At 42.4% G+C, this 71,687-nt stretch overlaps 2 protein-coding genes and 1 long non-coding RNA gene across 4 annotated transcripts; all 3 read right to left on the minus strand.

Annotated features, from left to right (window-relative positions):
* Nucleotides 1-10,636: 10,636 nt before the first annotated feature.
* On the minus strand, nucleotides 10,637-11,493 carry DEFB136 (defensin beta 136). Its single transcript, XM_027964775.3, has 2 exons — nucleotides 11,304-11,493; nucleotides 10,637-10,848 (listed from the first exon to the last, which is right to left on the minus strand). The coding sequence occupies exons 1-2, from the start codon at nucleotides 11,356-11,358 to the stop codon at nucleotides 10,676-10,678; spliced, it is 228 nt and encodes a 75-aa protein (XP_027820576.1). The 5' UTR covers nucleotides 11,359-11,493; the 3' UTR covers nucleotides 10,637-10,675.
* Nucleotides 11,494-23,484: 11,991 nt separating this feature from the next.
* LOC132659301 (uncharacterized) lies at nucleotides 23,485-29,770 on the minus strand. The gene is made up of 3 exons (XR_009599563.1): nucleotides 29,386-29,770; nucleotides 29,183-29,282; nucleotides 23,485-24,024 (listed from the first exon to the last, which is right to left on the minus strand). It is a non-coding gene; the product is annotated as an uncharacterized LOC132659301 (long non-coding RNA).
* A 4,022-nt stretch (nucleotides 29,771-33,792) lies between these two features.
* Nucleotides 33,793-56,309, minus strand: DEFB134 (defensin beta 134). 2 transcript variants are annotated; one of them, XM_027964776.3, is made up of 3 exons: nucleotides 56,106-56,309; nucleotides 37,515-37,625; nucleotides 33,793-34,990 (listed from the first exon to the last, which is right to left on the minus strand). In XM_027964776.3, exons 1-3 carry the CDS (start codon nucleotides 56,161-56,163, stop codon nucleotides 34,848-34,850), a joined length of 312 nt encoding a protein of 103 aa, XP_027820577.2. In that variant the 5' UTR covers nucleotides 56,164-56,309; the 3' UTR covers nucleotides 33,793-34,847. The 2 variants fall into 2 exon arrangements, with proteins under 2 accessions (XP_027820577.2, XP_027819753.1); XM_027963952.3 differs by lacking the exons at nucleotides 33,793-34,990; nucleotides 37,515-37,625 and adding an exon at nucleotides 49,724-50,019 and having other exon boundaries at nucleotides 56,106-56,258.
* Nucleotides 56,310-71,687: the final 15,378 nt, after the last annotated feature.

A 71,687-nucleotide genomic window follows, 5' to 3' on the forward strand; every position in this document is an offset into this window, starting at 1 on the left:
TCATTTCCCCCCCGCCTTCCCTTTCATCTTCGCCTGTGTACATGTTACAATATGTTAGGGAATAGGAGACATGGTGTAATGGAATTTTAGGAAACCCAAGCTCTTGTCTGGGCTCCTCTGTCTTTAACTTAGTGATGGGCTCATGACTCAGCTGTGGCACCAGGACTGTGGAGCTCAGTTTTAAAGCAGACAAAGATCAATTCATTACCATAAATATATTTGTCAACTCAAATGTATTAGAAGTCCTACACACCAGTAAAGAAATGACAAATAGCCCAATAAGATTGGGGAAAGGTTTGAACAGATGTTTCATAACTGAGGCTCTCCAGATGGCCAATAAGCCCGTGAAAAGATGCTCTATATTACGTTTATTAGAGGAATACAAGTTAAAATAGCAAGACAGTAGACAAACACCAGAATGGTGAGACTGTGAAAGACGCTGCTAAGTGTTTGTGAAGATACGAGGCAACCTGGACTCTCACACACTGCTGTTGGAGTTAAATTGGTACACCCAGTTTGGAAACTGTCAGCATTCCCTAAGAAATTGGTATACAGATACGTCGTGGTATGTACACGGTAAGAAAAAAGAACGAACTACCATGACAGGCAACATAACAGATGACCTTTATTTTTATTTTTTATTTTTAACAGATGAACTTTATAAACACAGTATTGAATGAAAGAAGTCAAACGCGTAAGACTGCATGCAGTGAGTCCATTTCCACAAAATTCAGTCATAAGCAAAACTAACTGATGGTGATATAACGTAGATTAGTGGCTCCCTCTGGTGTGGTTATTGACGTAGAAGGGGCAAGAGAGAATCTTCTGGGGGTGGTGGAAGTGTCCTATATCTTGGTCAGGGTGTGGTTACACGGATTGTGTGTACAAATGCACCCTTATGTATATATGTACGTACACACGTGTATAGATTGATGTGCCCCTGCACCTTCCTTCAAAGCAATTACCATTTGTGTGATTTCTTATAGACTGAGTAGATAGTTTCACCATCATGTATTTTATTAATACAAGGCTATCATAATTTCCACTTTGCTTTTATGAGAATTGGTGAAGTCATATAAGTGAAAGTGAGGTCGCTCAGTCGTGTCCGACTCTTTGCGACCCCGTGGACTGTAGCCCACCAGGCTCCGCTGTCCATGGGATTCTCCAGGCAAGAATACTGGAGTGGGTTGCCATTTCCTTCTCCAGGGGATCTTCCCGACCCAGGGATCGAACCCAGGTCTCCTGCATTGCAGGCGGATGCTTTAACCTCTGAGCCACCAGGGAAGCCCCTAAGCTCCATTAAAATGTATAGGGGAAAAAAGAAAAAAAATTGTTTAGGGGAATAGGTTCTTATAAAGACAATTTTATTGTGATTTTTCCTACAGACTGTAATGATTAATGCAGCATTTAAAAATAACCCAATAAACATTGGTACAACCCACTCCAGTATTCTTGCCTGAAAAATCCCATGGACGGAGGAGCCTGGTGGGCTACAGTCCAAGGGGGTGGCAAAGAGTCAGACATGACTGAGTGAATGAACACAAAAATCATTTAGAAAGATGTGGAAAGTGACCATTTTTATGATCATTGATTTGTTTGCTTTTCTAATTCATTTGCTTTTGGTTTATCACTTCTAGTGTGCTATAAATTCAATGAAGATGGCGAACACAGGGTTTTTTTTTTTTTTTTTTTTTGGTGCCTATTCCCATAGTAGCCATGAATTATATTTTTGTTAGATGAATAAATGAGTACAAAAAACAAATGAAGACAAGAATGAGTTTTTTGCATTGCGAATGCTTTGTTTTTACCTTGGAAGGAATAAACATAGCTCAGAACTGCATAGAATGGTCAGAAATAGTGTTTATAAGGAAGGCTTTTTTGAATCAGTATAGGTATGATTTATTAAGCATCTAATATATGTGAGGCCTTGCAAATATCTCACTTAAGCTTCACAACAATCACTTGAAAGAAATATTATTATTTTCTCTCTTTGTTTGACATCAAACAATTTTTAATCCCAAACTGACGTTTTCAGCACACATGGAGCATTTGTTACGCTTTAGTATTACAGTGCCAAGTTTTTCTTTGCTGAATCTTTCTGACTCCATTGTACCTTAATATTGATTTTTTTAAGAGGAGAAGCTGAGGTTTGGAGTTTAGTAAGTGGTCCAAGGTCACAATGATGGATAAAGAAGTCTGGGGTGACTTGGGGGGCCCCACTTCTTGCTGTTGTCCTCCACCTTCTCATCCATGTGCTCCCTGACATAGCCCTGGGGTCAATGTCCCAGAAGCCTTGCTCACACAGCCGGTAGTGGGAGCAGGGGTCCCCAGGGCAGAGCTGGGGCTCTGTCTCCATGTCCCCCACAGGCCAGGGCAGTGCCTGGCACGCAGTGGGTAGGCAACTGATATCCAAGGAACAAAGGAAAGGATAGCGGTGATACTGACGGATACCAAGACATGGGTCCCTGTGTGTGCTTATGCATCTGTCGTGGCTCTGTGTAGATTATAAGCCCCTTGAGGGCACACACCCTGGTCCAGGCTCTATGGCTTCGGCACTTCCTGTGACTTCCACAGCTAGCCAAGGGGCTGAAACATCCCCTGGAGCAGAGGTTGGCAAACCCAGCCCTGTGGGCCAAATCCTGCCCACCGCCTGATTTTTTAAAATATTTTTTTTAACATGGAAAAATAATTTAAAAAAAAAAGTTAAAATCTTAATTGAATTTGTTAGAATATTGCCTCTGTTTTATGGCTTGGTTTTTTTGACTGAGAGACACGTGGGATCTGAGCTCCCCGAGCAGAGGGAGCTTCCGGGCTCCTGGGCCAGGGCTTTGCTTGCGAACCACATGGTTTCCTAGGAGGAAGCGGTGAGGATGGGGTGTGGCCGTGCCTGGGGTGGAGGGACATACCAGCTGGGGGAGCTTCTTCCCAGGAGCTGGACCTCAGTGCCGTCCTCTCCAGCAGTGGCTACCTTTAGGAATAGGTCATCGTGTTAATGCACCTAGATTGTAGGGGCTTCTGGGAGCTGCTGCCCTGGCGGTTTGCCCCATCACAGTGAGGAGGGAACTTGATAAAATCAGGGGGCAGCGGGCCAGCTCCAATAGTACCACCAGCAGCAACAAGTACTAGTCTGAAAAAAAAAAACACAACTTGTTTGTATTGAGTACTGGGCTTCCTAGGTTGCGCAGTGGTAAAGAATCCACATGCCAAGCAGGACATGTGGGTTCAGTCCTTGGGTTAGGGAGATCTCCTGGAGAAGGAAATGGCAACCCACTCCAGTATTCTGGCCTGCGAAATCCCATGGACAGAGGAGCCTGGCGGGCTATAGTCCACGGAGTCCATAGAGTTGGACGAGGCTGAGTGACGAAACACACATACGCACAGTGAAGGCTCACCTGTGAGTCAGCAATTACCCAGGGCTGCTGTGTGTCAGGCTCCGTGCTGATCACTAGTGAAGGCTCACCTGTGAGTCAGCAATTACCCAGCGCTGCTGTGTGTCAGGCTCCGTGCTAAGACATGGTTCTGGAAGGACCTGAATTTGAATCCAAATTGTCTGATACTGAGGCCCATTCTGAATGAGTACACGGCTCCGCTCCCATTAATGAGTCCTGATGGCATCAGGGCCCCTGATCCGCGCCAGGCGGCCGGCAGCCCAGGGAACATCGTGAGTCCTTATGCTTCAGTGGGTCCCGCTGCTCCTCAGCCGTTCTGTCATCAGACTCTTATCAGGTCCTGCCCCAGGTGTCCTCCAGGCCCCGACTGAAGGTGGGCAGAAGCAGCCCTCACGTGGTTGTTCACTGCTGGCACGAGCAGAGCAGCTCCAGGGCCAGACCTGGCCTTAGGTGACCCCAGGCCGGCAGAATCCAGGATTTATTAGTCATTACCTTCTTGTATCCTCCCAGGTTCTACTTTACTTTGGAGAGAGAGACAGAGACAGGCAGAGACAGAGTGGAGGATCTGGGACCCTCTCCATGACTGCTGTGGGACGGGGAGCCCGGACGGGGTGCTTTGGTTTTCTGAGTGGGTGGCCGCCACCTCTAAGTAACACCCATGGAACCCCTGGTGAATCCATAAAGGCCTTTGTGTGTGACAGTTTACTCGTTTCACATGCAGTTTTCAGCAAGAATGACTCTGAACTTTCCAGTCTTATCTAAGCTGCAGGGCAGAAAAGCAAAGACAAGGTCACGTCTTCTTTGATGTCTTTTTTTGCCAAGTGAGAGCTGTTCCTCCCCTCAGGCTGGTGGAATGATGGCCTTAGGAACCGCAAGAAAAGGGTAGGGATTTTTAGTCTTTTTGGGGTGGGGATGGGGTCCTGTGGACCCTTTGGAAATTTGGTGAAAGAATATTTGTTTTTTTTTTTTTCCTTCATCTAGTTGTCTGTCTTATTTTCTCCTTTTGTGTTAATTTCACTGCATTTATAGGCATTTGTGAGCTACAAACCTCTTCTCTCTTTTGGTTAGTGAGTGGGCTTAAGAGAGCAAGCATAATAGCCCAACACCTGGGACCCTCTCTAGACAGAATGCAATGGGCAAGCTAAAATACAATATCCTGTGCACCAGGGATGACTTCTGGCTTTTTTTTTTTTTTTTTTTTCTGAAATGTTGAGGATCAGAGGCAGGAAAGAGTCTGAGCAGATATGTTTCCTTCAGGCCTATCCTTGGAGAAGGGAAAATCTGAAACTCAGCTGCTAAGTTTTATTTTCCTAAGCAGACAATGATTAAGGTCTTTATTTATTAAAAAAAAAAATTCTTGGGGTATAGCTAATTAACAGTATTGTGATAGTTTCAGGCGGATAGCAGAGTGACTCAGCTACACATACACATGTACCCATTCTCCCCCAAACTCCCCTCCCAGCCAGGCTGCCACATGGCATCGAGCAGAGTTCCATGTGCTGTACAATAGGACCTTGTTGGTCATTCATTTTAAATACAGCAGTGCATACATATCCATCCCAAACTCTCTTGAGTATCCCCTTCCCCCATCTTCCCTCCCCCTACCCCCCAACCCCTGCGGAACCCCAAGTTCCTTCTCTAAGTCTGTGAGCCTCTTTCTGTTTTCTAAGTAAGTTCATTTGTATCATTTTGAGAGTATTAATAGCCGCCATAGGGAGGCCAGAGGTCCTCAAGCAGGCAGGAGGAAATAGAACTGCAAGGGGCAGGCGTTTTAATTTCTTTTTTCTCTTATAATGCTGTGTTGTCACAGTGGACCCTGGTTCCACCTGAATTTAACTTTATATCAAACCTTGAGCTAACCAATGCGTTTTTCTCATGGAAATATCTTCCTTCAGCTATGTTAATGAACTATGTATTTGCCTTTCGATTCATGTCAATTGTTTTGTGGCCTGGGATGACTCACCTTGTGCCAATGCTATCTCAAAATGCATGTTGTGGGTGAGGAGCCTGGTGCAACTCTCTTAGTTTTGAGGTGTTTCCTTTCTTTAATTAGCAGCTTGCTGATAGGTATATAACTCTTTGCTAAAAACTAGCAAGGGGGCACTCTTTCTGTCCCCGTCTGATGTCTATGTCAGAAGCTTTCTCTATCTCTTTTATACTTTAATAAAACTTTATTACACAAAAAGCTCTGAGTGATCGAGACTCATCACCATCCCTGGATCAAATTCTTCTCCTCCAGAGGCCAAGAATCACGGCATTGTTCTTGGCTTGTAGCAGCCACCTTTCAATTTCTTTTTAGATTCCACACGTAAAAGTTGTCATACAATGTTTTTCCTTCTCTGTCTGTCCATCCATGTTACTGTAAATGGCATTATTCCATCTTTTTAATGCCCGAGTAATATTCCATTGAATTTATGTAGCACATCTTCTTAACCCATTCCTCTGGATGACAGGGGTCTTGATGAAGATCTGTGATGTCTGCCCCTGGTCAGAGGTGCTGGAGGGGAGGTGAGGAAGGGCTGCTGGACCAGCACCCCCCATAGAGAGCTAGAAGTTTCGTGTGGGTGTGGATGGGCCATTGCTTCCACTGCAGTGGTGAAAGCAGCAATGTCTGGCACATGAAATCTTAAGGCCACACTGGTCTTGAATCATGAAAGTTGCGAGTAGCCTCAAAAATACAACTTAACAGCCAGAGGCATTATAGCCTGAAGTCATGGGAAGTTTTGAGGGACTTGCTATCGGATCTAGTTGGATCCTTGATTCCTCATTGGACTATAATCTCCAATCAATACATCCAGATGGAAGTTACTGGTGAAATGCAAATCAAAACTGTATGAGGTATTGTCTCACATCAATCAGAATAGTTATCATCAAAAAGTCTATGCACAATAAACACTGGAGACAGTATGGGAAACAAAGAACCTGTCCCCAGTGTTAGCGGGAATGTAAATGGCGGCAGCCACTATGGAGAACAGCATAGCTGTTCCTTAAAAAACTGAAAATAGAGCTACCATATGATCCAGCAGCCCCACTTCTGGGCATATATCCAGGAAAGATGAAAACTCTCGTAAGAAAAGATACTTGCATTACCCAGTGTTCACTGAAGCTGTATTTACAATAGCCAGGACAAGGAAGCAAGTAAGTGTCTATCCACAGATGAATAGATAAAGGAGATGTGAGATATATATATATATATATATGTAAAATTGTATATTACGTAGCCATTAACAAGAATGACATAATTCCATTAGCAACAACATAGATGGACCTAGAGATTATCATAGTAAGTGAAGTAAGTCAGATAGAGAAAGACAATTATCATATGATATCACTTATATGTGGAATCTAAAAAAAATGATACAAAGGAGCTTATTTACAAAACAGAAAAGATTCACAGACACAGAAAACAAACTTATGGTTGCCAGTGGGGAAAGGGACAGAGGGATAAATTAGGAGTTTGGGATTAACTAACACACACTGCTGCTGCTGCTGCTGCTAAGTTGCGTCAGTCGTGTCCGACTCTGTGCGACCCCAGAGACGGCAGCCCATCAGGCCCCCCCGTCTCTGGGATTCTGGAGGCAAGAACACTGGAGCGGGTTGCCATTTCCTTCTCCAATGCAGGAAAGTGAAAAGTGAAAGTGAGGTCGCTCAGTCGTGTCCGACTCTTAGCGACCCCATGGACTGTAGCCCACCAGGCTCCTCCGTCCATGGGATTTTCCAGGCAAGAATACTGGAGTGGGGTGCCATTGCCTTCTCCAACAAACACACACTACTATATATAAAATGGATAAACAACAAGGGCATAGCACAGGGAACTATATTCAATATTTTATAATAATCTATAATGGAAAATAATATTAAAAATTTGTGTATATATATAATGGACTTCCCAGGTGGTGCAGTGGTAAAGAACCTGCCTACCAATACAGGAAACACAATACATGGGTTCAGTCCTTGGGTTGGGAAGATCCCCTGGAGAAGGAAGTGGCAACCCATTCCAGTATTCTTGCCTGGGAAATCCTGTGGACAGAAGAGCCTGGTGGGGTACACTCTATGGAGTTGCAAAGAGTTTAACATGATTTAGTGACTGAGCACACACCTACACACACACACACACACACACACACGCATAACTGAATAATGTTGCTGTATACTTGAAACTAACACATTGTCAATCAACTATACTTCAATGAAAACATACATTCAGTTATATTCCTTTGCTTCATAATTGAGAAGTGGCATTTCACGCAAAGATGGGCTCAATAAAGGACAGAAATGGTCTGGACCTAACAGAAGCAGAAGAGATTAAGAAGAGGTGGCAAGAATACACAGAAGAACTGTACAAAACAGATCTTCACGACCCAGATAATCACGATGATGTGATCACTCATCTAGAGCCAGACATCCTGGAATGTGAAGTCAAGTGGGCCTTAGAAAGCATCACTATGAACAAAGCTAGTGGAGGTGATGGAATTCCAGTAGAGCTATTTCAAATCCTGAAAGATGATGCTGTGAAAGTGCTGCATTCAATATGCCAGCAATATTAGAAAACTCAGCAGTGGCCACAGGACTGGAAAAAGTCACTTTTCATTTCAATCCCAAAGAAAGGCAATGCCAAAGAATGCTCAAACTACTGCACAATTGCACTCATCTCACATGCTAGTAAAGTAATGCTCAAGATTCTCCAAGCCAGGCTTCAGCAATACGTGAACCGTGAAATCCCTGATGTTCAAGCTGGTTTTAGAAAAGGCAGAGGAACCAGAGATCAAATTGCCAACATCTGCTGGATCATGGATAAAGCAAAGGAGTTCCAGAAAAACATCTATTTCTGTTTTATTGACTATGTCAAAGCCTTTGACTGTGTGGATCACAATAAACTGTGGAAAATTCTGAGAGAGATGGGAATACCAGACCACCTTACCTGCCTCTTGAGAAATCTGTATGCAGGTCAGGAAGCAACAGTTAGAACTGGACATGGAACAACAGACTGGTTCCAAATAGGAAAAGGAATATGTCAAGGCTGTATATTGTCACCCTGCTTATTTAACTTATATGCAGAGTTCATCATGAGAAACGCTGGGGTGGAAGAAGCACAAGCTGGAATCAAGATTGCTGGGAGAAATGTCAATAACCTCAGATATCAGATATCACCCTTATGGCAGAAAGCAAAGAAGAACTAAAAAGCCTCTTGATGTAAGTGAAAGAGGAGAGTAAAAAAGTTGGCTTAAAACTCAACATTCAGAAAACAAAGATCATGGCATCTGGTCCCATCACAAATAGATGGGGAAACAGTGAGAGACTTAATTTTCTTGGGCTCCAAAATCACTGCAGATGGTGATTGCCGTCATACAATTAAAAAAGGCTTGCTCCTTGGAAGGAAAGTTATGACCAATCTAGATAGCATATTAAAAAGCAGAGACATTACTTTGACAACCAAGGTCTGTCTAGTCAAGGCTATGGTTTTTCCAATAGTCATGTATGGATGTAAGAGTTGGACTATAAAGAAAGCTGAGCGTCGAAGAATTGATGCTCTTGAACTGTGGTGTTGGAGAAGACTCTTGAGAGTCCCTTGGACTGCAAAGAGATCCAATCAGTCCCTCCTAAAGGAAATCAGTCCTGAACATTTATTGGAAGGACTTAGGCTGAAGCTGAAATTCCAATACTTTGGCCATCTGATGCGAAGAACTGATTCATTGGAAATGACCTTGATGCTGGGAAAGATTGAAGTCAGGAGGAGAAGGGGATGACCAAGGATGAGATGGTTGGATGGCATCACCAATACAATGGACATGAGTTTGAGTAAGCTCCAGGAGTTGGTGATAGACAGGCAAGCCTGGCATGCTGCATGCAGTCCATGGGGTCACAAAGAGTTGGACATGACTGAGTGACTGAACTGACTGAAACCACTTAAAAATGGGACTGGCATGTGGTCAGCTATTGTTATTAGGCGTGTGTGTATGCTCAGTTGCTCCTCTGTCCATATGAGTTTTCCAGGCAAGAATACTGGAGTGGGTTGCTATTTCCTACTATAGGAGATCTTCTTGACCCAGGGATAGAACCCAGGTTTTTGCAATTGGCAGGCAGATATTTTACTACTGTGCCACCTGGGAAGCCCATTATTAGGTTCAGTGGATGTCTTATACTTGGGCCTGTTCAGTTCAGTTCAGTTCAGTCGCTCAGTCATGTCTGACTCTTTGTGACCCCATGAATTGCAGCACGCCAGGCCTCCCTGTCCATCACCAACTCCTGGAGTTCACCCAAACTCATGTCCATCGAGTCAGTGATGCCATCCAGCCATCTCATCCTCTGTTGTCCCCTTCTCCTCCTGCCCCCAATCCCTCCCAGCATCAGAGTCTTTTCCAATGAGTCAACTCTTCTCATGAGGTGGCCAAAGTATTGGAGTTTCAGCTTCAGCATCAGTCCTTCCAATGAACACCCAGGGCTGATCTCCTTCAGAATGGACTGGTTGGATCTCCTCGCAGTCCAAGGGACTCTCAAGAGTCTTCTCCAACACCACAGTTCAAAAGCATCAATTCTTTGGCGCTCAGCCTTCTTCACAGTCCAACTCTCACATCCATACATGACCACAGGAAAAACCATAGCCTTGACTAGACGGACCTTTGTTGGCAAAGTAATGTCTCTGTGTTTCAATATGCTGTCTAGGTTGGTCATAACTTTCCTTCCAAGGAGTAAGTGTCTTTTAATTTCATGGCTGCAATCACCATCTGCAGTGATTTTGGAGCCCCCCAAAATAAAGTCTGACATTGTTTCTACTGTTTCCCCATCTATTTCCCATGAAGTGATGGGACCAGATGCCATGATCTTTGTTTTCTGAATGTTGAGCTTTAAGCCAACTTTTTCACTCGCCTCTTTGACTTTCATCAAGAGGCTTTTTAGTTCCTCTTCACTTTCTGCCATAAGGGTGGTGTCATCTGCATATCTGAGGTTATTGATATTTCTCCCGGCAATCTTGATTCCAGCTTGTGCTTCTTCCAGCCCAGAGTTTCTCATGATGTACTTGGGCCTGTAGTCATGTATTAATCAACTGATTTTGAATTGGATGTAGGAATTACTTATTGGAGATTGGAGGGCAGAAAGGAGAGTAGGAAAGCATACTGCCACAATGCCCCTTTAAGAAAGCACGTCTGAGATTTTGCCAGTAAATTGGTTATAATCTGGCCCCTTTTTGTTACCCAGAGCCCAGTTAACCATCCTTACACACAAATTGGAGGTCTCATCCATTTAGCCATTTGTGTATCTTTTTAATTGCACACATGAGGTGAGGGTCATGGTAAGTTGACCTGAGGGGGTTTATTAATCTTCAGTTCTATGCAGCAAGACAATACATTGTGACAGAAGGCGACCCATTTCCATCCCAGTTTACAGCCAAAGTAACAGTTGCCACCACGTCGAGTGCAAGTACGGACTGTCGCTCCATCATTTCTAAACACACTGTTCCCTGAAGGAGAAAAACACGTACACATAAAAGAAAAATCAGTCTTCAGGAGCCTAGGGGAAATCTTAGGGCTGTCCTCTCCTTTCTGGTGAATTGCTTCTCAGTTTGGGGTTTTCCTTCTACACTCCGACCTCTCATCTGCTGTTACATTTTGGCGAGGGCCACTGAGTCCAGCGCTAATCAGAGGAAGCTGAGGGAAACAGGATTGTAAATATCTGGATAGTGATCTATGCATGTGGTGAAAAGGGCTCCCCTCTCTTAAGCTGCGGCAGACTTTCAGGAGGTAGCAACAGATGATCAGGGCAGGGGCTGAATAACACGCAACCACCTCTTGCCTCTAGCCCCTCTGCTCACTGATACCGTGGTCTCCCTGCTGGGCTTATACCAATGGGGCATTTCAAGTGCCTCAATCCTCAGAAGACCCTCAATTTTCATGACCCACACCCATCCTTACTTACCTGAAGGCAATGAGATCACCAGGAGGAAGAGTAACCCCGAGAGACGGAGTCTCATAGTTGATGAGGACACAGAGCTACAGCCTCCTGGGGGTGGCTATCTGGGAGGCTCCTTTATAGTGCTGGGCAAGGCTGGGTGGGGCTGGACACTGGCCTCATTCTATCTGGAGGGATACCCAGGGGAGACAGGCTTTCTCAGGATTACAGGAAAAGGAATCCCTGGGCCATTCTGTGCGGCTTCCTCTTCTACAAATCATGGGAGAGGAAAGGACTCAGTCCAGGTAGAAGAAAGGGAGAGACTAGGCACCACCATGCTCAGGACTGAGCACTATGCCTGTGTCACTTCAAATGGACACTGATGGGAAAATGGCAGGGAAACGTCTGCCTGTTCCTCCCATTCTTTGCCATCCCATTGAAAACACGGGAGCCCAGAGAGGCGATGTGATAAAACAGGCTTAACTGAAGGCCGGAAAGGGTGTCAGCAAGAGTTTACAGTGTTCCAAGAAGCAAAGGATCTCAGGGTGTCAACTGTTGGCCTGACCAAGAGTTAGGTAGGTGTTCAGACATAGTGAAGAAGGGAAAGCTTATTTGCCTATTGGAGGCTTGCGCTGCAGGGAATCTCATCCCCCCAGAACAGTTCACTGAGCCACTTTGTTTTCTAGATGGCTGATGTAGAAAGTCAGCTGGATTTGGGGAACCAGCTCTGGGGAAGGTTCTGTTTTTGCAGTGGGTGAGTTCGAATTCTCTTCTGGCCCCTGAGAGCAGGAAGAGCTGGTTCAGGGTTGGCTGCCCTCTGTTAGGAGTAGAGCAGAACAATGCTTCCCTGGAGCTAGAGGGCCGCGGTTCCCGGGAAGGGTCATTAGGTCTGCCTCCCTGGAGGGATGGTGGGAAAGAAGAAGGCATGAACTTAGGCTTTATTCTTGCCCCTGAGCCAGGCTTGTACCCGAATGATCCAAGACTGTAGGATTCTGAGTCTGTAAAGCGGCAGCAGAGCATAGTTTTATTGGTTACACCCTGTTTTGCTGTCACAGGCCCTTGGATGAATTATTTAGCATCTCTGAGTTTCAGCTTCCTCTTTTCTTTTTCTCTTTCTTTCCCTCTTTTTTTATTTTTAGGATTAAAAAAAATTGAGGTAGAGTTGCTGTACAATATTATGAAAGTTACAGGCATACAATATAGTGATTCACAAATGTTAAGGGTCCATTTCTAGTTATTACAAAATATTGGCTAGATTTGCTGTGTTGTACAACATAGCCTTGTATCTGATTTTATACCTGTTTGTACCTTGTAATTCTCTACCCCTTTATTGCCCCTCTGCTCTTCCCTCTCCCCACCGGTAACCACTATATATATTCTATCTGTGAATCTGCTTTATTTTGGTCTATTCACTAGTTTGTTGTATCTTTTTATAAAGATTCCACATATAAATGATATCATACCATATTTGTCTTTCTCTGTCTTATTTCAGTTATTATAATACCCTCCAAGTCCATGTTGTTGTAAATAGCAAAATTTTGTTCTTTTTCATGGCTGAATAGTATTTCATTGCACGTGTATATATTTATATTTGCATATAGCGTAACTTTTTTAATCTTTTTTTTTTTGTTGTTGATGGGGCTTTGCTGGTGGTTCAGCAGTAAAGAATTTGCCTGCAATACAGGAGATGCAGGAGACACAGGTCCAGTCTCTGCGTTGGGAAGATCCTCTGGAGCAGGAAATGGCAACTCGCTCCAGTATTCTTGCCTGGAAAAATTCCATGGACAGAGGAGCCTGGTGGGCTACAGTCCAGGTGGGTTGCAAAGAGTCAGGCATGACTGAGCACACAGGAATGTTCTGTTGATGGACACTTAGGTTGCTTCCATAGGGCTGCTATGAACACTGGGGGGAAATATATCTTTTTGAATCAGTGTTGTTTTTTTTTCCGATAATCTTCCTTTTCTCTAAAAGTGCACTGTAAGAGGCTTTTTTTGAGGGTGAAATGAGATAAAGCTTACAAAATACATTGTGCTCTTTCCCTCTCCTCTTCCTTATCCTTTCTTAAATTCGGCCACTATAGCTGTGTTTCTTTCTCTTCTGTGGACCCTCTCCAAGAGACTTCTTAGTGAATGCAAGACATCACTGGGAAAGTTTTATTCTGGTTTACAACAGTGGGTATGGTTGAGGACGTGGCTGCAGGTTGGAATGGGGATGGGAGAGAGATGGTGGGCGAGTGGACTAGAGGCACCTAGGGCAGTGCTAGTTCAGGGCTGAGGATGCCCTTGCAAGATCCCAGGAAAGGCTCCCAGGAGACCCTTCAGTGGGCATATGATTCTGGCCCATAGAGCCCAGGCCGTATGCTCACCATCTGCTATCGTAGACATAGTGTAGACCATAGCATAGACACAGCCACAGCATAGACACCTCATTCTCTCAGAGAGGGAGGAAACAAGGCTCAGATTTGTGAGTGGACTTGCACAAAGGAAGGAAGCAAGCCGTGGGCTGTGCTGACATCAGATAGTCAGCTGTCTTGATACTCAGTTCAGAACTCTGTCCTTCATATATTTTAAATTGTTCAGTTGTGCTTTAGGGAAGATGGGAAGCATGAACCTAACATTTTCTAAATACTTCTGAGTCCCTCCTACACACAGTTCTGGAAAAAAAGCAGATCTAACATGTGTCTGGGAATCAGTATATGTTCAAGACAGACCCTTTCCTTTCTATCCACAGATGTCTTATTAAATCACCATTCCAGCCTTTGGGAAGGAGTTTCTCCTAAGTGAGCTAAGTGTTCCCACCTTTTGCTTGAAGTCTTGTTGAACAAAGCTGCCAGGGAAACAGAACGGCTTCCTTCTCTTCTCTTTAGTATTGCTGTGTTGGTGCTTCCTTTCTCTTAGTTTTCTAGAATTCTTATGCTTGCCTTACTATTGTCTTTACCTTCGAGAAAAAAATGTCCACTGCACATCCTCCCGAATCTTAATGAATTACCCTGTCAAACTGAATTATGCTTCCTTTTCAGCTGTTTCATTTTACTAGTCAGACAGTTCCTGAATGCAGTGACTTCACTGTTTATTTTTCTGCATGGGCAAATTTATTTTCTCCCATGGTTTTTTTTTTTTTGAATTTTATTATTATTACATTATTACAACTACATTAAAAATTATTAAGCTATTAACATTATACTTTTCTTTTCCATTATTGTTTATTACAGGATATTGTATATAGCTCCCCATTCTATACAGTAGGACCTTGTTTATTATCCATCCTATAGGTAATAGTTTGCATCTGCTAATCCCAAACTCCCAATGCGTCTCTTCCCTCCCTCTTGACAATCACAGTCTGTTCTATATGTCTGTAAATCTACAGACTCCATCTTTTTTAGGACAGTTTTAGGTTCACAGCTAAATTGAGTGGAAAGTTCAAACAGCTTCCTCCTGTCAATCACCCCTACCAGAGTGGTATGTTTGTTTCAAATGATGACCCCCCACAGTGACATATATTATCACTCAAAATGTGTACTTTATGCTAAGGCTCACCTGTGGGATTTATGTTGTCAGCTCTGACAAATGTGTAACATTTCATCCCTCTTGTAGTATCATACAGAAACCTCACACCATCCTAAAAATCCTCTGTCCTCTGGCTGGCTCTTATTCTTAAACTTTTAACATAAAATATTGACAAAAGATGAAATTTAATACACATAAAGAAAAACACATCACAGACTTAGCTCAGTGACTGAACATACAGCAAACACTGTGTAACCACCTCTCAGATCAAGGAAACAAATGTTCTCCAGCACCAGGGACGGTCCCATGCCCCACTAGTGACTGCAGCCCACTCCCTCCCCTTGTGGGGGACAGCTCAGACGCCAGGTGTGCGGACAGGTGATGTATGGACACGTGGCGTGTGCATGCCTGGTGTGGGACACGTGGTGGGCAGATTCGTGACGGGTGTACACGTGGTACACAGACGCCCGGTACTCAGGCATGTGCTGTGTGCGGGTGAGGACGGCCCGCGGAGGCACGTGGACCCAGGCGCGTGGACGGCTCTGGCTCGCGCCAGACCTAGGGACTGGGACCAACAGTCACCCAGGTGTGGGAAGCATGCCGAAGTGACATCCTCCTGGGTTCTCTGAGGAGGATGCTCCGGCGCCCCCGACCTTGCCCCCTGCTTTGTTGATTTTAAAGGATTTTCAGGCTTTTAAAAAGTCTTCCCGCCCTTCTTTTTACCCCTTCTGGCCGCTAGGCCCGAAAGTGATGGAGCCTGCGGAGACGGGGCGGAGCGAGCAAAGACTACATTCTTACCAATTATTCTTCTCAAATATTTGCTTTTACTGCTTGCTACAGAGCTTGGCCTTTATTAGAACTATGCATCACAGAGTAGTCAAGCTATCCAGGAACAGGAGAAGATTTTCAAGACAGGTAAGCGCTAAAAGGGCTTCCCTGGTGGCTCAGTGGTAAAGAACACGCCTGCCAGTGCGGGAGATGCGGGTTCCATCCCAGCGTGGGGAAGATCCCCTGGAGGAGGCATGGCAACCCATGCCAGTATTCTTGCCTGGAGAATTCCATGGACAGAGGAGCCTGGCGGGCTGCTCTTCATGGGGTTGCAAAGAGTGGGACGCGACTGAGCGACTGAACAACAACAAGCAGGTAAAAAAGTAAGGCACAGAAATGAAAGGTGCTATCAGAGTGGCATTAGTTTGTGCCATGCCAGAGCTTGAGGTTTGTGAGAATCATGGAAATGGGAGTATGTTTGGCTGAAAAAGCTTACAAAAGACTCTGTATATGGGATCCAAGCTCAGGTACTTCAGCTCAGCTCTCCAAATGGGAATAAATGAATGAAAATGGTTTCTTTGACAATTCCCACCAAAACTTCTCTTCTGAGGTACAGGCAGGCTATGTGTTTTAGTGCAAAGAACCCAGACCTTAGCTTCTGATAGATTCAAGCTGGCCTCTGTGCGCTGCTACTTCTGAGATATGTGATATTGGATGAGTCACTTCATGGGTCATAATTTCAGGTCTTCATCTGTAAGATGAGAATCAGTGTACCTCTTTATAAGTTGTTGTGGGACAAATGGAGATGGCACACAGAAAATACAGGGACTGTGGGTTCTTGGTGATTGTTCTTTTCTCCCTCTTTGTATGAGGAGAAGAGACAAAAGTGAATGGAAAATGACTTGGCCGTATCTGTATAATATTATAAGTCAGAAGAATTGTGAGAGGAGAGGGATGGGAAGACAGCAGGAGAGACTTTGGCAGGCTGGCACTTCCCTAGTGCCCTGTGGGTTTTCACTGAGACTTGTAGAAATTGGGTGTCTCTGCAAGATGCGTCCTTGGTCTCCACTTCCTCGTCCCTGATGGAGTAACTGAAAATCCGGTTGTTCAGGAAGGCACACAGAACATTTTTTGACTGGAAAAAATTTAGATGAGGGTCAGGGGTGGATGTTCAAAAAGTAATATTTTTCCCAGGCCTGTTTTCTGAGGGTACTGCTTTGCCAGGTCTCCCCAAGGAATTTTGTCCCTCTTTCCAAACAGAATCATTATGTTGCTACAGCCTTGATTGTTGGAATGTTCTCTTTTGTGATATGCAGTCTGTTGTACGCTTGCCTTCATGGACTGCATAATACTCAGGATATTCAAGTTATAATAAATGCTTTACCTAGAAACAAGTTGGAAGAGATTCTGTTTCCTATATGAAAACCCCTGGGATTAAAATAAGGTCTCCCCATCACACCAATCCTGGAAGATATATCAGTGGACAGATCTGTTCTACCTTCTCTTCTGTGGTTAATCTATGAGGCTTGGGAACCTGGGAGTACTGAGGGCTAGTGCCCCAGGTTCTGACCAGGAATCCAAGGTCTCACAACAGATCGCAGGATCACAAGGTCTAAAGATGCATTTGCCTAGACCAGTCCTCTTGTAGGGTCTTTGTTCCCATGCCCAGCTCATCCCTGGAAAACCTGAGGAGGTGTCAGTCCTGGGGAAGGCCTGAGGCATATTGGCATGGCCCAGCTTAACATACACCCATCCCCTTAGGTAGAAGCACTCTGTCAAAAGGAAGATCGAGGTCAATGAAAGGAGGAAGCCTGTAAGGTGTGATGAAGGGACATGTTTCTGATCCTAGAACTTCCCAGCGGAAGATGGGAAGAGCCTTGTTTCAAGCTGGGGTAGATATTGGGGTTCAGTGTGGCCCATTCTGCCATATAGGGCTGATGGGAGAATCCATGGAAGTCAGAGGGTAGGAGTACATTGCTGCCATCTGCTTAGCAACTGGGGGACATCAGACCAGAGGAGCAAAGGGTGTGAGCACAGCAGCTTCTCTGATCACTGGGAAACTTGACCTAAACCTTGGGTCTTCTAAGGCATGATCCAGAACCCTCCACTCTTTCACCAGATTCCTCTAACTGCATGTTGGGGTGGGACTTAGTGTGAGGATTAAGATCATAGTTTCAGTGTGTCTAACAGCCTACAAGCTCTGAGCAAGAACTTCCGACCAAAGCATAAGTCCAAACCCATGTAGAAAAGAAACTTTAACCAGCTGGTTACATATGACCATGACATGAGGATACTAAAGAAATTCCTGTTTGGACCTGGAGAAGTTCCGAGAGGAAAGTGGGGTCTGGTTGTCGCAAGCGATCAAGAGACACTTCTGCCTGGAAGGGGCTGTGTAATCAGGTGAATCCACTATTGCCTTCAGCAAGATTTGATTATGTTTGGAGTCTTAGGACATTCTGTGAGGAGATGCTGGCTTGGAACTGGTCCCTGGCCACACGCAAGGAAGAATGTTCTCAGTGCTTTCTTTCAAGATCAGATGCCCTTATGCCACTGGCCAGATGCCCAGAAGGCCCCTGGGCTAGTTTACCTTCTTCCTTAGCTTCAGACAGATTGTCTGTAGAACATGGTTTTTTCCTTTGGGCATTTGAGTCTCTTCCTGGTCCTTGAGTTTCCTAACACAGTTGTAGCAAGCAGGGCTGTCCTTGTCTCCATGGGTTTCTGTGAGGGCTGTGAGAGAGGCAGTTCTGCAGCACTGGTCTTGGACCTGGTGTGTGCCAAATCCTCAGCCTTACTCACGACTCTGAGCAGATCAGCAGCCCACCCTGTCCTTACTCAGACTCGTGTCTGTAAGAAGTGAGTTACAGACCCACGTGGGGAAAATACAGAAGGGCCATGATCACTGTGAGCACGGAGGGGAAGTCTAGCATGGGGCATGGAAATGGAGAGCTCTAGAGAGCAGGCAACCAGGAAGGTTCCGTTCAGTTCAATTCAGGGTGGCCAACATTAGTGGCACTTTATGCCAGGCCCTTTGCTGGGTTCCAGGGACACAGAGAATAGAGAAGATTCCTGCCCTCACTGGTGCATGGCCCATAGGTTATAATTTTCATATAATGAGGTAAAAGTTGTGAACAAGAATTAAGTACAGGATACTATGGAAACCTGGGGCACCAAATTGAGCTTTGAGAGAAGCAGGGAAGGCTTCTTGGAGAAGATGAATCTTTTAGGGTAAGTAGGGATTATCCAGGAAGTATAGGAAAGAGGGCTGTAGGAAAAATCAATAGATCTATACCTCTGTGCAGATCAGGGCACAGAGGTATAGAAAAGTCTGGTGTGTGCAAGTATGAAAACATATTTAGGTGTCACTGAAAGGTAGGATGTGGTTACAGATGAGGCTGGAGACGGAGGTAGAGCCAAGTTACAAAGGGTCATGAGTGAAATTTTATTAATTTATTTAATTCTATTTTTCATTGAAGTATAGTTGATTTACAGTGTTTTGGGTATACAGCAAAGTGATTCGGTTATACCTAAATGTATTTCTATCTGTATATCTGTTCTTTTCAAATTCTTTTCCATTATAGGTTATTAGAAGATATTGGATGTAACTTTCTGGCAATTTGATCTCTGGTTCCTTTGCCTTTTCTAAAATCAGCTTGAACATCTGGAAGTTCTCAGTTCATGTACTGTTGAAGCCTGGCTTGGAGAATTTTGAGCATTACTTTACTAGCATGTGAGATGAGTGCAATAGTGTGGTAGTTTGAGCATTCTTTGGCACTGCCTTTCTTTGGGACTAGAATGAAAACTGATCTTTTCCAGTCCTGTGGCCACTGCTGAGTTTTCCAGATTTGCTGGCACATTGAGTGTAGCACTTTCACAGCATCATCTTATAGGATTTGAAACAGCTCAACTGGGATTCCATCCCCTCCACTAGTTTTGTTCATAGTGATGCTTCCTAAAGCCCACTTGTCTTCACATTCCAGGATGTCTGGCTCTAGGTGAGTGATTATACCATCGTGGTTATCTGGGTCATGAATATCTTTTTTGTATAGTTCTTCTGTTTTCTTGCCATCTCTTCTTAATATCTTCTGCTTTTGTTAGGTCCATACCATTTCTGTCCTTTATGGTGCCCATCTTTGCATGAAATGTTCCCTTGGTATTTCTGATTTTCTTGAAGAGATCTCTATCTAGTCTTTCCCATTTTATTGTTTTCTTCTATTTCTTTGCATTGATCACTGTGGAAGGCTTTCTTATCTCTCCTTGATATTCTTTGGAACTCTGCATTCAAATGGGTATATCTTCCCTTTTTTCCTTTGCCTTTAGCTTCTCTTCTTTTCTCAGCTATTTGTAAGGCCTCCTCAGACAACCATTCTGCCTTTTTGCATTTCTTTTTCCTTGGGGATGTTCTTGATCACTGCCTCCTGTACAATGTCATGAACCTCCATCCACAGGTACTGTGTCTATCAGATCCAATCCCTTGTATCTATTTGTCACTTCTACTGCATAATTGTAAGGGATTTGACGTAGATCATACCTGAATGGTCCAGTGGTTTTCCCTACTTTTTTCCATTTAAGTCTGAATTTGGCAATAAGGAGTTCATGATCTGAGGCACAGTCAGTTCCCAGTCTGTTTTTGCTGACTGTATAGAGCTTCTTCATCTTTGGCTGCAAAGAATATAATCAATCTGATTTTGGTGTTGACCATCTGGTGATGTCCATGCATAGTCTTCTCTTGTGTTGTTGGGAGAAGGTATCTGCTAAGACCAGTGTGTTCTGTTGGCAAAATTCTGTTAGCCTTTGCCTTGCTTCATTTTGTATTCCATGGTCAAATTTGCCTGTTCCTCCAGGTATCTCTTGACTTCCTACTTTTGCATTCCAGTCCCCTGTAAAGGACATCTTTTTTGGGTGTTAGTTCTAGAAGGTCTTATAGGTCTTGATGGAACCGTTCAACTTCAGCTCTTTGGCATTAGCGGTTGGGGCGTAGACTTGGATTACTGTGATATGGAATGGTTTGCCTTGGAAATGAACAGAGATCATTCTGTTGTTTTTAAGATTGCACCCAAGAACTGCATTTCAGACTCTTTTGTTGACTATGATGGCTGCTCCATTTCTTTTAAGGGACTCTTGCCTTCAGTAGTAGATATAATGGTCATCTGATTAAAATTTGCCCATTCCAGTCTTTTTTAGTTCACTGATTCCTAAAATATTGATGTTCACTCTTGCCATCTCCTGTTTGAGCACTTCCAATTTGCTTTGATTCATGGACCTAACATTCCAGGTTCATATGTAATATTGCTCTTTATAGCACTGGACTTTACCTCCATTGCCAGCCTCATCCACAACTGGGCACTGTTTTCGTTTTGGCTCCGTCTCTTCATTCTTTCTGGAGTTATTTCTCCACTCTTCTCCAGTAGCATATTGGGCACCTGCTGTTCTAGGGAGTTCATCTTTCAGTGTCCTATCTTTTTGCCTTTTCATACTGTTCATGGGGTTCTCAAGGAAAGAATACTGAATTTGTTTGCCGTGCCCTTCTCCAGTGGACAAGATTTTGTTAGACCTCTCCACCATGACCTGTCCATATTGGGTGGTCCTACATGGCACAGCTCATAGAGTCATTAAGTTAGACAAAGCTGTGGTCCATGTAATCAGTTTGAGTAGTTTTCTTTGATTGCAGTTTTCATTCTGTCTGCCCTCTGATGGATAAAGTTAAGAGGCTTATGGAAGCTTCTTGATGGGAGAGACTGACTGAGGGGGAAACTGGGTCTTGTTCTGATGGGCAGGGCCAGCTCAGTAAATCTTTACTCCAGTTTTCTGTTGCTGGGCGGGGCTGTGTCTCTCCCTGTCGTTTGACCCGAGACCAAACTATGGTGGAGGTGATGAAGATAATGGTGACCTCCTTCAAAAGGCTCCATGCACACGCTGCTACAGGCAGTGCCCCCACCCTGCAGCAGGCCACTGCCTACCCACGCCTCCGCCAAGACTCCTGGACTTTCACAGGCAAGTCTGGCTCAGTCTCTTGTGGGGTCACTGCTCCTTTCTTTCGGGTTCTGGTGCACACAGGATTTTGTTTGTGCTAACAGTCTGTTTCCCCAGTCCTGTGTAAGTTCTAGGAGCTCTATGGTGAGATTAATAGCGACTTCCTCTAAGAGGGCTTATGCCACACCCAGGTCTGCTGCACCCAGAGCCCCTGCCTCTGCAGCAGGCCACTGCTGACCCGTACCTCCGAAAGAGACACGCAAACACTCAAAGGCAGGTCTGGCTCAGTCTCTGTGGAGTCTCCTGGTGCACACAAGGTTTTCTTTGAGCCCTCCAAGCATGTCTGGTGGGTATGGGGTTTGATCTAAATACAATTTCGCCCCTCCTACCATCTTGCTGGGGCTTCTCCTTTGTCTTTGGAGGTGGGTTATCTTTCTTTGGTGGGATCTGACATTCTCCTGTCAATGGTTGCTCAGCAGCGAGTTGTAGTTTTGAAGTTCTTACACGAGAAGGTGAGTGCATGTCCATCTACTTCACCATCTTGCTACTTGTAATGAGGGGTACTCATTACACTTGTGTGTTTGTGTAATTCAGGGTCTGTCTCTTGGTTTTCCACTCTCCCAAAGCTTATCAATCCCCCAGGGACCAGATTCACATAAACCAGGCTCATCTGATTTATTTGCAAAGCATATCTCACAGTATATTGCTTTATGATGAGAAACAGTTATCATGGGGTTGAAATATTCTATGTCAGCTGAGTTGCAGCACGGGTACATTGAGCCCCTCATGCACTGCTGGAGGATGAACATGGTTGGATTATTTTATGATTATGATTACACCGGTAAGGGATCGGCCAGAGAATGATGCTTTTTATTGCTATGAGTTTGAAGTCTGCTTGTCTTACATTGGTTTTCCTTGGTTTGTGTCTTAATACATACTTCCTAAAGTTGAAATAATGTTTATGTTGAGGCTTATCTGGTAGTTGGAGTACATGTATAAACCTTGTATCTGTCTTTTAAAGACAGAAAGGCTCCTCACAGTGCCCAGCAGTTTGGTGCTGTGTGATACAGATGGTCTCATCCTAGGCTAAGCTGAACATGATTTGCTGGTGGCATCAGAGATAGGAGGGTTTTTAGTATTTTTCCCATTACTCTATATGGTGGCCATTTCAGCTTCCTTCTAGGTCTCTTTATATGAGAGAGAATAAAATTCCATCTTATTTAAGTCACTTTTATTTTGGGGTTTCTCATTATTTACGTTATACCAGATCCTAACTGCCACCACAGGCAAATTATATTTAATAGAAAGCTGGCCAAGCTATGTGAACATTAGCAAAAAGAGGAAACCAAAAAATATAACAGTGTTTACAGGCAAAAAAGGAAAGAATGTCACTATGTCACAAGCAGTTCATTTGAGAGCTAACTGGTTCTTGTGGGGGTGGATTTAATCCACCTAGTTGGATTTAATTCATTTGTTTTATAGGGTAAATTTTACCCTATCAGGGAATCAGTTTGTCTACATGCTTCAGTGCTGGAATCTGTGGTGTTTTTGTTGGAATTTTTCAGGGTCTTTTGTGTTTTGGCATCATAAAGCTTATAAAAATGGGAAATTATCTCATCTATCCTGAAGGAAAGCTCTTTGGGGTTCATATTAGATATGTTAAGATCAGAAGAGCAATGGTCTCTGAATGACTCACAATTAAGCTGGCAGTCAGATGCGCTTTACAAAGGAGAGGAACACTCTGATAATGAACTGCCCTGGGGGCTCCCTTGGACTTGAGGCATTCAATTCTAATTTCCTATACAGGAGCTCTGGAGAAGGAAATGGCATCCCATTCCAGTATACTTGCTTGGAGAATTTCCTGGACAGAGGAGCCTAGCGGGCTACAGTCCGTGGTGTGAGGGGAGTGTGTGATTTCCTCATTTTTGTCTTGCCACAGCAAAAATTTAGGGTGATGGACGAAGCAGTGTTATAGCTCAGTTTTATTAGGAAAAACAGAGGACAGTACACCCTCGAGGAGTGAGGACAGGTTGACCCAAAAGACAAGAGAAGAGAGGCCTCAGTCCTTCTAGGCTTCTTCCTTTTACACATTTGTCTCCTCCCCCCGAGCCTGCCCTGTGTAAACTGGGCTAGCCAGGAGGGCTGTTTGTTTTACCTGAGGTCCTCACTCTGGTCCTCGGAACCTCCTTTGTTCTATTTTCCCGGGCTTTTCCCTTCTTTGCCTTCTAGCCATCACCATTTTGGACTCCTTTTTCCTATTCTACCTAACCCTCCCCCCTCAAGAGATGGGAGGCCCAATTCTTGGGGAATAGGAACATCACTATCTCTCTGGCTACTTCCTGCTGAACTGGGACGGTGAGGGGCATTGGGCCTCCCCCTCTGGCTAGTCTCAAGCCTCGCGTCTTTATGGTGGTGTCCATCTATGGGTGAGTGATATTTTCCGTGGTCAGCTGTAGTTTTATATATTCTTGTTAAACTGGCACTGCATGTTGTAGCCTGTTGACCTGGACAGAGACAAAATGGGTTAGACAACTGATAATACATGGAGCCATCATAAGCAGCATCAGTATGGTGATAACAAGGATTAGTAGGGGCGTCAGGAAACTCCAAATTCCCCCTCACTAGGAGAAGGATTCCCTAAAGAGACCGTAGCCACCCCAAGACCTCTCCAGCTCATTTTTTGAGATCCTATTAAAAGACGCTTACTCCTGGGAAGAAAAGTTATGACCAACCTAGATAGCATATTCAAAAGCAGAGACATTGCTTTGCCAACAAAGGTCCGTCTAGTCAAGGCTATGGTTTTTCCTGTGGTCATGTATGGATGTGAGAGTTGAACTGTGAAGAAGGCTGAGCACCGAAGAATTGATGCTTTTGAACTGTGGTGTTGGAGAAGACTCTTGAGAATCCCTTGGACTGCAAGGAGATCCAACCAGTCCATTCTCAAGGAGATCAGCCCTAGGATTTCTTTGGAAGGAATGATGCTAAAGCTGAAACTCCAGTACTTTGGCCACCTCATGTGAAGAGTTGACTCACTGGAAAAAACTCTGATGCTGGGAGGGATTGGGGGCAGGAGGAGAAGGGGACGACAGAGGATGAGATGGCTGGATGGCATCACTGACTCGATGGATGTGAGTCTGAGTGAACTCCGGGAGATGGTGATGGACAGGGAGGCCTGGTGTGCTGCGATTCATGGGGTCGCAAAGAGTCGGACACGACTGAGTGACTGAGCTGAACTGAGGGACTGAATGTTTTTCTTGAGGACTGTGAGACTTTCTTTAATTTAGCTGGAGGTATTTACCCAGAAACAACACATCTCATTCAAGATGGGTCAAGTCCCTCCTTGTTCAGGGATCAGGAGGTCTATCTCCTGTCTATTTTGGAGTACAACCCCTGCCAAGCTGTGTTGGCTCTTTAGAGCTGTCCTGAGAAATCTTATCCCCAGAAACTTTATTTTGGGGGTGTTCATTAGAATGACACCCATTTGTAGTCCTGAATAGGTATCTCTGGGCTCACAGGGTATTGAGTGTCCTCTTCTGTTTCTTCCATGGCTTGATTAGTGAGTGGTGAATCCAGGAGTCGTGTCCTGGCACCTTGACTGCTGTGGGGGTAGAAAGTATTACAGGGAAGGGGCCCTTCCATGTGGGCTGGAGTTGAGCCTTTGGGGACCCATCTTTCCAGACTTTAATTAGGACTTGAGTCCCCAGAACATATAGTGGTGGCCCTTTAGAGTCTTTTGGGTCCTGCTTGACACTCCACAAGCATATATTGGAATTGTCCAATGACCATGGTATAAGACCAGAGGGTCTGAGCCTCTGGATCTAGGAAGAGGTCACTGACATAAACAAAAGGTCTCCCATATAACATCTCATAAGAACAAAGACCAACCTGTTCCTTAGGGGCCATTCGGGTGCAGAGGAGAGCTATTGGTAAAGCCTCCTTCCCTCCTGGGGAGGTCTCCTCGGTTATCTTTTTTATCCTTAATTTTAAGAATTGATTGGCTCTTTCTACTTTTCCTGAAGACTGAGGCCTCTAGACACAATGGAGATAATAAGTAATGCCCAATGCTTTAGCGACTCCTTAAGTGACCTTAGAAGTAACTGATATCCCATTGTCACTTTGTAATGACCTGGGCAGGCCAAATCTTGGAATGATTTCAAGGAGCAGTTTTTTTATTTTTTATTTTTTATTTTTTACCACCTTCTCAGCCTTCTCTAGTGGCTCAGATGGTAAAGTGTCTGCCTACAACGTAGGAGACCCAGGTTCAATCCCTGGGTCGGGAAGATCTCCTGGAGAAGGAAATGGCAACCCACTCCAGTACTCTTGCCCGGAGAATCCCATGGACAGAGGAGCCTGGTAGGCTACAGTCCAGGGGGTTGCAAAGAGTCAGACACGATTGAGTGACTTCACCTCACCAGGCTTCTCAGTCTGGGTGGGAAAGCCTTCAACCCATCCTATGAATGTATCATGACTAATAGGTATTTATACCCTTGAGAAACTGACATCTGGGTGAAGTCCACCTGCCAGTCCTCTCCTGGGTGGGTCTCACGTCACTGGTTGGGCTGGGCCAGCTGGGGTCTTCAAGCTCTTTTGGGGTTGTTCAATTGGCCAGTGGGAAGGAGACTACTTGCCTTATAGTCATTTGGAGGCCTGTTCTTCTGAAGGATCTTTCTAGTAATCTTTGGAAGGGCTTTTCCCCTAAAGTAGTGGTGGCATGTAAGGAGTTAACCAACTTCCATTGGAGGTTCCAGGGAGAAAAAGGAGTCCCTCCTTGTGGAACCCCCCCATATGATCTTCTTGAAAGCCTTCACTCTTAGCTTTAAGAGTCTCTCACCTTCAGTATATGAAGGAGTTTCTGGCATGTTTGTCTGTGGAACTAAGGAACCCCTATTAGGTCATGGTTCTGTCATGCTGCTCAGAAGCTGCCTGATCAGCTGCTTGGCTCCCTTGTGCCACTTCCATGCTCCCTTTTTGGTGTCCTTTACAGTGGGGACTGAAACCTCAGTGGGCAGATGAACTGCCTCCAAGAGCCTAAGGATTTGACCACCATATTTGATTGGGGATCCTCAGGTGGTCAAGTGGCCTCTTTCTTTCCAAATAGCAGCGTGTGCATGAAGCACCAGAAAGGCATACTTGCAGTCAGTGTAAATGGCTACTTTTCTTTCCTTTTCCCAGTTCTAAAGCTGGAGTCAGGGCTATGAGCTCAGCTAATTGGGCTGAAATACCTGGTGGCAAAAGTTTAGCCCCTATGGTCTCAAAATTGGAGACTACTGAATATCCAGCTCTTCTTTTTCCTCCAAGACAAAACTGCTTCTATCAGTGTGCCAGATTTTCTCAGGATTGGTCAGAGGATCTTCTGACAGTCCCTCTCAGGGTTTTGTCCAGTGGTCCAAAGTTTCTAGGCAAGATTGAAAGGGGAGAGAGCCCTCGGGGGTATGCAGGAAGGTAGCTGGGTTAAGAACTTCACAAGGAGATATTCTACGACTGGATTTTCCATCAGCATTAGTTGATATCTGAGGCTCCTTTGATAAGACATCCATAAGTGGCTTCTCCCATTCAGAAGTTGTTTCACTCAGTGGCTGGTAAAAATAGCTAGTTTGCCCCCAAAAGAGAGTTTTAAAGCTTATTCTAAATCAGGACTGCAGTAGCTGCAAGGTTTCAATGTCAGGGGGAGATTTCTTCCCAATAAGGGAGGAGGACAATCAGGAATCACTAGAAACTGGTGGGAAAATATATGTCCATCCCAGCAACAAAGTGCTCAAGTGAATCTTTGTGTAATTGTTTTTCCTGTAGCACCCAGAATGGTACAGGTTTTGGGGGAGAAGGTTCTGGAGCAGGAGGTCAGGACAGAGTAGGTAGTCCCTGTGTCAACTAAGAAATTCCTGGATTTACCTGCCACATCCAGTTGTACCCTTGGCTCTAGTCCCGTGATGGTTATCTGTGACAGGTGGGCCGCTTCAGTCCTGTTGAACCATCGTGAGGGAAGGCTTGGTGCTTGACCTTGAGGCTTTTGGGTCCCGAGGGCAGAGTGCCACCCAATATCCCAACTGATGGCATTTGTAGCAAGCCGTTTTAGGAGACTTGTCATGGTTTGGACACTCTTTGGCCCAGTGTCCTGCCTGTCTACAGATTAGGCATTTGTCCTGTGCCTTGTCCTTTAAGGACTTGGAGTTTGCCATAGGGCTTCCCTGGAGGTCAGCCAGCACCTGGGCATGCCTTGTCTTTTTCCTTTTCTCCCTTTCCTGAGCCATGGTCTCCTCTCTCATTCTCTGTTATAAAAGGTCTGGACCATCTCATCTAAAGAGGCAGCAGAGTCCTGCTGCTGTAGCTGTTGTAACTTATCCTGATGTCTAATGCACACTGGGACAGGAATTTGTTCTTTAAAATCACCTGTCCCTTGTAAGAGTCTAAGTGCAGATTGGTTAACTTTTAGAGGGCCTTTTCTAGACTTTCCAGAAAGGCAGTGGGGTTCTCGTTGGGCTCCTGAGTTATTGCTGAGACTGGGCATAGTCCCACAGCTAATAGGCTTCCTTCTATTTTCATGGGTGAACTTCCTTAGGGGTGAGTCTTTTTGAAGCCTATCTTACCCAGTACTGTTACAACCTGAGAGCCAGGCGCCCCCGAGTCAGGGTGCAGATCCCCAGGCAGACTGAGGTGTGACAGTCTCCTGGAGATCGAATCCCCAGTCACGTTGAGGCAGGTCAGCCTCCTGAGAATTGGGTCCCTAGGCAGGTTGAGGCATGTTGACCCCCTGGGACCCCTGGACTGGCAGATCCCTGAGCAGGTTGAGGCATGACAACCTCCCGAGGACCAGATCCCTAGGCAGGTCAAGGCAGGTCGACCTCCTGGGATGCCTGAACTGGTGGGTCCCTCAGCAGGCTGAAGTGTGACAGCCTCCCGGGGACAAGATCCCGAGGGAGGCTGAGGCAGGTTGACCTCCTGGGATCCCCGGGCTGGAGTTGGGTGTCCCCGAGGTCTCCAGTGTGACCAGGGCTGGGTAGGATTCAGGGGTTGTAATCTTAACTCATTGCTGGTTTGTCCACGGCAGATGGGAGTAGTATCATAATGTAAAGCAGTCCAAGTCTGTGCCCTGAGACTGGGAACCTGGTGCAACAGTCATACCCCGTACCCTCTTATTGCTCTGACAGGATGTAAGTCACTGATTTCCTCCTCTCCTCCTCCATAAGAGGAGCTTAGGATGTTTCCAATGGTAAATATTTCATTGTCGTAGATTCACTTTAGGTAATAAAAGAAGGAATGACAAAGGAGTGGGTTATCTGGTCCTGTTGGGGGGATTCAGTACAGCTCAGCTGCTCACCACACTGTCCTCTGTGATGGCCCACACCTTGTGGAATGTGCTTCTCTCTGAATCTGAACAAATCCCCCTCATACCTACTGCTGTGTCTCTAACTGAATTCTTGCAATGAGACATCAGAGCCTGAGCGTCATTAGGTCCTGAAGCCAGACGCCATAGGTTTCGGCTGGGCTCAAGTCCTGGGAGAGAGGAGTTGAAGGATGGGAGGATATAGCAGGGGGAAAAAAGTGCCAAGGAATCCCCTTCATAACCAGCCAGAAAATCTGCTAAATACCTGACCTGTGCTCACAGTTTTCATTGGCCTGATTCTTGGCACAAAGAAGATTCAGGACAGAAGAACCCTCACTCACTTGGACAACAGCTACTGGGGCGCAGAGGATAGTGGAGCCGTCAGGACATGCTGGGGAGTAGCCTCTCCAGAATCCCTCAGTTGCGCCCACTGCTGCTCTCCTATTCACAGGGGATTTGAGGAAACAAGGAAAGAGAGATTGTAAAGGAATTAAGAATTTTTTAAACATATGTCCTTCCAGTCATAGAAGTGAGGACCTCCTACCTTAACGGGAGGCCTTCTGGAGTCTGAGACCTTGCCACGTGAGCTTTCTGCTGTTTGTTGTGGCTGTCCCATTTGCCAGCACGCTGGGCATCTTGTCACTTGCACTGCGCTGGGTTTTCTTCACGTTCAGCTTCTGCCACAGAAGCTTTCGCCGAGTTGGACTTCTGCTGTGTTTCACCTCCGCCTTGCAGGGCCGAACTGAGGTTGTTTCAGCTGGGTTAAATCTGAGAAATGGCACCATAGATGTTGGGGCAGCATGTAATTTCCTTGGTTCTGTCTTGCCACAGCAAAAATTTGATGCGATGGATGGAGCAGTGGTATAGCTCAGTTTTATCAGGAAAAACAAAGGATAGTACACCCTTCATAGTACACCCTTGAGGAGTGAGGGCGGACCAACCAAAAGACAAGAGAAGAGAGGCCTCAATCCTTATAGACTTCTTCCTTTTCTACATTTGTCTCCTTGGCCCTGAGCCTGCCCTGTGTAAACTGGGCTAGCCAGGAGGGCTGTTTGTTTTACCTGAGGTCCTCACTCTGGTCCTTGGAACTTCCTTTGTTCTATTTTTGTGGGCTTTTCCCTTCTTTGTCTTTTAGCCACCACCATTTTGGACTCCTTTTTCCCATTCTAACTACTTAACAATGAGATTGCAAAGAGTTGGACATGATTGAGCTACTAAAATTTACACTTACTTACACCAATGATGGACTTCCCTGGTGGCTCAGACAGTAAAGCATCTGCCTACAATGCGGGAGACCGGGGTTCAACCCCTGGGTCAGGAAAATCTCCTGGAGAAGGAAATGGCCGTCCACTCCAGTATTCTTGCCTGAGAAATCCCATGGATGGAGGAGCCTGGTAGGCTACAGTCCATGGGGTCGCAAAGAGTCAGACACGACTGAGTGACTTCACTTCGCTTCACACTAATGATAAGAAACAGGAAGATGTAATAAGCCTAAACTTGTTGTTTAGACGCTCAGTCATGTCCAACTCTTTTTCGACCTTATGGCCTGTAGCCCACCAGGCTCCTCTGACCGTGGGATTTCCCAGGCAAGAATACTGGAGTGGGTTGCCATTTCATTCTCTGGGAGATCTTTCTGACCCAGAGATCAAACCCATACCTCCTGCTTTGGCAGGCGGATTCTTTACCGTTGAGCCACCAGTTGTAGGTACCCACTCTTCCAGCGTCAAAATACAAAGCTAAAGGACACAGCCAAACATATATCAGAGCCCTAATCTTTGTAAACCAGGAGGTATTTCTGCCCAGCTGTGCACATCTACTTTCTAGGCCTCAGTATTTATGTCTGCGAAGAGATATGGAATGATAAAGCCCATTAGTGAATGGACTGCTGAGCTGCATCCATAGAGTTGAGAGGCTTCAGGGACCCTGCTGAATTACTAAAGAAAAATAGGCGAGGAGTATACTGGGGTATACAGTAAGCAGTCTTTGCTAGAATTGACATATTTTTTCCATCTTTTATGTCCCTCCTTCTTTGTCTTTAGGTGTTGTCACTCTTATAAATAGGTTATTGCCAAATTAAAAATTCAATATTTAAGTGTGTTTCTGTACTTACCATTTTACTGATTGATCTATTGATTGACTTTTGCTTGCATTGTTTGTGCTTCCTTTGGTTTGGAAGTTACATATTCTGTTTTTATTCTTATAGCAATGATCTATTTTTAATCAGTAAACCTATCTTTAAAAAATCTCTAAAATTAATCATTATCTTCATGTTCCTCCAATAATACAAAGACTGTGGAATGTTTTCTTGTAGTAATTTTCTTCTCCCTTTTCATGTTGTTGTTTAATGTTTCAACTTTATTTTTATACTTTTTAAAATTACTCATGCTGCTGCTAAGTCTCTTCAGTCGTGTCCGACTCTGTGCGACCCCAGAGAATGAGACAGCAGCCCACCAGGCTCCCCCGTCCCTGGGATTCCCCAGGCAAGAACACTGGAGTGGGTTGCCGTTTCCTTCTCCAATGCAGGAAAGTGAAACGTCAAAGTGAAGTCGCTCAGTCATGTCCGACTCCTAGCGACCCCATGGACTGCAGCCTACCAGGCTCCTCCGTCCGTGGGATTTGCCAGGCAAGAGTACTGGAGTGGGGTACATACATTTTATTTTTAATAGTCCTTGCTTATTTGTATGCTCTAATGTAAATGATTAACTTATTGCATGCTTATTACTGCTTTTTCATCTTAATTCTTCTCTCTTTGCTTAATTTACTGTTTTATGAAGAACATCTTTTAGTAATTATTTTAGTGATTATTATAATGGCAATATAGTTGATGTACAATATTATCTGAGTTTCAGGTATACAACATAGTGATTCAAAAATTTTAAATGTTATACTCTTATAAATGTTATTTATAAGATAGTGGCTTTATTTCCTGTGTTGTACAATATATTCTTATAGCTTATTTATTTTCCACATAGTTGTGTGTACCTCTTAATCCCCTACTCCTGACCTCCCCTTCCTTCCTTCTCCCTACTGGTAGCTACTAGTATGTTCTCCATATCTGTGACTCTGTTTCTTTTCTGTTATATTCATTGGTTTGTTTTATTTTTTAGATTTCACATATAAGTAATATCATACAGTATTTGTCTTTCTTTGCCTGATTTATTTCACTTAGCATAATACCCTCCAGATCCATCTATGTTATTGCAGATGGCAAAAGCTCATTCTTTTTTATGACCAAGTAATATTCCATTGTATGTATTTGTGTGTATACACACACACACACATATATAGCATTGTTTATATATATATATGTATGTATATGTATATGTTTATATATATATATATATATAAATAAGATGTGATAAATACACACACACACACAATGGAATATTAGTCATAAAAAAGATATCACTTTACACCTGATCAGATGGCTGATTCAAATAGGTGTGAAGTGATATCTTATTGTGTTTTTTAATTTGCATTTCACTATCTTTTCCCCACTGTGTGTTCTTGGCGCTCATGTGAAATGAATGGGATTAGAGATGACCTGGAGTGATTATGTCCTTGATCATATGTGCATAAGCTTATTCTGGGCTCTTATTTCTGTTCCATTGATCTATGTGTATGTTTTTATGCCAGTACCATACTGTTTTGATTACTGTAGCTTTATAATATAGTTTGTAACTAAGAAGTATGATACCTCTACCTTTGCTCTTCTTCAACATTGTTTTGACTCTCTGGGATCTTTCATGGTTCCATATGAATTTTAGAATTGTTACTTCTATTCTGTAAAAAATGCTGTTGACAATTAGAATATCACCTTTATTCAACTCTTGATGAATGAATGTCTCTTGCCAGTAAGTATTAAGAGAGATACAGGTTCTCGCTCTTGCTTTGGAGACCACTTTCCTAATGGGTCTCTAATGGGTCTCTAACATTGTTCCCTCATCCAGCTGAAAAGAGAGGCTCTTCAGATAGTCAGCAGGCTGGGATATTTTCAAGTTTTGGTTTATCTCTATGTATAAAGAATGCACATCTTAAGTGAAAGAGTAAAATGTGAAGCAAGCCTAAGGATTGTGGAGTATTTTGAGGACATTTCCAGAGGAGTCAGTGTGCTCATATAAGGATCCCCTGCTTCCTTCAGAGTCTGAGAGTTTTCTTGGGTCCTGTCTAGATGCCTTCCTTACTCTGGATACTGAACCATGGTTATCACTCCAGGTCATGTCTAATCCCATCTCTTTTTAATCTCCTGTTCCCTAATGACTCCACAGGAGAATTTGGGGATTTTTAGTATCTTTCCTGCTAAAGACACCAACACTGGATTTTATCAAAGGTTGAATAGTGTCTGGGAATGTGGAACCCCGTACAACCCTTCATTCATTTCAACCTCTGTTATCCTTTTGTCTTTTCTCAGTACCAGTGAGTAGCTGGAAAGGCAGGGCTGTCATTCAGGCCAGGCCTTGGGCACAGTTTTCTCAGTCCTATTCTAGGTCAGTGATTGGTTCTCTGCAGTTAGAGCCCTGTCCTCTCAGAATCACAAGAGAGTCTGAGCTGAATTCAGCAGTGAAGCTGAAGAAGATTGCTGCACACCCAGAATCTGCCCCCTTCCATCACTGCACCGCTTATCCTGAGCAGCATGTGCAGAACTCATTGGTGCATCTGTACATGGGTTGGTGACATTGAACAGTGAGGCAGATATGCAGCAGCACCACAGTAGTCAGTGGGACAACCAGCGCGCGAATGGAAGTTGCCAGGTTTGCCTGTCACACGTTTTTTTCCTTTTGCTTTCTGTTTCTTTTTTGGCCACACTTCAGGGCATGTGGGATCTTAAGTTCCCTGACCAGGAATTGAGCCACCAGGAATTGAGTGGAAGCGCAGAGTTAATCACTGGACTGCGGGGGAAGTCCCTACCTGTAGTACTTTTGTAAGGTTCACTGGTAAACAAAGCGATGAATTCTAGTGGGACAGTTTGTTACTTAGACACAGCAAAGCAAGACCAGCAGGTGTGTTAGCTCCTAGTCTCACAGGATGGCACTCCTCCAGAGTGGCCAGATGGCAAATGGCAGAGGTGGTGAGCCACTCAGCTGTGGAGAAGCCAACTCTGAACCATGGCCAAGTGGTCTGATGGCTGAACCCAAGGGGGTTGAGGCGGAAAGTCTCATGATTTCATTCTCTGAAACCAGGGAGGTGGATGAGAACCTGCTTGGTTACAGCCTATCGTAACATAGCCTTTGTCCTTGTGTTTCAAGACCTGCAGGGTCAGACCCAGTCAAGACTCGTGCAGCCTTAAGTGAAGTCAAAGTGGTCCATGTGAGAGATATACAAGGTCATTAGAGGCTGGGGTAGGTCTGTTCCTCTACAGCGAGAGGCTCAAAGAAATGGTGACTGGGGAACTGAAGGTATGGTAGGGTAAAGCCTAGGTGTAAAAAGATGCTTCTATAGTTTTGGGGCCTCTATAAATAATGTAGACAACCGTTCTATGAGTAAAGATAAAAATAGGCACTGAGGAGAGTGTGAATATCACTTTGAAGTGAGGAAAAATATATTATAACCTGTTTTCATGAGAACCTTAAGTGTCTTTAGGAAGACATCAGCTCAGCTTTTCAAATCTAAGATTATAAGATTTTGATGTTCTGATGGCTTATGGCAACCCACTCCAGTACTCTTGCCTGGAGAATCCCATGGACGGAGGAGCCTGGTGGGCTGCAGTCCATGGGGTCACGAAGAGTCAGACATGACTGAGTGACTTCACTTTCACTTTTCTCTTTCATGCATTGGAGAAAGAAATGGCAACCCACCCCAGCATTCTTGCCTGGAGAATCCCAGGGACGGTGGAGTCTGGTGGGCTGCCATCTATGGGATCCCACAGAGCTGGACACGACTGAAGTGACTTAGCAGCAGCAGATGGCTTATAAAAATGCTGAAAACCAACAACTGTGGGCACATCACAGTGTCAGAGTTCAGTTTAAATTCTCTGTCAAGTTAATTGGTATTTACTGGCTTCTTAAGTCAGGGGTCAGGGTTTCCTTTGAGACAGCACTCCAGCTGAAACATACAGTAGGAAACTAACATTTCACTTCCAAAGCACTCAAGTCTGCAGGTACCATTTTTATAACATCTTCTGTATAATTCTGATGATAATGGATTCAAGCCTGGAAAGAAAATGAATGGGAAAAAAAAAAAAGAAAATGAATGGAAAGATTATTCATTATAGACCTTTCTGTACTATAGAATGACTAGTCCTTCCATTTTTGTCAAAGTGGATTCCAAGAGACTTGTTCATAGTCTGATACTATAATTGAAAAAATTTAGAAAGGTATGGATTGAACTGTGTCCTCCACAGGTTCGTATATTGAAACCATAATCCCCAGTGTGACTGTTCTTGGATATAGGGATTTTAGAGGTGACAGTAAAGTTAAATGAGGTTATAAGAGAGGGGGCCTGGTCCAATAGAATTGGTGGCCTTTTTGACAGAACACACAGAAACAAGATGGCTGTCTGCAAGCTAGGAAGGTAACTCATATCAGAAACTGGTCTTCAGTTGCTCTTGGACTTCCCAGCCTCTGAAAGTGTGAGAAGATAAATTTTGTTTAGGCCTTGCCACACATGATATTTTGCTATGGTAGCCTGAACTGACTGAGACAGTTAATAACTTGGAACTTTGCCCAAATTGGTCGAATAATAAATTCTATAAACAAGTTACCTATATATGTAGTCATTAACAAAATACTTAATTATTTGTTCATTCTTAAGCTAGTTTTTTATAAATCCAGGTACTGTTTAGGTACAGATTGAGTATGATACCGCCAAGAATTTTTGGTCTTGGCTAAAAAGGAAGCACAAAAAATGCATGAGAGAGAAGAAAATATTACAAGTCCAGTGAGGTATATGCAACGTGGAGTGGTGGTGTGAGTTCAGAGGAGGATGGAAGTGATTCTGAGGATGGGATGTATTATTGAAGCCCAAGGCGTTTGAGCTGGACCTACAGTTTAGTGGACATGCAACTCTATAGAATCATCAGAATATGAATGTTTCTTTTCACATGTAAGAGAGTGTTGAAAGAAGAAAGAATGCTAAAATTTGGCCATCTGTGGAAATTTTGAGTAAGCGTTTACCCCATTTATTTTGCCTGGAGCTTCCCTGGTGGGTCAGACCATAAAGAATCCGCCTGCCAATGCAGGAGACCCAGGTTCAATCTCTGGGTCAGGAAGATCCCCGGGAGAAGGGAATGGCAACCCACTCCAGTATTCTTGCCTGGAAAATCCCATGGACAGAGGAGCCTGGCAGGCTATAGTCCATGGGGTTGCAAAGAGTCAGATGTGACTAAGCGACTAATGTACACAGGAAAAAAGGAGGAGGTCAGGGTTACTAGGTTAGCAAGATGGATGCCTAAGAAGATGTGGAGTATAATGGTCTATATGTGAAATGTGTAATGATCCCTATAGAGAAACAAGAAGTTCTTATAAACGTAATAAGCTGTGGGCATGTATACAGCACTGAATGGAATATTGTAGACTGTGCTGTTGTTCACGGTCTAGAGCCCATGGATTCATTGCCATGAACCGTAGTGGATTGCAGTGGCCTGCAGAGCTTCTCAGAGAAGGCGGTGGCACCCCACTCCAGTACTCTTGCCTGGAAAATCCCGTGGACGGAGGAGCCTGGTGGGCTGCAGCCCATGGGGTCGCTAAGAGTCAGACACGACTGAGTGACTCCACTTTCACTTTTTATTTTCATGCATTGGAGAAGGAAATGGCAACCCACTCCAGTGTTCTTGCCTGGAGAATCCCAGGGACGGGGGAGCCTGGTGGGCTGCCGTCTATGGGGTCACACAGAGTCGGACATGACTGAAGTGACTTAGCAGTAGAGCTTCTGGAGGTCTGGACTCTATAGATTCTTTTTTTTTTTTTTTTCTATAGATTCTTAAATCCAGCCTGTTGAGCCACATGATATGAACACCTGGTTCATCTGCCTAGAGAATACATGAGAGGTTGAGAAATTAAGTAGCACCCTTCAACATATGGATGTGAACTGATTCAGTAACACTAAATGAAGAGAATTCTCAAGATGAGATCTTCAAAGTCAGTAATGGATGCGGTCAGTATGAGGCTAGCTGGTGCTCTCCCTAACATTTCTCCAGCTGCTACCTCATCTAATCAGATATTTCTCATTTCACATGAAGCCCATCAAATCTCTTGGATTTATGGCAGTTCCTAATCTGTTTCCCTGTGTACCTGAAGGATCTACAAATGATAAGTTAACTGTGAGTAATTTGAGTATATTAGAGAGCTTTAAAAATTAAAACTTTAAATTGACTACTATACCTAGGCATGTTCCTGAGTAGACATGCAACAATAGTAGCAAAACAAAATGGACTATTACTAATAAAAATATAATGATAACTCTTATAAGTCAGGAACTGTACATATGTATATTCTATACATTAATTTATTTTATCCTTGCAAGACTCTGGAGTTATTATTATTTCCATTTGGTAAATGAAGAAATTACATTTCAGAGATGCTCAGACTTTTGCCTCAAACTGTACAGCTGCCGTTTGGAGAGCCAAGATTCAAGGTACTTCAAAAATTACAGTTTATGGTGGTAGGACATTCATAGGTTTGCATAGTGCAACTGCTGTTCTAGACGAGGATTCTGCTAGGAAGAGTCCCGTTTTACCTGCTAGTCCTGTATCCCAGAAGACGAGGAACACAAGCACAGTGAAGGGCGACACCATGGCTGGCCCCTTCTTGTTGAGGAGGCTCCTGGCAGGGTCTGATGCAGGCTGTCCTAGAGCAGAGAGGGAAAGATGAGCATGCCATTCAGCACAAGCCTCTCAGGTCTGGGGATGATCTGCTCCAGGCAGATATGCCTCACTGACCTCCCCTGAGGCAGCTGAGCTGGCAGTGCTCATATGAGGAAAAAACATCCAGCCGTGTCCTGTTTGACAGCTTTTCCTATTGGCAAAGGCACTGCTCACCACCTTGGAAAACCTGGATTTTCCAAAAGACGAACAGAGACCTGTTTTTTTAAAAATTTCTTTTATTTTTATTTATTTTAAATAAATAAAGTTAATTGTTTGACTTTTATGTTACAACAGAAATGCAATTTTAGCAAATTCATAAAATATGGAGAATTACAAGGAAAGAAGTTACACTTGAGCCCCACCTCTGCAGACACAACATGTGTGTTTCTCAAGAAAGTTGATTGTGTGTCTAGTTTTTTGTTTAATATTTTATCTTGTGTAGTTACAGACAGGATATACCCATATTTATGTATTCTGCTTTTGTAAGGTGATATCAGCTCATTCAGTCACTCAGATGCATCCAGCTCTTTGCAACCCCATGCACTGCAGAATGCCAGGCTTCCCTGTGCATCACCAACTCCCGGAGTGTGCTCAAACTCATGTCTATTGAGTCGGTGATGGCATTCAATCATCTCAATCTCTGTTGTCCCCCTCTCCTCCTGCCTTCAATCTTTCCCAGCATCAGGGTCTTTTCCAGTGAGTCAGTTCTTCGAATCAGGTAGCCAGAGTTTTGAAGTTCGGCTTCAACATCAGTTCCTCCAATGAATACCCAGGACTGATCTCCTTTAGGATGGACTGGTTGGATCTCCTTGCTGTCAAATGGACTCTCAAGAGTTTTCTCCAACACCACAGTTCAAAAGCATCAATTCTTTGGCACTGAGCTTTCTTTGTGGTCCAACTCTCACATCCATACATGACTACTGGAAAAACCATAGCCTTGACTAGATGGATCTTTTCGACAAACTAATGTCTCTGCTTTTTAATGTGCTGTCTAGGTTTGTCATAGCTTTTCTCTCAAGGAGCAAGCTCTTTTAATTTCATAGCTGCAGTCACCATCTGCAGTGATTTTGGAGCCCCCCAAAATAAAGCTGTCACTGTTTCCAATGTTTCCCCATCTATTTGCCATGAAGTGATGGGACTGGATGCCATGATCTTAGTTTTCTGAATGTTGAGTTTTAAGGCAACTTTTTCACTCTCCTCTTTCACTTTCATCAAGAGACTCTATAGTTCTTCTTAACTTTCTGCCATAAGGGTGTTTTCATCTGCATATCTGAGGTTGTTGATATTTCTCCCAGCAATCTTGATTTCAGCTTGTGCTTCATCCAGCCTGGCATTTCACATGATACATGCAACATGATAAGGTGATGTGTACATAAATATTTTGTGTTATTTTAAACTTCATAAAACTAAAAAAGCCGTGCAATGTTTTATTAACATCATTTTAAAATAGCTGTCACTATTTTAAAAAACATCTTTATTGAAGTAGAGATGACAAAAATGCAGATATTAAAGTGTAGTTTGATAAATTTTGACACATACCTTCTTGAATGTGAAACCATCATCATATTCAAGATAATGGACATATCTGTGTCTTCCAACCATTGTTCATGATGTTTTCCTCGCCAGTTTTATTGAGGTGTAATTAATGAGGAAAATTGCATGTATTTAAAGGAGTGAAATGTGATGATTTTAAGTATACATTGCAAAATGATTACCACAATCAAGTTAATTAACACATCTCTCACCTCTGATATTTACCATTTTGTGTGTGTGTGGTGAGAATATTTAAGATTTAGTCTTGCAGCAAATTTTAAATATTCAATCTAGTGTAATTAGCTAGAGTCACGATGCTGTACCTTAGATCTCCAGTACTTCTTCATCTTGTGATTGGGAGTTTGTTCCCTTTGACCAACATGTCTCCCCACCAGACACCTGGAAACTGCCAGTTTTACTTTCTGGTTTTCTGAATTGGAGTCTTTTGAGATTTTACGTCTAAGCGAGATCATATGGTATTTATCTATGTGGAGTGTTTTTTCACTCAGTGTGATGTCCTCTAGGTTTATCTATGTTGTCACAAGTGGCGTGATTTCCTTCCTTTTTATGACTGAATAGCATTCAGTATGTATGTACATACTGAATAGTATGTTTGTACATTTTCTGAGATATCATTTTAATTTACTTTGAATATGTACTGAGAAATGGAATTGCTGAATCACATTGCAGTTCTAATTTTGTTTTTTTTTTGAGGAACTTCTGTATTGTTGTCCATAGAGGCTATATCAGTGGTGCTCAAATGTTCCTTTTTCTCTACATCTCTGCTAATATTTGCTATCTCTTGTCTTTTTTATAATAAACATCCCAACAGGTGTGAAAATACTTATCATTGGATTTTAAAAAATTATTGGTTGATTTATTTGGCTGTGCTGGGTCTTCATTGCTGCAGGAGCCTTGTCTCTAGCTGCAGGGAGCGTGGGCTACTCTCTCGTCATGGTACGTGGGCTTCTCATTGCAGCGGCTTCTCTTGTGTGCAGCATAGGCCCTAGAGTGTTCAGGCTTCAGTGGCTGTGGCACACAGACGCAGTAGCTGCAGCCCCTGAGCTCTGCAGCACCGGCTCAATAGTTGCGGTGCGCCAGTCTCCTGTACTTACTGCTGAGCCACCGGGGAACCCTGTCCTTGGACTTTGATTTGCATTTCCCTGATGAGACTAGGGATGTTGAGAAACTTATCTGCCCATTGGTCATTTGTATGTCTTCTGTAGAAAACTGTCTGTTCAGGTCTTTTTGCCTATTTTTAATTAGCTTTTAAAATTTGCTGTCAAGTTGTGTGAGCTTTCTTGTATATTTTGGATATTCATACCTTGTAGATCTATGATTTGTAACCATTTCTCCCATTGCATAGGTTGCCTTTTCATTTTGTTGATAGCTTCTTTTGCTCTACAGAAATTCTTTAGTTTGATGTAGTCCTACTTATTTTTGTTTTTGTTGTGTGTGCTTTGGATTTCATGTTAAAAACATAATTGCCAAGACCAATATCATGGAGTTATTTCCTCATGTTTTATTCTAGGAGTGTGTGCTCTCAGGTCTTACATTTAAGTCTTTAATACATTTCGAGTTAATTACTGTGTATGCTGTAAGATAAGGGTCCAGTTTCATCCTTTTGCATGTGGCTATCCAATTTTCCAAACACCATTTTATTTTTTATAGAAGTATAGTTGATTTACACAGTTATGTTAATTTTGCTATACAACAAAGTGATTGTTATATACATATATATATATACATTTAAAAAAAAATTCTTTTCCATATGGTTTATCTCAGCATATAAAGTATAGTTCCCTGTGCTACACAGTAGGACCCTATTGTTTATTCACTCCATATATAATAATTTGCATATGCTAACCCCAGACTTACAGATGGTTATATGTCCAGGATTAGGATTGCTCAGGACTATTTATTAAATACATCATAGATTTCCTATTGTGTATTCCTTGGCAACCTTGACAGATGTTAGTTTAATGAATGTATTTGGGCTTAGCTGGGCTCTTCATTCTGTTCCACTGGTTTGTATCTATTTTTATGCTAGTTCCATACTATTTTGATTACTGTTTTGATTGTATTTGGGAGATGATTAGGTTGTGAAGGAGACAACCTAATTCCATTCCATTCCTTCTTGAATGGAATCTGTACCTTTACAAAAGAAGCTCCGGAAAGATCTTTTGTCCCTTCCACCATGTAAAGTTACAGTGAAAAAACAGACCCTCACCCAACACTGAATCTGTTTGCACCGTGGTCTTGGACTTCCCAGCCTCCAGAACTGTGAGAAATCAATGTCTTTTGTTGACAAGCCACCTATTTTAACCAGCTCATCCTTAGAGATCTCACTCCTGGGGAAGGCCTGAGGCATACTCCCATGGCCCAGCTGAACTTACACCATCCTTTTAGCTGGAAGCGCACATGTCGAAAGGAAGATCGAGGTCAATGAAAGGAGGAAGCCTGTAAGGTGTGATGAAGGGACATGTTTCTGATCCTAGAACTTCCCAGCGGAAGATGGGAAGAGCCTTGTTTCGAGCTGGGGTGGATATTGGGGTACAGTGTGGCCCACTCTGCCATATAGGGCTGATGGGAGAATCCATGGAAGTCAGAGGGTAGGAGTACATTGCTGCCATCTCCTTAGCAACTGGGGGACATCAGACCAGAGGAGCGAAGGGTGTGAGCACAGCAGCTTCTCTGATCACTGGGAAACTTGACCTAAACCTTGGGTCTTCTAAGGCATGATCCAGAACCCTCCACTCTTTCACCAGATTCCTCTAACTGCATGTTGGGGTGGGACTTAGTGTGAGGATTAAGATCATAGTTTCAGTGTGTCTAACAGCCTACAAGCTCTGAGCAAGAACTTCCGACCAAAGCCTAAGTCCAAACCCATGTAGGAAAGAACCTTTAACCAGCTGGTTACATATAACCATGACATGAGGATACTAAAGAAATTCCTGTTTGGACCTGGAGAAGTTCCGAGAGGAAAGTGGGGTCTGGTTGTCGCAAGCGATCAAGAGACACTTCTGCCTGGAAGGGGCTGTGTAATCAGGTGAATCCACTATTGCCTTCAGCAAGATTTGATTATGTTTGGAGTCTTAGGACATTCTGTGAGGAGATGTTGGCTTGGAACTGGTCCCTGGCCACACGCAAGGAAGAATGTTCTCAGTGCTTTCTTTCAAGATCAGATGCCCTTATGCCACTGGCCAGATGCCCAGAAGGCCCCTGGGCTAGTTTACCTTCTTCCTTAGCTTCAGACAGATTGTCTGTAGAACATGGTTTTTTCCTTTGGGCATTTGAGTCTCTTCCTGGTCCTTGAGTTTCCTAGCACAGTTGTAGCAAGCAGGGCTGTCCTTGTCTCCGTGGGTTTCTGTGAGGGCTGTGAGAAAGGCAGTTCTGCAGCACCGGTCTTGGACCTGGTGTGTGCCAAATCCTCAGCCTTACTCATGACTCTGAGCAGATCAGCAGCCGACTCTGTCCTTACTCAGACTTGTGTCTGTAAGAAGTGAGTTACAGACCCACGTGGGGAAAATACAGAAGGGCCATGATCACTGTGAGCACGGAGGGGAAGTCTAGCATGGGGCATGGAAATGGAGAGCTCTAGAGAGCAGGCAACCAGGAAGGTTCCGTTCAGTTCAATTCAGGGTGCCCAACATTAGTGGCACTTTATGCCAGGCCCTTTGCTGGGTTCCAGGGACATAGAGCATAGAGAAGATTCCTGCCCTCACTGGTGCATGGCCCATAGGTTATAATTTTCATATAATGAGGTAACAGGCTTCCCTGGTTGCACAAATGGTAAAGAATCCTCCTGCAATGCAGGAGACCTGGTTTCCATCCTGAGGTCTATGAGTGAAATTTTATTAATTAATTTAATTTTATTTTTTATTGAAGTATAATTGATGGACAGTTTTCAGGTATACCATTATTTGGAATCAATTTTAGGTCTATAGCTCTCCCAGTGTGAACAACATAGACCATTGAAGTAATTGTTTAAGAACACAATGATTGGTGGTAAATAATTTGTAAGATTATTTTGTTAGGTAAAATTTGTCTTTTCCCCATAAAAGTGAAAAGGAACAAAAGAAAAATACTTAAAAAATCTTGTCGAGAGAACAGCTGAAGGATGTTAAAATTTTGGGGGTGCTCTTATTTCTGTTCCATTGATCTATTTTTATTCTGGTACCATGCGTTTTGATTACTATAGCTTTATGATATAGTTTATAATTAAGAAGCATGATGCCTCCAGCTTTGTTCTTCTTTCTCAGCATTGTTTTGAGTATTTGAGATCTTTTCTGGTTCCATGTTAATTTTAGAATTGTTATTTCTATTCTGTAAAAATGCCATTGGAAATTAGCATATGAATGGTTCTTGGCATTAAGTGTCCATAATTACCAAAGGCACAATCAGAGACACAACCAGATATTATGAAGTTTTGATGAAACAAGAAAACTTGTAGTTCTTTTGAAGGGATTGAACCTGAGTCTGATCAAGCCTGTGGATCCAATTGCCTATCTTCAGGAAATATGAGGACAGAGGCACAAGTTAAACCTCACCATGAGTGAGTACCCAGTCAGCAAAATCCAGGTTGTGGGTAAATCTACAGGCCAGGTGTCCTAGGCTACTTAACAGGTAAATTGTAAGAGAGCAGGAGGGAGAACACTCAGACAAAAAGAGACGAAAAGATATATCAAGGAAAAAATAAGCAAGAGGAAATTTTATTTTTGTAAGAATGGTGAGTTGTCTGGTAGAAATAGAAGTTCAAGGACATGATTACAATAAAAGTCAAGGGTTGTGGTAACTTGAGGGGGTTATGACTGGGATGGGGTTGTATGGAGGTGTTTCTGGGGTACTTCAGAGTTGTGCTTTTTTATATGAGTAGTGTTTACTATGGGGTTAAGCATATAATAATTTGTGAAGCTCTACCTTTGTCTTGGGAATTTTCTATATATGTGCTATATATTTTACAACAAAAAGTTCTTTTTTTTTTTTTTAAAAAGGGAACTAATGAGAAAGCAGGTTGGAAGGATGAGATGTGGCAGGAGAATTGGCACTTATTCCTCCAAAGAAGAAAGTAAAGAAGGAAAAAACATACATTACAGATTTATGCTTGCTTATTGAGTGAGTAGGCTAGGAATAAGGTCAATGGTAAATCGTTTAAAACCCTCTGACATCTCTTTTTACTGAACTAGAAACCAAGTTACTTGCTGAGAGTAGGAGGGGCTGTGATGGGTGGTGAGGTCAAATAGCCTCTGAAGTGAGAGGAGTGACCTCATGTCTAAACTCAGCTTGCTTGCAGTGTTGTGTGGTATTCTCCAGTGGCTTTCAGAAGCCCAGGAGTTTCTACTGGGCAGATCTGTGGCTGAATCTTCTTCCATGCCATGTGATAGAAGGAAAAAACCTTAGTGTCCTGGAAAAAAATTGTTTGTTGTGATGCCATTTGGGTCCTAGAATTACCCAGGAATATGAAAGATGAAAAGTTAATGTTTGCCATGGGTTAAATTGTGATCCTCCAAGGATGTTGAAGTCCTAAACTCTAGTACCTGTGAATGTGACCTTATTTGGAAATAGGGTCTCTGCAGATGTTTGAGTTGAAAATCATTTGGATGGGCCCTAATTCAATATGACTGTTTCCGTATAAGAGGGCAAAATTGGACACAGGTACAAACACATACGGAGGGAAGACAATACGAAGACCTGGGGAGAACACCATCTACCAGCAATGGAATGCCAGGGGCTGCCAGGAGCTGGGTGAGGGGCTTGGAGCATATCCTTCCTTCACAGGCCTCAGAAAGATGCAGTTCTAAAGACAGCTTGATTTCAGACCTCCAGCCTCCAGAGCTGGGAGACAATACAATTCTTCTGTTTAAGCCCCAGGTTATGGCAGCCTTAGGACTTACTACAGTGCCCTAGAAAAAATATTGGGTTTGGTTGCTGTGATGTATATGTGATGTACATGGTCCATGCTCTCATTGAACTTGTAGTCAAGTGATGAAGCAACTACTAAATAAAAAAAAATATATACACAAATTCTAAGATTTTGCTAATAATAATTCTAATTATTTGCTAATAATGAAAAAAGCTCCTATGAGAAAATTTAACAGGGGAGAATATAATTTAGGTAGGGAGTATCCAGGAAAATTTATTCCATGGAGAACACTGAGAATACCTCTTTAAATGAGTAAATGTTAGGTGAAGACTGGGGGGCAGGGATGTAGATTTCCAGGATGTGTACACAGCATGGGCAGAAGCTGTGAGGTGAGCTTGTTTCAGAAAAGTAAAGTCCAGTCAGGTGGACCATGTGAGACAGTGGGCACATGAGACGGGTAGGGCTGCAGGAGGCAGTTGGGCCAGATGAGGGGGCACGTTGTCCATGTAAGCAGTTTCTACTTTAGCCCAATAGGAAGACAGTGAAAGGTTTTACTTGTGGCAAATGCATGATCCAATTTCAGTTCTATAAAGGTCATTTGATAACTGCATGAAAGAGAAGCAATAAATATGTGAAAATGACATGGGACACCAGTTAAGAGGCCATTTCCTTAGTCTTACAACAAATGCTCCTTGCCTGTTCCATGGTGCGTGGAGCCTCAGCAGATGAATGACTCGTCACCAGAAGCTCCTGGGAGGCGGTACCCTTCAGAGTACAAGCCAGCATTTCGCTGGGATGCAGGCAGAAAGGTGTGCTGGGAGAAGGTGTAAAGCAGCAGGAGCTGGGGTTCTGCAGGGCAGCAAGAGTAGAGTTAGAGGCCAAGAAGCTTGGCTAGAGAAGAGCAGATCAGAGCCAGATGGGGTGCATGAATGTATTTCTGGCTGCACTTGCTCCAGGCTGGAAAGTGGTTTTCATATCCCCAAGTGCATCCATGCTCACTTGGTCATGTCCCCAAATTTGTGTCTTTCATGAATTTTCTTTACATATTTTTTTTTTGTTCTGCAGTTCTTTTGAGGAGTCTTCCCCAGCTCTGTAATCAAAATCATATCACACACTTCCTGAAGCCGGAATGCATGAAGCCAAAGTGGTACCTGTTTATAAATTTTCATGGACGTGAAAAGCACACAGGAGGGAGTGATGGAAGAATTTGTTCCTGTCCTGGGTCTTTTGCTCTCCTGTTAGAGGAGCCCTATTTCTCCCATCTCCGGTTTTTTCTTCTCTAGCTTTAAATGTCTTCTTCTGTTCTCTGGGTCTAACCATCCTTGAAGTGTACATTTTACAAAGGACAGTTTACAAGAATTGCGTTGCTTGGCCCCACCAGAAGCCTCTGTTATAGGAAGCATCAATGGTGTACAGCCTGTTTTACAGGGGAGAGAACTGACATTTGGAAAGGCAAAGCAAGTGCCTTACTGAAAGCTCATCAAGCTGAGTCCAGATCTGAACTTGGATTGCCTGATTCTGGGTTCTGTATTTATATAAGGTCAAACGAAGGTTTTGTAAAGCTTAAAATGCACTGTAAACTGTCAGGCACTCTTGATCTTCAGTCCTTCAAAGCAAGAGTTCTAACACAAATTCTTTGTATATCCCACATTGCCCAGCATGGAAGACTCATGTTGATGGTGTTATAGGACTTTGCCCTGCTCTGTGGGAAGCTCTGATTTCCCAAAATAGATTGCAGCCAGATTAGAACTGGGGTGGACCATTCTTAATTATTCTCTATGCATGAGCCATGTAAGTTGTGTTGCTGCCATTTGTGATACGTATAAACTCGAGAAAGTCCTTTTTTCTACCCAAGCTTCATGTTCTTTGCATTTTAAAACAAAGAGTGATATCTACCTGGCATTTCTTTTTTTCAAGGTGAGAGATTGAAGACAGCTATCAAAAACACACTGTCAGCTAGGTAAGGTAGCCTTACCATTCTCTGTATACTATAGGCATTTGTTAAATGAATGTACAGTGAGGATACAAAGAAACCTACATAACATCCTACCAGGCCATCAGGGCTGTTCCCACAGTCCTAAGTAATGCACGTTGCAAGTGGTACTCAAGAAGTGTATTTTAATGGTAAGACATTATGTTCAAAGACAGACCTTTATTTGATTGAACTGTTCAGTGGAGCAAGCAGATGTTCTTGTTCCTAAAAGGTTCACTAGTCACGCAGCTCACTATTGCTCAAGACCTACATATAGAGTGACTCTGCCCTGCTCTCAGCTGTCCCTTTACTGATTGGTTCAGCTATGAGGAGCTTACTCTTGGTCCTTGTGGTCCTTGTCTTGCTCTCCTATGTTCCACCAGGTAAAACGGAATCTCTTCCCTGTGGAATTATGAACCATCAAGGGAAAGAGGGTACGAGGTCCTACAAGAGTGAGGAGGAAGCTGGACTTGGATGAAGAAAATTGAAACAGAGAGGCAGAGATGGATGCTCCAGGCTGTTCCAGGGAACAGAGATAAGATGCTAAGGACACATAGTAGTTTCAAAGAAGACATTAGTTCTGGATTTTGGTCTAGGGAATCTGTGAGTTTTGTGGGGGAACTGAACTGATGGCATTGGCAGAGCAAAAGCATGAGACCTTTTGAGGATACATAGCGGGTGGGGAGGGACTGTTCCTCTAGGACTGTTAGAACTTGCACTTCGAAGTCAGAAACCAAGGCAAATTTGATGCTGGGCAGAATCAATCAATAGAGCAAGTTGTTCAAATATATTAACTTTAAAGCCTGATAGGAGCATATGGAACATTGGTTTGAGGGGTCAAAATTTGTGTTCTATGGAAAGAAATCAGGAACTTGATACTGAGAAGGGTCCACTTAAGTCACTGAAGCGTCGAGTCAACAACTTTGCTTGTGGTTTGCTGAAGTCAGCAGAGAGCTTTCACCCTTTGTCTGAAAGCTTCACATTCTAAAGGTATCATTTAAGGGCCATAGGTAAGTATTCGAGAGGCAAATGAGAATTGTGGGATTTCTGTCATTGTTCTTGATGGCAGGACCTTTGGACTCATGATGTCTCCCCTGGACTCCTTTGTCCCCAGGGGGTGCCCCAGGGATAATGGGCTTGTGAAAGGCAAATTAGCTTGCCAGTGGCCATTGGTCAGACCACATTGGTTACTTTTACACTACAAAGGCCCTTGGGCAGGCTGGGTGGAGAGACTGGTAAGGTTGACACAAGAGTGGGGAATTCAGTAGAATGACTCAGAGCCACTCTCACCCTCTTAAGCTGCCTGCCTACCACTCCGGATCCCTCAGCCTCCAGAGGCACCCAGGTCTTGAGGTGAGGAGAAAGACTACTCACTGATTGAAATCTAGGCATCAGGTCCTCCAGACCCATTCACACTCACCAGCCACCAAGACTTTCCACTGCTTTGTGATTAAGCCTGGGCAGGCAGGCAGGCATGCAGGAAAAAGTCAATGAGAAGCAGGCCTAGAACCAGGGGCTTCTGTACTTCTGTGTCGGTGATCTTTCCTTATTTAAACGACACTTGATAATCAGACTGTTATCTGTTCGAGATCCTGCCTGTCTCCTGCCATGGGGCCTTGACAGACTCCTGGGGTCTAAATGTTTTCCATTGCAAATAGTTCCAAGCAAATCTGCGGGGCCCTGTTACCTGTCTATAGTTGATGAGTGACTCACATGCGTTGGGACTGTGGAACCTAGTGACTCATAATACATCTCTGGGAAATAACTTAAGAGCAACTGAAAAAGGGACACCCAACCGTAACATGACTGGGGTCTTTGGAGCCTGTTCAATTTACCATTAGAAAGTTGTAAAGTGTAGTCTTCAGTCTTATCCAAGGCGTTATGACCCTGCGTGTTTAATTCTGTTTTTGTTGGCAGTTAAAAGTGGAGCAAATGCATTCATAAGAAGATTCTTTAACACATGCTGGCGAACGAAAGGTATTTGCAGGAAATCATGTTATAAAAGTGAAATATATCATGTATTCTGTGACGTGACAATGCTTTGCTGCATTAATAAAAGGGATTTGCCTTCAATGGTTGGGAAATAGTTGTATCTGAGGTTCCTGCTGACTTCCTCTGAGGACCTTCTGAGATGTACCATCCCATTAAAATGATGGCTTTAACCTATCAATATTTCTGTGTTGGCTGTATTTCTCTTTATTTAGAGGAGTTCATTGTCTCTCCCATGGAAATAATCTCTTAGTCGAATTCCTTGTCTTCAATATTTTTATTCTTTGTTAATTTTTCCTATTAAAATTTTCCTAAAAACTTTTTTTTGAAATATACCATGTACTCAGAAAAATGTAAAAATCATAAATGACCCTCTTAACAAATTTCACAAATTTAGCACATCCATGCAACAGTAGTCTTGCTTGGGAAATTCTACAGACAGAGGAGCCTGGCAGGCTACAGTCCATGGGGTCACAGAGAGTTGAACATGACTGAACACACACACACACATATACACACAATTCATGTAATTTTCACAACACTATGATGTAGGTACCACGGTTATCCCATTGTATAGATAAGGAAACAGGATAGAGACTAGAGAACTTATCCAAGGTCAAATAGTTTGAAACTGGTGGGGCTGGTGTACGTACTATAGATGAAATAACAATGTGGTGGATATAAGTTGAGGAAATTAATGAAAAAGTGCACACGTGAAAACAGTGTGAGCTTTTATGAAATATTTACTTTAACTTGACCATCTACATATATAATTACCACGAGTTTCCTTTATCCGTCATATTAATTATTCTTATATAGACAAGGGAGTTTTAAACATCTTTAGATTTCTGAGGAAGATGGAGTTAGACTCTTCACCACTTTTTTTTTTCCTTGAATTTTTTCTTCTCTTTGCAGCAGATGGTCCAGTCGGCACAGTATCTAACTGCGTATTCGTTAACATTGCACTTCATTCTGCAGTTATAGTACCCTGGAGGACATCCTTCCTGAAAAAGGCTTCTGGCTTTAAAAAGAGAAAACACTGTATTGTGTGTTTGTATATTTTAATATTTGAGCACTTTAATATTTGAAGTGTTTCATAATAAAACAACAACAATAAAGAACTTTCCAGAAAAAATGACACACACACAAAAAAAGAATGGTGAAGAGAAAACTGGCAGTACTGAATAAAGATAAATGAGAGTTTCTTTTCTAGAATAGTTAGTGAGCTGAGGCTGAAAACGGGCAGCGTTTCTGATAAGAACTGTCACAGCATATTTTTGGCTATGCTAAAATTAATGATCCATTTAAGTGTGGGGATTCATGATTCAGGAAAGGGTGTTTACTTTTAGAAGTGAAGTGTCTGAAGGTGAGTGGGGATAAAATCTCATGTACAGGTGAAGAGGTTGGCCTTAGGTCGGAGTATGAAGTTTAGAAGGCAGGGTGAGATAAAATTAGGTAAGGGTTCATGGTAGTGGGGAAATGGGGATTTTGTCACTTGTTGCTTTTCCTGTCTTGGTGAAAAAACAAATCATCAACTGAGAATGAGAATGGGATGGGGAAGTTGGGTCTTGGTTTCCGTTTTCCAGTGTGTTTAAGCTCAGAGCCGTTGCATCTTTACTGAGGAGGTTTTTGAGACCTGCACAGGGTCCCACATGCCATGACCTCTCACCCTGGTTTCTAGTTCTGGATCTTAGGTGTTTCTATCTATCCCTTTACCCCAAGGAAGCCTAAGTTTTATAGGAATCACTTGCATTCATTTCCTTACTTAAAAATAGTGTTAGTACTTGAATTTCATCCCTATATACTGTAATTTAGTTTTTTCTTTTTATAATTTTTGATATTCCTTCTAAACCTACAGATTTTTCCCAAATCCATTTTTTATAGTTTTCTTCCGGTTCTTATGTTGAAGAACTTGGGGTGTTTAACCTGTAGTGTTTCCTACAGTTTGTATTTTTCTGATTGCTTACTCTTAGAGAAATCAGCATGTTCCTGCGTCCTCTGCATTTTCAGCAAATTGGCAACTGAATTCAGACGCTTGACCAGACTCATGTTGGATTCCTTTAGCTGGCTGTAGTGCAGCTGGTGGTGATGACTGTGTGTGTGTGTGTGTTTTATCAGGATGCCCTTAATGTCTGGTTGTCTATCTTTTGGAGATAATGGCAGCTTCTGATTCCCAATGACTACATTCATTAATAATGGGGGTTGTATGTTGGTGACACTGTAGTTATATATCTTTTTCATTGTTGAGTTGAAATGTACACAACTCAGCAAGTTTGGTGACTATTTACACTTGAGCGTCTTCACTTTATCACTTTACACCTGTGAAATCATCACTACTATCAAGATCATAAGACACTTTAATCACATATGAAAATTTCCTCTCACTTCCTCTATTATTATTATTGTTGTTATTATTATTTGTGGTAAGAATGCTTAGCATAAGGTCTAGACTGTGAAAAATCCAAGTATACAATTCTGTATTGTTAACTGTGGGTACTGTGTGTAGTAGAGCTTCAGAACTTTTCTGTCTTGCATAAATGAAACTTTGTAGCTTTTGGCCAATGTCTCCCGGTTTCTTCCACCCATCAGGCCCTGTTAGTATGAGTGTGCCATTTTTGGATTCCGCATATAAGTGAGATCACACAGTATTTGTCTTTTTGTGTTTGACATTTCATTTAGCATAGTACCCTCCAGGTCTACCCATGTTGTCACAAATGGCAGGATTTCCTTCTTTTTTAATGCTGAATTTATCATATATATATATATATATATCTATATATATCTCACATTTTCTTCTTATGTGTGTATATGTTTTTCACTTTTATTGAGGAATGACTGATAAAAATTGTATACATTTAGGGTATACAATGCAATATTATGTAATATATATTGACTTGATACCACCGCAAGATAATTAACATGTCCAACACTTCATGGGTCATCCTCTTTTGTTGTAAGATCACTTGAGATCTACTCTCAGCAAATTTCAAGTGTATAATACATTATATTAACTATTTTTATTAACTATAGTCACCGTATTGTACATTAAGTCTCTGGAACTTGTTCAATTTATAACTGGAAGATTGTACCCTAACATCTCTCCGTTTCCTTCCCTGCCCATCCAGCCCTTGGCATCCACCATTTGACTTGCTACTTCTTTGACTTTTACTTTTTTACGTTCCACACATAAATGAGATCACACAGTATTGATCCTTCTGTGTCTCACTTACTTGACTTAGCATAATGTCCTTCAGGACATTTGTTCATGTCAATGCAAATGGTATAGTTTCCTTCTTTGTAAGGATGAACAATATTCTGTGGTATGACCACACACACACACACACACACACACACACACACACACACACACACACAAGACATTTTCTTTACTCATTCATACATTGACAAGACACTTTGGTTGTTTCCTTATCTTGGCTAGTGTGAATAATACTGCATTGAACATGGGAGTACACTTATCTCCTCAGCATCTCTATTCAATATCATTTTTTGAATATATACTCAGAAGTGGAATAGCTGGATCTTATGGTGGTTTCTAGTTCTAATTTTTAAAGGAGCATTCATATTTTTTCATAATTACTTTTTCAATTTATATTTCTGCAAAAGTGTACAACGTTTCTCTTTATATATCTACCAATACTTATCATTATTATTATGATAATAGCTATTTTAACAGGTGTGAGGTGATATCTCATTGTGGGTTTGATTTGCATTTCTCTGATGATAAGTGACTTTGAACACCTTTTTGTATTCTTTTTGGCTATTTGTATATCTTTTCTGGAAAAATATCTGTTCAGGTCCCTTGCCCGTTTTTAATTGCTTTATTATTATTTGGGCTATTGAGTTGTGTGAGCTCCTCATGTGTTCTGCAAGGAATTTGCAAACCCTTATTGCAATGGCACCCCACTCCAGTACTCTTGCTGGAAAATCCCATGGATGGAGGAGCCTGGTAGGCTGCAGTCCATGGTTTCGCTACAAGTCAGACACGACTGAGTGGCTTCACTTTCACTTTTCACTTTCACGCAATGGAGAAGGAAATAGCAACCCACTCCAGTGTTCTTGCCTGGAGAATGCCAGGGATGCGGGAGCCTGCTGGGCTGCTGTCTATGGGGTCACACAGAGTCGGAGGTGACTGAAGTGACTTAGCAGCAGCATTGAGTATAGGCTTGCAGATATGTTCTCCTATTCCTTAGGTTGTCCTTTAACTCTGTTGATTGATTGTTTGTTTTGCTCTGCAGAAGCTGTTTAGTTTCATGTAGTCCTCCTTATCTCATTTTGCCTTTGGTGCTTGTGCATATCCAATAAATCATTGCAAAGACCAGTGTCATGAAGCTCTTCCTTCATGTTTTCTTCTAGAGATTTTACAGTTTCGGGTCTCCTGTTTAAATCTTTAATCTATTTTGAATTGATTTTTTTCTATAAATGTACTCTGCATATGGCTATCCAGTTTTCCTAACATCATTGGTTGAAGAGACTCTCCTTTCTCCATTGTGTAGTCTTAGTACTCTTGTTGAATATCAGTTCCCTCTGTGTTTTTTTTTTTGGGGGGGGGATTATTTCTGAGGTCTCTATTCTCTTCCACTTTTCTACGTCTTTTTTTTTTTAAAATTATTTATTTGGCTATACCACGTCTTAGTTGCAGCATGCAGGATCTTTGATTTTCATTGTGGCATGCCAGATCATTAGTTGCAGCATGTGGGATCTAGTTCCCTGACCAGGGATGGAATTCAGGCCCCCTGCATTGGGAGTGCAGTCTTAGCCACTGGCCCACCAGGGAAGTCCTTCCATATCTGTATTTATGCCAGTACCATACTTTTACAATTTTTATAGCTTTGTAATATATTTTGAAGCCATGAATTACTACGCCATCAGCTTTGTTCTTCTTGCTCAAAATTGCTTTGCTATTCAGGGAATTTGGTGGCTGCATAAGAATTTTAGGACTCATTCTTTCTTCCTTCTCTCTTTTCTTTAAACAAAATTTTCAGCTGTTTAAAAGTTTTAAAAAGCTGTTCTAAATTTTTTTTTTCTATTTCTGTGAAAAATAACATTGGGATTTTCACAGGGATTTTACTGAATTCATTATTTGCTTTCAGTTTTATGAACATTTTAGCAGTATTAATTCTTTCAGCTGCTAAATAAGGGATAGCCTTTTATTTGTGTCTTCTTTAATTTCTTTCATCGATATTTTGTAGTTTTCAGTGTACAGGTCTTTTACCTCTTGGGTTAAGTTGTATTCCTCAGTACTTTGTTCTTTTGATGCTGTTATAAATGAGATTGGTTTCACAATTTCTCTTTTGAATAGTGTGTTGTTAATATGTAGAAATGCAACTGGTTTTTGCTTATTGATTTTGTTTTCTGTAACGTATTGAATTTTTGTACTAGTTCTAAGTTTTTGATGGTATCTTAGGGTTTCTACATATAAGATCATGTCATCTGCCTACAGAGGTAACTGAGTCTGAGTTGTTTCTAACTTGAGCCTGGAAGCATATTCAGTGATACAGCAATGCCAGTCAAATATATATATATTTAAAAAGAAACAGCTTAAAGAATGGGAGAGAATATTTGCAAACCTTTATCTGCTAAAGGTTTAATGTCAAAAGTATATGAAGAACAGACTAGTGAAAAACAACTAAATTAAGAAATAAGTAAAGAATTTGAGTAGAGAAATATACACATGGTCAATAAAACACTTAAAAGATGCTCAACATCATTAATGTTGCAAATTAAATGCAAATTAAAACTACAATGAGATTTCACTTTATACAGTTAGTATAGGATGACTATAATAAAAGAAACAGACAATAACAACTGTTGGTGACTATGTGAAGAAATTGGAATCCTCAGGCACTGCTGGTGGGATTTTAAAATAGTGAAGCTATGGAAAATAGTTTGACAGTTCCTCAGAAATTTAAACAGTATAACCATAAAACACAGGTATATTTCCAAGAGAATTAAAAATATATCCACATAAAAGCTTGGATGTAAATGTTCAGAGCAACATCATTGATAAAAGATCCAGACTAGAAACAACCCAAATGTCCATCAACTGATGACTGGATGAATAAAAGGTATATCCATTTACTACAATACTATTTATTAGTTGAAAAAGATTAAGTACTGATGCATGCTGCAAAATGGATACATTTTGAAAAACCTGTTGCTAAGTGAAAGAAAACAGACACAAAGTGTTACATGTTATCTGACTATGTTAAATATCCAGAATAGGTAAATGGATAGAAACAGAAAGCAGGTTAATAGTTGCCAGGGTCTGGGGGGAGGAGGAAGATGGTGAATGACTGCTAATGAATATGGAGTTTCTTTTTTGGAGTCATGGAATGTTCTGGAATTGGATAGAGATGATGGTTGAATAACTTTAGGAATATACAGAAAACCACATAAGAGGTACACTTTAAAAGAATGAATTTTATCTCATAAAGGAAACAAGAACAATAAAGGACTTGAATTTCTTGAATTTCTTTAGGAATTAAAAGGTGATCTTAAAGTAGTAAGTGCATCATAAAAGATGTCAATTGATAGTAATGTAAAACCCAGTGATAAGCCCAATGATTAATATATATTTAACACATAGTATTGATGGATTTTAAAGTTAATTTGGGAGGGTTAGATTGATTATTCAATAAGTAGGCCCTGTAATTGGTTACTTGGTTAAGTGTTAAGATGGAATCTTAAGTCCCACCATACATAAAGTAATTTCCACATAAGCCCTTACCTAGATCGGAGTGTTGTGTAAACCACAGATTGTGATGGAGCAGCCTCCTCTTCACCTGGGCCCTTCTAATCTCCACTCATTTTCCATTTTTTTCAGTTCCCCAAATTTCCTCTGTTCTGTAACCTCCTTTCACCTTCTTTAGATCAAACACAATCTTCAAGTAAGAGTTTATAGGTTAAATCACTGGAGGGTGCCACCTTACAGCTGTTGCCCTAACCACCAGCTCTCCACTACTCTCCCATTCTTTGTTATATGGTACAATCTGTTCTTTTTCTAATTTATTTTCAAACTCTTGAAAGACCTTGTATTCTCTTTCACTTATATTTTCATAACTTTGGAATGAAAGGTTTCCATCTTACCTTGAGGAACTATGGACAGTAAGGCAAGAACCCCAAGGAGGGAAAGCAAGATCTTCATAGTTGAATAAGAGAGAATCTGTAGCTGGGATGGAGAAAACTTCTTTCTACATTCAGTACTCAAGAAGTGAGTTGCTGTATGATTATTGAACCTTTCAGTGGTGAGAACATTTCTGCATTCCAATGAGCCTTCGTATCAGGAGATGCCATGCAATGGACATGACCATCAGTCATCCACAGGACATTTGTCAAGTGTCGGCAGGGTGTGGGCCGTGACAGAAGAATGTACAGCTCTTACAAAGAAACAGCAGCCACGATAAAGGCAGAAGGGGATACTCTGTTGAAAAATCATTGTCTTATGGTTCCTGGAGGTTAAGGCAACATTTACAGAGTAAAAACATCCAATTTGTTTCCCCAGTAACACAATAAGAGAAACACTAGATATAATAACATACCTACTTTTTAAAAAAAAATATTTTGAGGAATGTATGTTAGCAGACTTCAGCAATGGAATTGTTTTTGAAACCATACACAGGCTTGTGAGATATACAGAAGCTTATGTTTGATTGTCTCTTTGCCCAGCCAACTAATGAGATCAGCTTATTTTTATATCTAGAATCTTAGTGAACGCACATTGTTATACATCACTGTCATATGCAATGTGAGGGAGACCAAAAAGGAAGAAAGGGACTGAGGTGCATTTGGGAAAGCAAATAGCACAGGAATGACGATGGCAATGCAGTCTGAGCATGTGTCTGAGAAAGTGGCACAATTACCTTGCGTGTGTGCATTTTCAGTCGTGTCCAACTCTTCGTGACCCCATGGACTGTAGCCTGCCAGGCTCCTCTGTCCATGGAACTTTCCAGGCAAGAATACTGGTGTGGGTTCCCATTTCCTTCTCCAGCAATTACCTTGCAGACACTAGGGAATGAGCACAGAGGAACCCTGGAGTAGTGTAGATGACCTAGGGAATGGTTAAAGAAAACATGAATAAGAATGCCAGCTTTAGAAGCTGCAGAGTGCATTCACATTCATGATCTAATTTGGTCTTCACAATTTCTTAGACATTACCTTGCCAACAAAGGTCCGTCTAGTCAAGGCTATGGTTTTTCCTGTGGTCATGTATGGATGTGAGAGTTGGACTGTGAAGAAAGCTGAGCGCCAAAGAATTGATGCTTTTGAAGTGTGGTGTTGGAGAAGACTCTTGAGAGTCCCTTGGACTGCAAGGAGATCCAACCAGTCCATTCTAAAGGAGATCAGCCCTGGGATTTCTTTGGAAGGAATGATGCTAAAGCTGAAACTCCAGTATTTTGGCCACCTCATGTGAAGAGTCGACTCATTTGAAAAGACTCTGATGCTGGGAGGGATTGGGGGCAGGAGGAGAAGGGGACGACAGAGGATGAGATGGTTGGATGGCATCACCGACTCGATGGATGTGAGTCTGAGTGAACTCCAGGAGTTGGTGATGGACAGGGAGGCTTGGCGTGCTTCAATTCATGGGGTCGCAAAGAGTCGGGCATGACTGAGTGACTGAACTGAACTGAGCTGAACTGAATTTCTTAGATCCTCTTACTCTACATTGAGTAACTTCCTTCTGGTTGTCAGTGTCCAAAAGGAAGCTCCTTTCTTCCATGGCTTCCTCTGGATACCTCTTCCACTCCTAATGAAGTATGTAGTCACACTATTTGAGCAGGTCCTCCATGGCTATGGAGGCCTTGAAAAATGACATCAGGAACTAAATTAGGGAGGGAGGGTTGGTGGAGAGATAGGGATTGAGGTCCTGGAAGAGGCCAGTTTCACAGGCCTTAGCCTAGGGGGGGCCAGTGAAGGGGCCAAAAGCTCTGGGGATGGCTTTTCCTAAGCCTGGGCTCAGGGTTTTTTCTCCTCTGAAGTTGCTGTGACAATGGAACCTGGGGACAAGCACCTATCAGCACCCTAAAAACTCATGGAGGCATTGTTCAGGTCAGGGGAGTATGCTGGTTACTGATGACTATTCCATTTACTTAAATCTGACTGGCTGGGAATCTTTAGCCCCTTCAATCATGAAAGGCTTTGAAAGTATAGTTTACATTGCAAAGGAATCACATTTATGAACACAAATCGTTGAGTTCCCTAATGGAACACTAAGGGTGAATCTTCAATGATATTTTGTCATTTTCTATAAAATTTGTTTCTCGTCCAAAAAGATTTGGAGCCAGGGGATGGGCTTGGAAGGCTGCCCAGGAAGCCCAAGAACATTGAGTGATCCATGGGTTGGTAGTCAGGGACATCATCAAAAGGAAGGTCAGAAAGCAGTTCATTACATTCTGGGGGTGGATTGGTGGGCACCAGTGAGTGTTGAAAGGAGGCTTATCACCAGATTGCTAAGGGCCTTGGCACAGAAAGAGAAAACACTTTGACAAAGGCCTTTCCTTAGAAGAACACAGAAGAAAATCAGCTATCAAGCTATCAAAGTACAGATGGTCACAGCAGGAGAAAGGAGTTAATTTACCATGAGATAATAAATTAGACTTAGGAATTATTTAGTTTTATTATTGAATTTAGCTCTCCAGAAGGACAGTAGATATTCAGATACTTTATAATCAAGGGTTCGTTGTTTATCTTCCTTTTCTGTACTCAGTAGTATCGAAAGCTTATTATTTAAAGCAAGTTCCTGGGCTTTAAAAGCAACAGATACAGTAACCTTCCTTTCTTTAGTTTACTTTTTATGTGAAACTCTAACTTTTCCCCTTTTGTCTCAGGAAAATAATAATATGTTCTCTATTTCCAGTTCTTTTCATTTACTTCTTACCCTGAAGATTTCTGACATCTCTTTGCACTGAATATACTTTTGGTAAATCACTAACAAATTTTCCCCTGTATAAAATCACATATATATATATATATAAAATACATATACATATAAATATGTACATAGATACCTATATACTATATGTGTTTATGTTTTTATTCTGATTCCTAAATATTACATTTTTATTTTAAAATTGGAAAACTCATAAAATTATTAAGATGATAATAAACATATTGCATTATTCTACCACCTAAAAGACCATTCATTACTATTTTGGTTAGTTCTAGTCAGTCAGCAGCAGCAGCAGTCAGTTAAAATAACACGTAGAGAAGAGTTTAAATATTATTATAGAATACAATGAACTCCCTATACCAAATATATGAATGAAATGGACACTTGTAGGGAATTATATGTCAGTAGCAGATGACACCACACTTATGGCAGAAAGTGAAGAGGAACTAAAAGCCTCTTGATGAAAGTGAAAGTGGAGAGTGAAAAAGTTGCCTAAAGCTCAACATTCAGAAAACAAAGATCATGGCATCTGGTCCCATCACTTCATGGGAAATAGATGGGGAAACAGTGGAAACAGTGTCAGACTTTATTTTTTAGGGCTCCCAAATCACTGCAGATGGTGACTGCAGCCATGAAATTAAAAGACGCTTACTCCTTGGAAGGAAAGTTATGACCAACCTAGATAGTATATTCAGAAGCAGAGACATTACTTGTGCTGACTAAGATCTGTCTAGTCAAGGCTATGGCTTTTCCTGTGGTCATGTATGGATGTGAGAGTTGGACTGTGAAGAAGGCTGAGTGCCAAAGAATCGATGCTTTTGAACTGTGGTGTTGGAGGACTCTTCCCTTGGACTGCAAGGAGATCCGACCAGTCCATTCTGAAGGAGATCAACCCTGGGATTTCTTTGGAAGGGATGATGCTAAAGCTGAAACTCCAGTACTTTGTCCACCTCATGCGAAGAGTTAACTCATTGGAAAAGACTCTGATGCTGGGAGGGATTGGGGGCAGGAAGAGAAGGGGACGACAGAGGATGAGATGGCTGGATGGCATCGCTGACTCGATGGATGTGAGTCTGAGTGAACTCCAGGAGTTGGTGATGGACAGGGAGGCCTGGCGTGCTGCGATTCATGGAGAGTCGACTGAGCAACTGAACTGAACTGAACTGAATGTTGGCCAATAAAATAAAATTGCAAGTAGTTGAGGTTCTGTCCTTTCGTATTCAAAGGATGCTAGACTTTATACACAATCTTCAAGGACTAGATAATTTCTGTTTTGTGAGAGGAATTCAGATGATAGAATAAGCTAGATAGCTACTCAACACCTTTTATTAAATAGAGTGGTCACAACATAGATAGATCACAAGGGAACATATCAGTTGTGTGTCACTACATGACAAATATCCCAAGATGTAGTGGCTTAAACCAACGAATGTTTGCTGCCTCACCATTTCTGTGGGTCAGGAATCTGGGTGTGGCTTAGCTGGGTGCCTTTGGCTCAGAGTCTCTCCTGAGGTTGCAGAAAAGGCTGTCACTGGGCTTGCATGTTCCTTTGAAGGCTGGGACAGGTCTCTTTCTAAACTTATTCACATGGTTGTTGGCACACCTCAGTCCCTTGCCACATGAGCCTCCCCATAGAACTTCTTATGGCTTTGCAGCTGTCTAGCCTAACAGCCGGAGAAGGCAATGGCACCCTACTCCAGTACTCTTGCCTGGAAAATCCCATGGATGGGGGAGCCTGGTGGGCTGCAGTCCATGGGGTCACGAAGAGTCGGACATGACTGAGCAACTTCACTTTCACTTTTCACTTTCATGCATTGGATAAGGAAATGGCAACCCATTCCAGTGTTCTTGCCTAGAGAATCCCAGGGACGGGGGAGCCTGGTGGGCTGCTGTCTATGGGGTCCCACAGAGTCGGACACGACTGAAGCGACTTAGCAGCAGTAGCAGCAGCCTAACAGCAGGTGATCTCAGAAAGAATGAGAGATTAAACCCAAAATGAAACACAAAGCCTTTTATAATCTAATTTCTCATACCGTATGCTATATTCATCATATCTAAGTTGTTAAGTCCAGGTCACATTCATCTGGTGGAGGTTTTAATATCTGCAAAACAACTCAGGAATGTGTGTCAGATACACACAGATATCCATGTCCTTCAGGGTGGAACTAATGATTCTGTGATTGCTGTGTGGCTGATCTATTGTTTAAATTGTTACTAGTTTTCTTGGCCAAATTGCAGTTTTTTGTTCTGACATGTTCACATTCTCCTAATCATTAACTCTTGAGCAAACCTTTTGTCACAAAGGGGAGGCCTGGGAACAAGACAGGTAGAGAACACAGTAGAGTCTGTCTGGGGAAGACCCCATAGAGCACTGCTTGGTTACAATGTGAACATGGGGATGCCTGATCTCAAAACAGCCATTTTGAATTTTTTATCATCTGAATCACTCAGACAGTAAAGAATCTACCTGAAATGCAGGAGACCTGGGTTTGACCCCTGGGTCAGGAAGATACCCTGGAGAAGGGAATGGCAACCCACTCCAGTATTCTTGCCTGGAGAATTCCATGGACAGAGGAGCCTCATGGGCTACAGTTCATAGGGTTGGACATGACTGAGCGATAACAAACACACACACACACAAACACACACACACAGACCATAATACTCTATGGATGTGAGCTTGGTTGTTGAACTATCATTTTCTTTTTGGTGATGACATATTTCCTTGATTATTTTAGAAATATACCAGTTGTCTTAAGATGGGAATATACCAGTTGTCTTGAGATGGGAACTGTTCATTGGTGCAGCTGTGTCTGGGGTTGTCTAGGATTTTTATGGGCAAACATGTCCACGCTTCCTGCTCCCTCATGTGGCAGAATAGTAAAACCTTTATATTTTCTCTCTTTTGTTTAAACTACTCACCAGGCTGGCTGCTGGAGACCTGCTTTTGCTTTCCAAAAGGTGGTGCTAAAGCTCCAGTTTGTGCTGGTCTGCATTTCTGTGAGCACTGTAATTGCTGACCTGCTCTTGCCACTGAGCACGTGGGAGCAAGCTCATGGATCTGGTTGCAGTGTGGTGGGAGATGTGTAGGTTCATCACTCAGGGTTCGGGAATCCCATGATCCTGGTGGGAAAGAGCCTTAGGTGGGGAACTCCCAGAGGCTTGTGTGCTGCAGATATCCGGCTCAAGTCCTGAAGCAGCCAGAAGGGATGGTGTTCCTTTACTGCCCTTTCAGATGCTTTTCTGCTTCCTTCCCTCCTTCCTTCCTACATGCGTGAAGCAGCAAACACCTCCTTGGATCTTTGCTGGTTACCTTCAGATGGGGTGTTCTGTTTGTGTTGTTATTAACTTCGGTTTTTTTCTCTTGGTCTTTGTATTGGCAAAGTTTTTCTACCTTCTTGCTTTCTCTTGTGGTAGAATGCTCAGATTTTTGTGTCTTCTCTGGTTCTTACAGAGGGGCTTCTCTTACAGCTTATCAGGCTGGCTGCTGGAAACCTCTCTTTGGTTTTGCAGAAGGTGGTGGTATAGCTGGCATTTATGATTTCTGCCCGCAAACTGTGGACTATTTTCTGAGCACACCCCCATCTATGGTTTTTGCATTTTCATATGTGTGTGCAGGTAAAAGCATACACTAAAGAGAAAAAATGCATGTACTCTTCTAAACAAAAGGATTGGCAGATAAAGAGTTTTCAGAAGAAGGGAAAGGTAAAGTTAAGTTTTGTAGTTTTCCCAATTAGACAGTTCAAAATTATTTGCAATAAATGCCCAAGGAATGTCTCAAGCAGACAGAACAGTGACCTTGATATGATATGATTCCCATCAGAGCTTTAAAATGGCTCTGTGTTTAATTCTAGGAACTACATAACTGAAGCGTTAACCACAGCCAATGTTTTCTCTTTTTTAAGAAACCAATCCCAATTGCTAAGCTAAACCAACAGTGAGGATTAAGGCTAGCTCACAGGAATTGTGAGCTAAATCCTAAAAGATGATGCTGTTAAAGTGTTGCACTCAATGTGCCAGCAAATTTGGAAAACTCAGCAGTAGCCACAGACTGGAAAAGGTCAGTTTTCATTCCAATCCAAAGAAAGGCAATGTCAAAGAATGCTCAAACTAGTGCACAGTTGCACTCATCTCACATGCTAGTAAAGTAATGCTCAAAATTCTCCAGGCTAGGCTTCAACAGTACATGAACTGAGGACTTTCAGATGTTCAAGCTGGATTTAGAAAAGGCAGAGGAACCAGAGATCAAATTGCCAACATCCGCTGGATCATCAAGAAAACAAGAGAGTTCCAGAAAAGCATCTATTTCTCCTTTACTGACTACACCAAAGCTTTGATTGTGTGGATCACAACAAACTGTGGAAAATTCTTAAAGAGATGGGAATACCAGACCACCTGACCTGCCTCCTGAGAAATCTGTATGCAGGTCAAGAAGCAACATTTAGAACAAGACCTGGCATAACGGAATGGTTCCAGATAGGGAAAGGAGTATGTCAAGGCTGTATATCATCACCCTGCTTATTTAACTTATGAGCAGAGTACATCATGTGAAATGCTGGGCTGGATGAAGCACAAGCCGGAATCAGGATTGTAGGGAGAAATATCAGTAACCTCAGATATACTGATGAGACCACCCTAATGGCAGAAAGTGAAGAGGAACTAAAGAGCCTCTTGATGAAAGTGAAAGAGGAGAGTGAAAAATCTGGCTTAAAACTCAGCATTCAAAAAACTAAGATCATTGCTTCTGGTCCCATCACATCATGGCAAATAGATGGGGAAACATTGGAAACAGTGAGAGGCTTTATTTTCTTGGGCTCCAAAATCACTGCAGATGGTGACTGCAGTCATGAAATAAAAAGCTGCTTGCTCCTTGGAAGAAAAGTTATGACAAACCTAGATAGCATATTTAAAAGCAGAGACATTACTTTGCTGACCATGGTCTGTCTGGCCAAAGCTATGGTTTTTCCAGTAGTCATGTATGGATGTGAGACTTGAGCCATAAAGAAAGCTGAGCACTGAAGAATTAATGCTTTTGAACTGTGGTGTTGGAGAAGACTCTTGAGAATCCTTTGGACTGCAAGGATATCCAACCAGTCCATCCTAAAGGAAATCAGTCCTGAATATTCATTGGAAGGACTGATGCTGAAGCTCAAGCTCCAATACTTTGGGCACCTAATGTGAAGAAATGAATCCTTGGAAAAGACCCTGATGCTGGGAAAGACTGAAGACAGGAAGAGAAGGGGCCGACAGAGGATGAGGTGTTTGGATGGTATCACCGACTTGATGGACATGAGTTTGAGCAAGCTCTGGGAATTGGTGATGGACAGGGAAGCCTGGCATTCCTGCAGGGAAGACTGCAGGAATTCCTGCAGTCCATGGAATCACAAAGAGTCAGACAGAACTGAGAGACTGAACTGAACTGAACTGAACACAGGAATGGAGCCCCAAATACCAGGCAGGTCTGCAGGTGTCAAGGTGACACCTTTGACAGTGATAATGCCAGGGAGTGACATGGCTGCACCCTGGCAGCTCATGTCATTTATGCTTTCAGCAACTTAAAGAAGCTTCCTTCTATCTCTGTCTGATTAATGGTTTTGTTAAAGGAACATATGCTGAGTTCTATCAACTGCTATTTCAATACATTTTGAGATGATCAGAGATTTCTCTCCTTTAAAATCTTGACATTCATTCGTCAATAGGTGTCTTAATAAACTTCAGTCATCTTGTGTTTCAAGGACAAACTCTTTCTTGGTCATAACACACTGGGCTTCCAATATAGTAACTGAGTGGCTCACTTTGCTAATGTTATTTAGGAGTTTTGCCCTTGCTTTAATATTCAAATGAATCATTTTTTTTCTTCTTTGTGTGCTTATCCTTTGGGATTTTTCCTTTCCCTAATTTTTGAAATTGTGTTAAAATACACATAACATAAAAACATACGATCATAACCATTTTTATGCATATAGTTCAGTGGTATTAAGTCCATTTATATTGTTTTGAAGACATCTCCATAACTCTTTTCATTGTGTAAATTTGAATTAAAGGTGAAAATAAACCTCCTAAAGAATAACTCCTCATTCTTCCCTATCTACCCTTAGTCCTGACGATTACATTATACATTCTGTCTTTATGATTTTGACTATTCTAAGTAACTCATATAATATAGGTATATAAAATATATTTATCTCCTTTTGTTGACAGTATGTAAAAAAGGTTTTGTTTTTCACTTGGCTCATTCTTTATGATGTTATATAATTCAGTGTAGCAAGATACTATTTCTAGTAGAATATTATTCCCCTCCTCTTAAAATTTCCTGTATACAAGAGTCAACAAAGTCATTATTAAATATTATCTATTTTATTTATTTGGCTGTGCCACATGTTGGTTGCAGTATGCTGGGTCTTCAGTTGTAGCATATGGGATCTATTTCCCTGAAACAGATCCTGTGCCCCCTGCATTTGGGAGCTCAGAGTCCTAGCCACTGGATCACCAAGGAAATCCCAACAAAGTCAATATTAAATCTGAAAAAATATGTTCTACAAATGTAATCACTATGCAGAAACCTCAATTTAGTTTCAGTTATGTTTTCTCTTCCCAAGTTTACTTAATCTAAATAAAAAACAAAGTTTCCACTTAGTTAATATAAATAAATAATATGTGATTTTCATTTTCTTAATTTTCTGCCAATATAACAAGAACTTGAAATTTAGGAATGTTGTAATTTTAACTACTTCTACATCCTACATTATTTAATTTGAGTCTTTACCTAACATTATACTTATATCATAAATGTTTTAAAACCATTCTTCCATATGGGTACTACTATTTAATCTTCTCTGCTTGTCTTGTAAGGGTTTGGGACTTGACAATGTATGTCTATAGCAGATACTCCTTGCTAGCTATTAAGAAAATTGACATTGAATTTTTCCTGAGGCTCATAATTAGATCACACACCCTACTCTTCCATGCAGTTCGGCAAGGCTATGCTACTGAGTTCCAGTCAGGAAATGAGAACAGAAGTGATTAGTATCCCTTCCAGGGCTGGACCGTAAGAAACTTCTATGTATGTTCTTGCATGTTCTTTGTCCCTTCATATTTAGTGGGGTAAAGATGACCTCTGTTACATTGGAAGCCACATGCTGAAGATGATAAAGTCTCTGTCAGCCAGGTTATGGAATGACCACAAGCAAGTAAACTTTGACTACCAGAAACACCTTTCTTTCCTAGACTGTGAAGTAGGCTTTTGGGCACTGGTGAAATTTTGCAGCGTGTTTATCATTCTGTGTTACTATAACTGGTGTTACCAATCAATGTCTGGATTCATTGCTTGAGGTGAGACAAAAGGAGACAGCACAACAGATGATTTAGAAATAAGGCACCTTTTACTATTGTTGTCTCCATACTTATTATGAGAGGGGTAAAAACTTGGCTCTAAAGTGATTAGCAATGATGAGTCTAAGTAATCCTGGCTAGTAACTAAACCATAATATAAGAAAATAATTGCAAGCAGTTTCACAGGATGAAGTATGATTCTACAGGAATTTCTCTTGCCATTCAACCTAAAGAAATAATTATGTGTAAATGTTTCCCAAAACCTTTAGGACAATAGTCTTATAGTGTTTCAAAGACTGTTTTAATAATCCCCAATATATGGCGGTGCTTCCCAGGTGGTGCTAGGGGTTTGATCCCTGGTTTGGGAAGATCCCCTGGAGGAGGGCACGGCAACGCACTCCACTATTCTTGGCTGGAGAATCTCATGGACAGAGGAGCCTAGTGGGCTGCAGCCCATAGGGTTGCAAAGAGTCAGACACGACTGAAGGGACTTAGCATGCATGCATGCATGCACATATATGGTGATGTCATGATACTGGAGCTCTTGGACCATGGTAGTACTTTGTATATGTGGAAGAAATTTATACAGCTTAGTGTTTGAGGATGGTAGTAGAAATAGGTGTTTTCAAAAATTGGCATAGATAATTTTTTGATGGTCAGAGACATGTAGCAGTTAAAGTTGGAATGTTTCTCATCTTCAAAATGAATGTTAAGGAGGCCAACATGACATTCCACAGTGATGGAATCCTGAAACAGATAAAGCATAGGTATAACAATCATTTTCATACCTCTAAGATCAAGGCAAAAGTTTTAAACTTTTAAAATCAATGTAGGAGGTGTTCCTAAGATGGTGGAGGAATAGGATGAGGAGACCACTTTCTCCCCCACAAATTCATCAAAAGAACATTCGAACTCTGAGTAAATTCCACAAAACAACTTCTGAATGCTGGCAGAGGACAGCAGGCTCCTAGAAAAGCAGCCCATTGTCTTCGAAAGGCGGTAGGAAAAAATAGAAAAGATAAAAAGAGAGACAAAAGAGATAGGGACAGAGATCCTCTCCCGGGAAGGGAGTCTTAAAAAAGAGAGGTTTCCAAACACCAGGAAACACTCTCACTGGCGAGTCTGTGGCGAGCCTTGGAACCACAGAGGGCAACATAACTGGGAGGAAAAATAGATAAATAATTAAACCCCACAGATTGCTTGCCCAACGGTAACTCCCAGTGGAGAAGCAGTGCAAACGCCTGCACCTGCCACTAGCAAGCGGGGGCTAAGCAGGGAGGCGCTGGCTGCATTGCTTAGAGTAAGGACCAGATTGCTTAGAGTAATGCCCCGAGGGCAATCTGAGGGAACTAACTTGAGATAGCAAACCAGACTGTGGGATAGCTACCTCGCGAAAAGCCCTAACCTAAGACACTGTCAGGCCCGCTCACAGAACAGAGGACTGAACAGAGCTAGCCGGCTGCGGACTGGCCCAATTCCTTCCGGAGTCAGGGAGGGGAGGGCAGCCAGAGCTGGAAGGGGGCAATCGCGGTTCCAGAGAGACATCATCTACCTTACTGCGAGCAGGCTTCATTGCTAAACAAGACTTCTTGGGATTCTGAACTGTCAACATGCGCCTGAGAAGGTGCACCAATTGTACACCCAGAAAACAGTGGCAGGGACAGGGGAGGCACTAAGTTGTGCAGCACGCGCGCTCGCCAAGCACCTGGTCACCTGAGCTGCTCGGACCTGAAAGTGAAAGAAAGTGAAGCCGCTCAGTCGTGTCTGACTCTTTGCGACCCTGTGGACTGTAGCCCACCAGGCTCCTCCGTCCATGGGACTCTCCAGGCAAGAATACTAGAGTGGGTTGCCATTTCCTTTTCCAGGGGATCTTCCCGACCCAGGGATCAAATTTCGGTCTTCTGCATTGCAGGCAGACGCTTTAATATCTGAGCCACCAGGGAAGGGCAGAAAACGCAGGCCCAACCAAGTCTGCACCTTTGTGGAGTATCTGAGTACCTGAACCTGAGCGGCCTAGACCTGGGAAGTGCATACAACTCAGGGCCGCCCTCAGACAGTTCCTGGCAGAGCAACCTAGAGTCTAAGCAGTGTAGACTGGGAAAGCACACATTCCGTGAGTGGGGGCAAACCAAGTGTGGCTGAGCGAGGACACACCAGTGACATTTGTTTGCAGCGTTCCTCCCTCCCCACAGCACGACTGAACAAGTGAGCCTAAAAAAGTGTCCACCACTGCCCCCTTGTGTCAGGGCGGAAATTAGACACTGAAGAGACCAGCAAACAGAAGAAGCTAAAACAGAGGGAACCCGCCTTGGATGTGACAGGTGCAATAGATTAAAACCTTGTAGTTAGCACTGACTACATAGGAAGGGGCCTATAGATCTCGAGAAGTATAAGCCAGATCAAGGAACTATCTGAAAAATGACCCCACACTGTCCACAACAACACCAAAGTCTTAGATATATTTTTACTATTATTATTCTTTAATTTTTTTAAAAAAATTTATATTTTTAAATCCTCTATTACTCCTTTAATTTTCATTTTTAAAAAATATAAATTTATTTATTTTAATTGGAGGTTAATTACTTTACAATATTTTGTTGGTTTTGCCATACATCAACATGTATCTGCCACAGGTATACACGTGTTCCCCATCCTGAACCCCCCTCCCACCTCCCTTCCCATACCATCCCTCTGGGTCGTCCCAGGGCACCAGCCCCAAGCATCCAGTATCATGCATTGATAACCTACTATTACTTTGCAAAAAAAACCAAACACCCTATTTTTAAAGCAAACTTCATATATATATATATCTTATAATTTTTGTGACTTTTTTTCTTTAATATTGTATTTTTGAAAATTCAACCTCTACTCTAGATTTTTAATCTTTGCTTTTGGGTATTTGTTATCAAATTTGTACCTTCAAGGAAACCAATCTTCAGTGCCCATTTTTACTAGGGAGAGAGATTACTGGCTTGACTGCTCTCTTCCACTTTGGACTCTCCTTTTTCTCCACCAGGTTGCCTCTATCTCCTCCCTCCCCTTTCTCTTCTCTACCCAATTCTGTGAATCTCCTTGTGTGTTCTGGAAAGTGGAGAACACTTAGGGAACTGATTACTGGCAGGATCTGTCTCTCTCCTTTTGATTCCCCCCTTTATCCTCCTGGTCACCTCTATCTCCCTCCTCCCACTTCTCTTCTCCATGTAACTCTGTGAACCTCTCTGGGTGTCCCTCACTGTGGAGAAACTTTTCATCTTTAACCTAGATGGTCTATCAATGGTGCTGTATAGATGGAGAAGTCTTGTGGCTACTGTTAAAATAAGACTGAAAACCAGAGGCAGGAGCCTTAAGTCCAAATCCTGAGAACACCATAGAACTCCTGACTCCAGGGAACATTAATTGATAGGAGCTCATCAAATGCCTCCATACCGGCACTGAAACCAAGCAACACCCAAAGGCCAACAAGTTCCAGAGCAAGACATACCATGCAAATTCTCCAGCAACATAGGAACATAGCCCTGAGCTTCAATATACAAGCTGCCCAAAGTCACACCAAACCCACTGACATCTCATAACTCATCGCTGGACACTTCATTGCGCTCCAGAGAGAAGAAATCCAGCTCCATCCATCAGAACACTGACACAAGCTTCCCTAACCAGGAAACCTTGACAAGCCACCTGTCCAACCCCACCTACAGGGACAAAACTCCACAATAAAGAGAACTCCACAAATTGCCAGAATATGGAAAGGCCATCCCAAACACAGCAATATAAACAAGATGAAGAGGCAGAGGAATACCTAGCAGGTAAAGGAACAGGATAAATGCCCACTAAACCAAACTAAAGAGGAAGAGATAGGGAATCTATCAGATAAAGAATTCTGAATAATGATAGTGAAAATGATCCAAAATCTTGAAAACAAAATGGAGTTACAGATAAATAGCCCAGAGACAAGGATTGAGAAGATGCAAGGAAGGTTTAACAAGGACCTAGAAGAAATAAAAAAGAACCAATACATAATGAATAATGCAACAAATGAGATCAAAAACACTCTGGAGGGAATCAACAGTAGAATAATGAGGCAGAAGATAGGATAAGTGAAGTAGAAGATAGAATGGTAGAAATGAATGAAACAGAGAGGAAAAAAGAAAAACGGATTAAAAGAAATGAGGACAATCTCAGAGACCTCAGGGACAATGTCAAGTGCCCTGACATTCAAATCATAGGAATCCCAGAAGAAGAAGACAAAAAGAAAGACCATGAGAAAATACTTGAGGAGATAATAGTTGAAAACTTCCCTAAAATGGGGAAGGAAATAATCACCCAAGTCCAAGAAACACAGAGCGTTCCAAATAGGATAAACCCAAGGCGAAACACCCCAAGACACATATTGATCAAATTAACAAAGATCAAACATAAAGAACAAATATTAAAAGCAGCAAGGGAAAAACAACAAATAACACACAAGGGGATTCCCATAAGGATAACAGCTGATCTTTCAATAGAAACTCTTCAGGCCAGGAGGGAATGGCAGGACATACTTAAAGTGATGAAAGAAAATAATCTACAGTCCAGATTACTGTACCCAAGAAGGATCTCATTCAAATATGAAGGAGAAATCAAAAGCTTTACAGACAAGCAAAAGCTGAGAGAATTCAGCACCACCAAACCAGCCTCTCCAACAAACGCTAAAGAATCTTCTTTAGACAGGAAACACAGAAAGGGTATATAAACTCGAACCCAAAACAAAAAAGTAAATGGTAACGGGATCATACTTATCAATAATTACCTTAAATGTAAATGGGTTGAATGCCCCAACCAAAAGACAAAGACTGGCTGAATGGATAAAAAAACAAGACCCCTATATATGTTGTCTACAAAAGACTCACCTCAAAACAAGGGACACATACAGACCGAAAGTGAAGGGCTGGAAAAAGATATTCCACGCAAATAGAGACCAAAAGAAAGCAGGAGTAGATAGAAATAGTCATATCAGATAAAATAGACTTTAAAACAAAGGCTGTGAAGAGAGACAAAGAAGGCCACTACATAATGATCAAAGGATTAATCCAAGAAGAAGATATAACAATCATAAATATATATGCACCCAGCATAGGAGCACCACAATATGTAAGACAAATGCTAACAAGTATGAAAGGGGAAATAAACAATAACACAATAATAGTGGGAAACTTTAATACCCCACCCACACCTATGGATAGATCAAGTAAACAGAAAATTAACAAGAAAGCACAGTTTAAATTATACAATAGACCAGTTAGATCTAATTGATATCTATAGGACATTTCACCCCAATACAATGAATTTCATCTTTTTCTCAAGCACACACGGAAGCTTCTCCAGGATAGATCACATCCTGGGCCATAAATCTAGCCTTGGTAAATTCCAAAAAATTGAAATCATTTCAAGCATCTTTTCTGACCACAATAAAG

This window comes from Ovis aries, chromosome 2, assembly GCF_016772045.2.
Source record: "Ovis aries strain OAR_USU_Benz2616 breed Rambouillet chromosome 2, ARS-UI_Ramb_v3.0, whole genome shotgun sequence".
NCBI classification, from domain to species: domain Eukaryota; kingdom Metazoa; phylum Chordata; class Mammalia; order Artiodactyla; family Bovidae; genus Ovis; species Ovis aries.

Excerpts from the sequence above, each read along its gene's own strand:
- DEFB136 (XM_027964775.3), bottom strand. The coding sequence starts at position 11,358 with ATGAGACTCCGTCTCTCGGGGTTACTCTTCCTCCTGGTGATCTCATTG. Across the intron at positions 10,849-11,303 it reads GGTGATCTCATTGCCTTCAG|GGAACAGTGTGTTTAGAAAT; the intron begins GTAAGTAAGGAT and ends TTTCTCCTTCAG.
- DEFB134 (XM_027964776.3), bottom strand. The coding sequence starts at position 56,163 with ATGAAGATCTTGCTTTCCCTCCTTGGGGTTCTTGCCTTACTGTCCATA. Across the intron at positions 37,626-56,105 it reads ACTGTCCATAGTTCCTCAAG|GACAGCCTGCATCAGACCCT; the intron begins GTAAGATGGAAA and ends TCTCTGCTCTAG. Across the intron at positions 34,991-37,514 it reads CTGGGATACAGGACTAGCAG|GCTTGAATCCATTATCATCA; the intron begins GTAAAACGGGAC and ends TTTTCTTTCCAG.